The following is a 72089-nucleotide window of genomic DNA, read 5'->3' as shown; positions in this document are numbered from 1 at the left end:
TCAAAACACATTTTGCGTGTATTACAGCAGCATTGCTCTGTATTACGAGTCCGGGAACTAAACTGACCTGTCTGCAGTCCAGTCACCGGTCACCATTGATAACATTTGGAACATTATGAAGTGAAAAACACTACAAAGGAGACACACATACACACATTGTCCCAGCTGTCATTAGGTGGAAGGCAAGAAAAAGGACACCCTGAACTGTGTAATCTAAAGCAAAAATGGAAAACATTTCACTTTCTAAACTACAGCAGCATCTCCTCAGTTCCCAAATGCTTACAGAGTGCTGTTAAAAGAAGAGGTGATGAAACACAGCGGTAAACAGGCCCCCGTCCCAACTGTTTAGGAACGTGTTGTTGGCATCAAATTTAAAATGGTCATATATATATATTTTTTTTTTAATCTCATTTTTTACATTTTATTTCTTATCTTTGTACTATTTTTAATGAAAAACAGGGTTTAAATAATTTTATTATTTATCATTTTTATTTACATTTTATACAGTGTCCCAAGTTTTTTGGAAATGGGGTAGTAAATGAAGTAGTTTTATTCAGCTTAAATAAATATTTAGAATGAATGATTCTTTTCAATCAATGTAGTTTGGAGTTTTAGTAATAGAGTTGAATAAAAGTAGTTCAGGTGTGACTACATGAAGTAATTTTTTTGGTTGATCTGATGAGACATTTTTTTCAGTGAAATCTACTTAGAATGAAGTAGTTGTTAGTGTAAATGAGTGTAATGTAAGGTACACTCTATATAAGATAGTGTAACGAGTCAACAGAATCCAGGCATGAGCGGATAAAACCAAGAGTTTATTTATTAGGATGGAAGGTAAATGCGGTCGAATAACAAGCATGGGTCAAAACCAGAAGGCGAAGCAGGATGAAGATAGTGATCATATCACGAGGGAAACTAAATAATAGGGCAAGGCTGAAAATGTAGTCAAAAGGCAGGCAAAAGGTCCAAACACACAGATCAAAAGTCTAAGGCAAAAGTACAAAAGGGAGAAGCAAAAAACAGAGTGAGAGTAAACAGGCAACAGGTCAAACACATCAAATACCATCAGAAATAACCGCTCAGTACATTCACAGAGAAGCAATATCTCGCACTGACAGTTTCTAAAACCAACTTGTGGCAAACAAACATAGGTGCAAGTACTTGAGTTGAGGAGTCACGTGACCTCCCGAAGGTGTCAGACTGTAATGTAGTCTGTTCTCTTCTGAGAGGCGTGACTGAAAGCTAAATCATTAAGATCCATTTTAAATGTCATAAATCACCCAGCTTTGCTACATGAGTTTACCTCGAATCAAGTAGTGATGCAGTAGCGATGAGTGAGAACATTGATATAATACAGAAAAAAACAGGGCTTTATCTTTAAACTTCATTTTTTCATTATCTTCATTTTTTTCTTTTCCCTTTTTCTGCTCCAGATGCATACATTCTTTTTTAAACCATGAAAAAACTATTTTTCCCTCACTGAAGTACCTTGGACAACATAATGGTGCAGTAATAACTCAGACATAAGCAGCTGCATGTGTCACTTATTTGGCAGACCTATATATATATATATATATATATATATATATATATATATATATATATATATATATATCTTACTGTTGTCACCTCATATCTCCAAAATGGTAACTTTATAGGAGAAGAAAAAAAATCTACTTTACTTTTAATGTAAGTCAATAGAACCAGAATTCTTTACAAGTCATTTTGGGCCGTTTCTTTTGGTCCTTTCATTAATTCATTATTAGGCAGAGCTAATATATATATATATATTGCTGTTGTCTGAACACCATTTTTGTTATTTTCCAGTTTTTGACCTAATATGAAAATACCCTTTACCCTGTATATTGTGTGTAAATTTCACGATGAATGGGCCAAAAGAAACAGCCCAAAATGACTTGTAAAGAATTCTGGTTCTATTGACTTACATTAAAAGTAACATTAGTGAAAGAATGGGTCACTCAGGAGCTCAGTGAATTCCAGCGTGGTACTGTGGTCGGACACCACCTGTTCAACAAGTCCAGTTGTGAAATTTCCTCACTACTAAATATTCCACAGTCAACTGTCAGTGGTATTATAACAAACTGGAAGTGATTGGGAACGACAGGTGTGAGGTTGTTTTTCAGGAGTTGGGCTCGGCCCCTTAGTTCCAATGAAAGGAACTCTTAATGCTTCAGCACCAAGAGATTTTGGACAATTTCATGCTCCCAACTTTGTGGGAACAGTTTGGGGACAGCCCCTTCCTGTTCCAACATGACTGCGCACCAGTGCACAAAGCAGGTCCATAAAGACATGGATGAGCAAGTTTGGTGTGGAAGAACTTGACTGGCCTGCACAGAGTCCTGACCTCAACCCGATAGAACACCTTTGGGATGAATTAGTCTTAGCGGAGACTGTGAGCCAGACCTTCTCGTCCAACATCAGTGTCAACATCTGATGGATCTTAACCCTATGGATTAAGAATGGGATGTCACTCAAGTTTATATGAGTGTGAAGCAAGATGAGCAAATACTATATACTATATTATATATATATATATATATATATATATATATATATATATATATATATATATATATATATATATATATATTATTAGCTATTGTTAAAAATTTGTTCTGGATTTTTGTTTGCGATTTTTGAGAAATCTACACCATTCCCGTTCCAGAATACTTGTGATCTGATTGCTAATGGTGTGGTTGTATATAGTATAGTTGTTTTGATTGAATAATCATCAAATGTTCATTTTTTTCCTGTACAGGAATAAATGGCCGGGGCAACCATCTTGGTTACCACCTTGCAATACTCTAGATTCCTCCTGGAATACCATAGCAACTATTAAGCAACAACCATGGTTACTATTACAGCCACCTAGCAGCACTTTACTAAGCTTTTAGCAACTTAGGAACCACCTGGGAATTGTATAAACATTGCACTCACTGCATTTTCTTCAGGAAATTTTCTTTTCTAGTTATTATAATATTGATTATTATTAATATTACTACTACTACTATTGCTATTTTAGATGGCACGGTGGCGTGGTGGGTGCTGTCGCCTCACAGCAAGAATGGCCTGGGTTCAATTCCCTGGCCGTGTGAACAGGGTCCTTTCTGTGTGGAGTTTGCATGTTCTCCCCGTGTCTGCGTTGGTTTCCTCCCACAGTCAAAAGACTTGCAGTCAGGCCAATTGAACACGGTAAATTGCCCCTGGGTGTGAATGAATATCTGTGTGCCCTGCAGTGGACTGGTGACTTGTCCAGGGTGTATCCTGCCTGATGACCACTGGAATATGCTCCAGCACCCCAACAACCCAGAAGGAGAAGTGGCTTAGAAGGTGTATGTGTGTTATTCACCTCAGGCCTTTAAGGTATATTTACAGGTAAAAGTTTCAACCCTCTGCATGGCTTGCTTTCACTACTCCAGTGAAAAAGAAAAAAGCAAATAAAAATGTAGGCATGTCATTCCTACATGGATTTAATGCATCCATTTTTGATGGTCACTCCCCTTTTTTGAAATCAGATCAGGTACTGTACTGTATGGATGAAACAAATGAACCGAAACATAAGAAACACTGTAGTGTTTGATGGACTCCTGTCACAGGGCGTTTATTATCTCTGTGTAATGTTCTGCATGAGTTCACAGAAATAGAGCAAACGCAAATAAATCTTGAAATTAAATGACTGTATTATGTATTGTCACCGTCTCTTAAGCCTTGAGAAGGCTCTGAGTGGGTTCCCATACTGCCATTCAACTGAGCGGAATTTTGGGAAGTAGATTCCAGCAGTATTTTAGGAATATGATTCCACACTCCGCTGATTATTTTGCATTAATGAAAATTCATTTACGCGACTAATACAAGACAAATTGATGTTGTCTCCCTAGGACACACTGTTACTCATGCTTCTCACTTGCGCTTTATCTCTGAACTGCAGACGCAAATTAAAAACCTGACAGCGATGCTATATTCTAATGAAGAGTATGAACCAACTGGGTTATTACGGGATTTAAGTTTTAACAAGGCAAGAAATGACATGAACATGCTGCCTCCCACATGGTGCAGCCAAAGTTTGGTATTTGCACATGTTATATTGAAAAAAGCTGTTTTCGGTTTCCTATTTCAATGGGAAATACCATCTGGGGGTATAGTGAACCTCAGTTACCACACATTATTCTCACCACAGCACATCCTCCTGAGAAGAATGCAATTTTTTCTATTTTTCTATTTTTATTTTCACGACCTCATTGAATGCAGCACTTTCTTTTACACACATGACAATTTCATGATGAATGTTATGCAAACCTTTCCATGAAACACTTTGTGTGAAACACACAAAGCTAGTACTGTTGAGTGCTAATGGTGCTGAGTCCAGAACCATTTTAGAGAGGGATGTCGAGCAGACCACAGAACCATACGAGGAGCATCCAAGAATAATGTAATTTAAGTTGTTAGATATCACTTATAGATAATTGCTACCATATTATTATTTTAATAGAACCCCTGAAAAGTTTCAATAGACCCTTTTCACAACAAACAGAAGTGCATAACCATTTAGTTTACCTATATAACTACAGTTACTAACTTCAGGTATACAGGCACTCGTATCACTTCAGTCACCACACAAATGTGTCTCACTTTATCTTTGTCATAATTACCAAGACTGAAATTCGAGGATGAGTCCAGAACTGTTGAACTGAATCAAACACACAACAATGTGGGGGTGCAAACTAAATAAAGCATATAAATGATTTGTGGAAAAATTGGTTTTGGAATTGGTTTGGGAATCTCTCCCCTCCATCATGGACATCTACACCACACGCTGCATCCGGAAAACCACCAGCATTGTGGACGACCCCATCCACCCGTCACATGGACTTTACTCACTGCTGCTGTCTGGCAGAAGGTACCGGAGCATCCGTGCCACCACTGCCAGACTCTGCAAACAGCTTTATTCCTCAAGCAATCAGGTTCTTAAACTCACAAGGACTGAACTAACCCCCCCCCAACCACACACACACACATACGCCACACACACAGCTCTTTTGATGCTCTGCTTGCACTATCTAGAACATACATTGTGTTTACTCGGGTTTTACTACCTCAGTCACTGCTGTATTTATGTCTGTCATCTGACTGTGTGACTCAAAGATCACAGCATGTTAAATATCTCTGCACCTTATTCTCACCGCCTCATGTCCAGACTCAGCGTTGTGTCAGTGCTGCACTGTCCTGTCTGTTTACTGTGTCTAACATCTGCTTAATTTATCATATTTATTAAATTGTGTCTAGTTTAATTTTTTGTTTGCACAAGAAGAGGGTGCAGGCAGGATGGAGTGGGTGGAGACGGGTGTCAGGGCTGATGTGTGACAGAAGGATAGCAGCAAGAGTGAAAGGGAAGGTTTACAAGACAGTAGTGTGTCCTGCTATGATGTATGGTTTGGAGACTGTGGCTCTGTCTAAAAGACTGAGGCTGAGCTGGAGGTGGCGGAGATGAAGATGCTGAGATTTTTGTTGGGAGTGACGAGGATGGACAAGATTAGAAATGAGCAGATCAGAGGGACAGTGAAGGTGGAGCAGTTTGGAGATAAAGCCAGAGAGGCCAGGTTGAGATGGTTTGGAGATGTGTTGAGGAGGAATAGTGGATATACTGGGCAAAGAATGTTGGAGATGGAGCTGCCGGTTAGAAGGAGAAGAGGTAGACCTCAGAGAAGGTTTAAGGATGTAGTGAAGGTGGACATGGAGATGGTTGGTGTGAAAGTAGAGGAGGCAGTGGATAGGGCAAGATGGAGGCAGATGATCCTCTGTGGCGACCCCTAAAGGGAGCAGCCGAAAGAAGAAGAAGACACTGTCTGAGTGAGCTGTACGCACACAACTCTTCTTTGTTGCAATTGTAATTGTTTTAGCAGAAGCAGCATCACCCTGCAGCGACTAATTCCAGCAGAAAAAATGTGTGAATGTGAAAAGAGCCTACAGAAATAATACATCTCTATTTGATGGCTTTAGAAGTGTTTTTCAGTTGAGTAGGCGATGTAATCAGATAACATCTCTGATTGACAAGTAACCTGATGGCTATGTGTAAAAGACAATAATTGGCATGTTGGAAAGAGAACCAAGAGAAGAACTAGAGAACTACCCTTTAACAGCTTGCTAAATATGTTGGGAACTGGGGATCACATACCTTTAAGAAGTGTCCATTTTTTATGTTTATGTTTATATTTAATGTTCTTCTCCTTCTACTTATCACTGCCATCAGAACAAATCCTTGTGTGTCTGTTTTTTGTTGATTTTCAGTTTTTATCATAATCTGAAAATGCCCATTGTGCTTTACATAGAGTGTAAATTTCATGATAAATAGGCCAAAAGAAATGGCCCAAAATGACTTAGAAAGATGTCTGGTTCCATTGACTTGCATTAAAAGTAAGGTAAGTTTTTTCCTTCTCCTGTAAAGTTACCAGTTTGGAGATATGAGGTTTTCTTCCAATAACAGCAATATTTTACTTCACATTCAGTTTAGCTTAAGCGCATGGAATGAAAAACAAACACACTTTGGCACTTCATCTTGCTTAAGTGTGACCTGCTGCATTAAAACAACCTAACTTAAGTCACTGGATTGTACTTTACAGCAGATAACTGTTAATCTGGAATCTTTAAAACTAGAGAAAGTTCTTCTAAACCCCATTTACAGTCAAGAAACAGGATCAGAAAAAGTTAACAGATAATATTAAATAATGTTGCATCTCACTTGTACACACTTAAAAATTATGTCTTTAGTAAAGAAAATGCTTAAATGCTTCTAAATAGAACCATAAACATTCAAAGAACCCTTTCCATGATTAAAGGGTTCTTTACATCATGGGGGTGGGAATTGATGGAGAATGTGCTGTAGATGGTTTTATATAGAGTTCTTCTAATGTAACAAGCCTGACCTTGTAACAATGGAAGATCCATTTTTTTGGTGCTAAATAGAACCCCTTTTAAAAAGGTTCTACACTGAACCATCTATAGCAAATTCCTCATCAACCTCAAGAACTTTCTCACAATGCAAAGATTGGGGTCTTGAAATGTTAATGATTCTGTACAGAACCATTTTCTTTGCCAAGAAACCCTTGAAAAATCATCATTTTTAAGTATGTACTGTTAAAACACTGGGTTATTATGTGGCCTTTAAAAGTCCCCACTGTCTCTGCTGTGTGATTTACAGTCTGAATAAAATTTGCAGTATTTTCCATTTAGCTGAAGTGTCTCAGTGGTTAGCTAAATTATGGAAATCATGAAATTAGAATACCATAAAAGCATCCATAGCTGAACTGCAGAGCGACTGTGCTGTAAGGTTTTTAACGCATACAGTACATGAGCATGGCTCTGGAATTCACTTGTAGCATAGGTCTGCAGTAACATACATTAAAATGACGTGAAGTATTTTTCAAAAGATGTAGAGTACTCAGGACTATATCATTTAATATGTGACTTTTATTAAAGATTTTCATTAAAGAAAGTCACATAAATTAAAAGTACAATAGAAAATAAGTTAGTTTTGCAGTAACTACATGGACTGGTTAGGCGGCAGTAGGTAGATGTAACAATTATCACAATTTTTTAACTAGAAAATATCACACTAATGATTTTTAAACATCATCCAGACCTACAGCTGAGTGCTAGTGCTGTTCACCTTTTGGTCCTATTGTTTTGCTTGTTTGACTTTGCTTTAATTTGTTGATGGAGTAGAGCTACAATGCTCTTCTGTACACAATCACTCAGTGCATTATAGGCACTTTTGGTACAGTCAACGTTGGTTCTAACCCAAATATCTATGCATCACCTAAAGCCGAAATGCAGCTATTGCTGGTTGCTACTGGGTATCATTTGAGATTTGTCAATTTTGCTACCACTGACAAATACTTGGTTCAGATTCCTAAATTATTCTAAAACCTAAACTTGATCAAAAAATAATAATAATAAAACGAATTTAAAACTATTTGGGAACATGTTATTTAAATCCCACTACATAACACTGAGATAAGCATTTCATTAACATGCCAAAAACATATTAGCCCTTATTCATCAGATTTGCATAAAAAAGCCTGATTTGTGAAAGTTTGTAAGATGTGGAGAGAAGTGGAAATTTGAGTACAAATAAACCAACTGTGCGTGAAATCAAGTGCCAACTGGCTTTGATTACATATAACTTTTTACATTACATTTACATAAAGCACACCCTAATTAGTAGTATTATTAATAGTGTATCCTGCTGGGATAGGCTCCAGCACCCCCCCCCCCCAACCTCCCCCCCGCCGTGACCCTGACGGAGAAGCGGCTTAGAAAATGGTTGGATGGATGGATGGATGGATGGACACCCTAATTAATGCAGATGTATCTGTAGGGAGTCACTAAAATGACATCATTCATTAGCTCACAAGCCAATGGCTGAGCTCATAGTCAGAGTCTAAGGTCAAGTAATGAGGGCACTGTTCCCCCTACTGACCAAACTTTATAGTTTTAAAATTGCAACAACTGGAAAATAAAGTCAAATTTAAAACATATATTAGTTTTTTTAATATTGTAAAATGATGTGATTGCATAGTGTGATTATTTCTCTAAAATAACATATTTGAAATCTGTATCAATGCCATATATGAGATATCTACACTAACTGAATTTTGTATTTTAAATCTTTAGGGTGGCATCGGCAGTACAAAGCAAAAACACGGTGTAATATGTTTTCAAATGGAAACTTAAATTTATACCAATGTGCATGTAAAACAAATGATTAGTACTATTGTTCATTTCTAATTATGTTCTCTTATTTTGTGTATTATAGATGATACCTATCGTCACATTTGTTAGTTAACTGCAAAATAAGCATTATTTTCAAGATGTTAAAGTATTGTACTCAAATTTACAGACCTGCAAGACATGAGTGTGATCATACAGATACACCAAATATGAAATTCATTAATGTCAAAACTGCAATTTGTGTGAAATCATTTAATGATTAGATTTAACCATAAACAACTTGAATAATCAACTGTGAATTTTCGGCAGTGTTTAATGTCATGTCATGACAGCTCATGTTACATGATAAATTTTGTTAATTAGCCATCATGACATCAAGCTTTATGACATCTGTCATGACAATTACTGGTAATGGTGACATGACACTGTCATATCAGTGACTATAATTTGTCATTACAGCATCTGACATCCGCAATGTCATGTTTATGGCATGACTGTCAATATTATATAACTGAGTTCAAGTAAAGTGTTTCCAAATATGTGTAATATTTACTATCTAAATAATCTTTCAAATAAAACAATCTGCATTGAATAACATTTAAAAATTCCCTCTTCCTTTGATCCTGGCTGCCTTTAAAAAGCCTTAAAAAGCTGAAAGTGCTTTCAATAAAAAGTTAGAGGTAAGATATTTTATTAATTATATATAGTTTTGAATTTGATCAGCTCAGAATTTGCAATCATCTCTCCATTAACAAGCATGTGCAACACGCTTAGTACATGCTGAGCATGCAGACCCCAGGAGTCTGGGCCAAATGTATGCTTTCAAGCCCGGCACCCTCGAGGTCTCTTGTCCGATATGTCTGCACATTGTTGATGTCACCGAAGTGTGGAATTGCAGGAGGACCACAGGGGTTTGGGCGCCTTTGAGGTATACAGCTTATATGACACGGCTTGTGGGCAGAGATATTAGTTACCAGGGTTTGAAAATGTTCTCGGTGACACGGCCACATGCAAGGTGTTTTTCAGGAATAAAATGTTTAGCACATTAACTCAAGGAAAGGGTTCAAAACTAATTCCTTGCAAGGTTAAACTTTTCTGTGTGTTAACATTTAAAATAGATGAGTTTTGCTTTTTGTTGACAGGTATTAAAAAGGAGACCAGGATGAATTTGTTTGTTGAACCATCAAAGTATTTTTACTAAGTTGAGTTAGAATCACCTTCCACCTGTCTTCAACCTGTAACCATTGGAGTTTATAAAGTGCATCATGAACTTGAATGGTTGAAGGTTGAGGAAGGGTAAAACTACATATGAATAAAAATATCCAGCAGATCTCTTTAATCAGCTGGAGCAAGTAAAAGGTAGATAAACTAATAGAACAAGATATACGTCAACAAATTATTTCAAATTACCCTGAAAACTAACGTCATGTGTGGAACAATAATTTATAGAGCCATAAAGGAGTGGAATTCCCTACCAGTCTCACTGCTTAAAATTAAGAGCAAAAATACAGTATGCAACCCCAATTCCAATGAAGTTGGGACATTGTGTAAAATACACTGCTCAAACAAATAAAGAGAACACTTAAACAACACAATATAACTCCAAGTAAATCAAACTTCTGTGAAATCAAACTGTCCACTTATGAAGCAACACTGATTGACAATCAATTTCACAGCTGTTGTGCAGATGGAATAGACAACAGGTGGAAATTATTGGTAATTAGCAAGTTAGCAAGACACACTCAATAAAGTAATGGTTCTGCAGGTGGGACCACAGACCACTTCTCAGTACCTTTCTGCTTTCTGGCTGGTGTTTTGAATGTCGGTGGTGCTTTCACACTCGTGGTAGCATGAGATGGACTCTACAACCCACACAAGTGGCTCAGGTAGTGCAGCTCATCCAGGATGGCACATCAATGCGAGCTGTGGCAAGAAGGTTTGCTGTGTCTGTCAGCGTAGTGTCCAGAGGCTGGAGGCGCTACCAGGAGACAGGCCAGTACACCAGGAGACGTGGAGGAGGCCGTAGGAGGGCAACAACCCAGCAGCAGGACCACTACCTCTGCCTTTGTGCAAGGAGGAACAGGAGGTGTTCTCTGCAGTGACCAATCACACTTCTCCGTCTAGAAATCTGATGGACGAGTCTGGGTTTGGTGGTTGCCAGGAGAACGGTACTTGTCTGACTGCATTGTGCCAAGTGTAAAGTTTGGTGGAGGGGGGATTATGGGGTGGAACTGTGTTTCAGGAGTTGGTCTCGGACCCTTAGTTCCAAGGAAAGGAACTCTTAATGCTTCAGCACCAAGAGATTTTGGACAATTTCATGCTCCCAACTTTATGGAAACAGTTTTAGATGGCCCCTTCCTGTTCCACTTAACAAATTTAGAGAGCTCTTATCCAAAGTAACTTACAGTTTGATCAATTTTACACAGGTAGGTAAGGTGGTGTCAGTAGTCTTACCCAAGGACTCTTATTGGTATAATTTAGGGTGTTTGCTTAGGGGTGGGATTGAACCCCAGTCTACAGTGTAGAAGGCAGAGGTGTTATCCACTACACTGTATTAACCACACACATTAACCAGTCTTACCATTGATCTTATTTTTGTGAATTATGTGTATTGCTTTTACAAATTTTTACATGCTTTCTTTTTTTTTAATTTCTTTTTATTATAATTTTTTATTTTTTTTATATCTGTTATTTTTTTATTCAGTGTCCTTGGGTGTCTTGAAAGGTGCTCATCAAATAAAAAATTATTATTATTATTTTATTATTATTAATAACAATAAAATTATTAATAATAATAATTATAATTCTTTTTTTTAAATTAAAAAGTCTTTTTCATAGACCCCATCCTTGGTCCAGGCCTTGGAACATCGCGACCCTTGCTGATCCTGCTGTACAGAAATGGCAGGGGCGGAGCCTACCCCCAAACAACCAGACAGGGCTTGTGGCGGTGGTGGTGGTGGTGATGGTGGGGAGAAAGGGGGGAATGGAAATCAAAACGTTAGTTACCTGAAGGCAACAGAACAGGTACATAAGTTGAGTCATTTTAAAGACATGCGTAGACCGTGATTGATCAAGACCAATAAATGACGTAGCATTAGAATCTTTCTGGCAAAACTTTCGATAAAGCTTCCATTTAATAAAAACATTAAAACATTCATTGTCTACAGTACAAAACCCTACTTTCAGCACTACATAGAGCCTACATAGAGCATATATTGAGTGTGTGAAAAACACAATCCCTCTTTAAGATTCAGAGGGTGTATGTGTGTTTATCCTTATGTGGTGCTGATGTGTTTCTTACTCAGTGGTCTGCTGGACCCACCATATTATTGTTTATCTGAATCAATACAGCCATAACAGTTTATGTAAAAATACCAGATGTTTAAAATATCTGGTGTCCAGTGTAGGGTTCTCCTTTAGCAGCTGTAGCCAGTCAGCAGCCTGTCCATGTTGTCCACCCTAACACACACACTAACGGCAGGCCATGTAGGAGGAGAACAGAGTGAAGGACACAGCACCTCCACACTTTTACTCCCCGCAGGTTCAGCCCAACACCACATGTGTAATATAAATGTATGGGGGGGTTGGGGGGTGAAGACACTGAAAATGGGTTATTTTATATGTTCGTCACAGAAAATCAGCAAAGACCAAGAATCTGAGGTTGGAATAATAATAAATCACATCATTTTTACATTTAGTACACATTGAAAACGGGTCCCCGGACCTGAACACCACACAAGCGTTAACAAACCTTTACATGAACAGTGTCAGTGGTTGTTTTGACTGTGTGGAGTTCTCTGGTCTCCACTCAGTTTAGGATGAGAGCAGTAAGAAATATTGCATCACATAATTACATTAAATTTCACATTTGGTAAGTAAAGAGCAATGTAAATATTACTTTATGCACCACAGTAAAGGACATTTATTGGATTGGTGAGCTGTGACAGTCTTCTTACTGGGCACAAAATCATGCTGCTATCAATTTTTTTGGGAAACGTCTGTGCCCCAGCTGAAATGAACGCTTTCACTGGTTCTGAGTTTGGCTGTCTGTCCATGTCTGTAGGTCAGTAGCCAGTGTGTTGAAGAAATGTAAAGAATTTTTTTTAAATGGTCTGAGCTCAGTCAAAAAGTAGTGGGCTAAATGAGAGCTCACCCCACTGCACTGGCAGCTAAAGGTTTCTAAGGGATTCTTGGAAAAAGATTGAACCTTCCTACACAGTAGCTATGAAATGCAGGTTCTGCCTGTTTTGACGAAGGTTCCTGTACAAGAAAAATTGTAAATATTTCCTCCAGAAAGGTGAATTTGACATATTGTCAGGAGTTAGAGCAATCCAGCCTCTGTCCCCAGTTCGGACATGTGTTACATTACAACTAATTAATTCTAAGTTAAGTTTTAGTTCTAAATATATTCTGCTCTCTTTGCTCTCTTAGCAATAAGGATAATAAAATTAAAAGGTATTCTGCAAAAAGTAAATGAAAAGGAAAAACAAACTTCAGTCAATGAGTTTTGGAAGGAAGGAAAAGATCCCATCTTCATTTATTGAGCTTCAGGTGGAAAGATGGTTTCCGGACAACCAAATGCAAAGATTATCACAAACATCCTTTTTTTATAACCTTCTTGGGGTGATGAAATTACCTCCCCTTCTGTTACCATCCACATATCATTTTTCATCCTAACTCTGCAATTCTCTTGGACAAGCTGCTTCCAATCATACATGACATTGGTTCTTTTTCTCTTAATTTTTTGGCTGTACAAACTTGTCCCATCTATATTTTGGTGGTACAAAGCTGTTCCTTAATGACCTCCAACAAAGTTCTAATTTATTACCAACCTCCAACAAACTCGGTTTCCGCAAGTTCTTATCTTCTGCTATTCTTCTTTGGAGGTTTGTCCTTGATTCAGAGCTACCAAATTTTCAGGGACTTTCCACTGCTGAAACTTCATAACACACATGAATCACGGCCCACCCTCAGTGAGAAGACCAGTATGCTTGTATTTATCAGATTTGTCCATTCTAATTTGTTTAATAATCAAATTAGTAATTACAATAGAAACTTTTATATCTCCACAATGTACTGCTGGAAATGTGCATGATATCCAAAACCGGAATTGAAATGCATTTTGTTTTTGTCACTTTCAAGACGCAAAGTTTGACGGAAAAAATTCTGTTGGTAATGACCAAAAGAATGCGATTGAGAATACAATCGGTGGTAATGAGACCTTCCGCAGGGTGGCTGCTACACTCTATTTGAAAGAGTGAGGAGCTTGGAGTAGAGCCCGATACTCCTCATTGAGAGGAGCCAGCTGAGGTGGTTTGGGCATCTGATGCCCCTTGGATGCCTCCTGGTGGGGGAGTACCAAGCACGGCCTACCACCCCGAGACCCCGGGGTCGTCCTGGACCCGCTGGAGGGATTATATCTCCAAGTTGGCCTGGGCGCGACTTGGGGTCCCCGGAAATAAGATGGAGGAATTTGCGGGGGACAGGTTTGTCTGGAACTTTCTGCTCTTCCAAATGCTACTGCCATCCTCTCTGGACTAAGCGGTTAATGATGATGATGACAGTAGCGAAAAAAGTACAGTTTTATGTTCAAAGTTGAAAGAAATTAAAGTTACATGTGCTTATGTACGAGTATGTAGAGCAGCAATTCATAAAGTGCATGTTGCAAGGAACAGATGTAAGCAGTAGTGTTCACCCAGCAGCAGTACAATGTATGTAAGTGAATGCAAACAATAAACAAACACCTAGAAGTGATGATATAGAAGTGAAGAAATAGACATATTTTGTGAAGCTCATTAGAAGTGACAGTTTGAGGTTTACCTTGTCCAGTCTAGGATCTCGTTGTTATTTATTTTTTTTAGGTATACCACTTGTTCTTACAGTTGTTCTTAGGAGAAAAGTTATATAGAAAGTTTAATTAATAGATGGAAATCATAACCAATCCTCAGAAGTCTTTTGAAGAACAATAATTTGTAAGTATGTAGTATATTTTTCTTTGAGACACTTTTTTTTGTGAATCCAGGCCCTGCTTAGCTGGTTTAGAGGCTGTAATGATAAATTATGTGAAAGTTCTTCAAGGTTTACCTGAAGAGTTAGTTTGCATTCCAGCGGGGAAAATGCAAAAAATGAAAAATGCACAGGATCTGCCAGGAGTGGGGCTGAGAGCCAGTGGGTGAATAAAAAGTCTGAATATATAAAAATTTGAAAAGACTGCCAAGTCCTGTTTTACTGAGTGGATTCTATGCTTTAATCACTGTGGAAGATGAGAAAGAAGGAATAAACAAGTCTAATGTAGCTGCCAAAACTTATAAAACAGTCAATTACTTGAAACAAATCAAGAGTAGTTACATTTTTCATGCACAGACAGAGAGCTGCGAAGGGAGGCAAATGAGAGGAACAAGAGCAGCAACTACTGCACTAAAGTGGGTTTAAGCTGTAGTCTGAGGAAGGAGGACCGCTTAAATGACAAAGTTGAGATGTAAACCAAATTCCTATTTCAATAGCTCAGCCAAGCAAGACCAACCTTATAATGAAGAGTTTCCAGCTAAAGAATGTGACTCTATTTCTACACCTATTTAAAACAAAAGTTTCAGTTTTCAGTAAATGAAAAGAACCGACGAGTCTACCCAAGTTTGCCTTTTTAAAATGTGAAAGGTCTCGTGCTTAAAAAAAAGCAGGACTTGCTTCTTAAGGGGATGAGTTCAAGCATTTGATTGACAAGTAAACACAGGAGTGAGTGCAGAGGCTGAGATGAGCGATCACTTATAAATAATAACAAAGCTCAAACTTTTTTCATATTCAGTTTATGTTAATGTGTGTTGCGTATGCTGTACAGCTATGAGTGTTGGGAAAACTAGCTTGTCCTTTATTAGTGACTAGATAGGAGGCATCCCCAATATTGACTGGTCAGATGTGGTGATGAAAGTATGGGGCTTTTTCGTGGTACTACTTTTTTAACTTGAAATGGGCACAAGTGTGTGTTGCAGTGGGTGGAGGAATGCTTTACACTCACTGAGTGCATTGCTCTGTAGATGACTGTGAAAAGAAGCATATATCTTATTCTGAACACCCCATTTGTAAGCTGAACATTGAATTCAGGTGCACTGTGAGCACATACTGAGACCGCAATAAGTCACAGGGGAAGTTTTCTAGAGCTAATGATTTCTAGGAACTAGAAAATGCATTTCGGTAACTGGTAGGTTTTTTTTTCAACAGAATTAAGCTTGTTTTTAACCTCGCTCTTATTTGTTAGGAGTTGAAGAGCTGAGGAGAGCCTAAAGTGTTAGATTACCTATCATCCTAGTTATGAAGTAACAGAGGAATCAAACAATTATTTTGTAATTGCAAAAGTCCAATGGATGAAGCATTTTCATGAGAACAAAGGTCACGCTAAGCCTTCCAGAAGTCTTAACTACATTATATTGCCAAAAGTATTGGCTCGTCCGGCTTCACACGCATATGAACTTCAGTGACATCCCAAGATGTAGAGTCCAGTGGCGGCGCTTTACACCACTGCATTCCAGGCTGTGCATTATGCTTGGTGATATAAGGCTTGGATGCAGCTGCTCGGCCATGGAAACCCATTCCATGAAGCTCTCTACTCTGTTCTTGAGGTGATCTGAAGGCCACATGTAGTTTGGAGGTCTGTAGTGATTGACTCTGCAGAAAGTTCGTGATCTCTGCACACTATGCCCCTCAGCATCTGCTGAGCTGTCATTTTACATGGCTGACCACTTTGTGGCTGAGTTGCTGTCGTTCTCAATCGCTTCCGCTTTGTTATAATCCCACTGACAGTTGACTGTGGAATATTTAATAGTGAGGAAATTTCACAACTGGACTTGTTGCACAGGTGGTGTCCGATCACGATACCACGCTGGAATTCACTGAGCTCCTGAGAGTGACCCATTCTTTCACTAATGTTTGTAGAAGCAGTCTGCAGGCCTAGGGGCTTGGTTTTATACACCTGTGGACATGGAAATGATTGGAACACCTGAATTCAATTATTTGGATGGGTGAGTGAAAACTTTTGGCAATATATTGTAATTCAGTGTAAAGCAGCAGCTTAACCAATGGGTTGTTAGAAATAGAAAACAGTGACTGCAGTGCTACCAGCCTTTCCACTGAAAGTCACCGTGGAAAAACTGCAACTAGGTCATTTATATGCTAATGTCTGTGACGAGCTTCACACAGTACATGTGTCTTTAGAATGTCTTTAGAAGCTTCAGATGTCTGTGCTTAAGCATTCATGTGAATTACTGTTAGCTTTGTGCTAACAAACTACTGGAATCCCACAGAGATGCTGGCAGGAATAAGCTTTATTGTGGAGGTGGGTTTTTATTTATTGTTTATGGCTCAAATCGTAGGCCTAACTCTAATAGTTCACCACTGCAAACCCCACAGTTTGGGCTACAACTGTAGTCATGTCCATCTGGCCCTGAGAATCAATAGTTAAATGAAAACATCAGAATCAACATAAATTGTATGACTTCTTTTGCTGTCTTCTGTGCATCTTTGTCTGCTATGTTTTTTAAATAAAAATGCAGGCATTAAAAAAGCTGGTGCTGAAGCAAGTTCCATGTCAGGCACCCATCACTCTTTCAATTTATTTTAGTTATTTACTAGACTCTTTCTGTATTTCTCAGTGAAAGAAGATGGAGCAGAAATGTAAAGGTCCTGCAGTGAGGCCCCAATTTTCTTATTTTTCCCCATTGCTGCCTCCTGCTATGATAATATAATACATAACATAATCACGCTGCCACATCATGCGCTCCCTCTGTCATCTCAGCTTAGCATCATCACTCTGCAAAGATGAAGACCTCGCGACTGAGGGGCTCTGGACTGAGGGGGTGAGACAGAACTTTTCAGCCTCTGAACACATCATTCTCAAAACAAACAAACACAAAAATTCCACCCGGTGTCCACTCCAAGCGAGGTTTTATGAAACCTGTCAGGGCCCCACAAAAGAACACCATGATTCAGGCGGGTGGAGAAATGAGCTCCCCGGGTTACGATGTCTCGAAAAATCACATTTGCCTCTGGAGCTTGCCACATCCCATTAGTGTTTTCGCCACTGTGATTGTCCAGGATACTTCTCGCCATGTGTAGAGGCTTGCTGAGCTTGAACGGCTGCCCCGTCGCCAGTTTGACAGCCCGGTGACATAATTGATTAGAACAATGGGGGCCAACGCAAAGGCAAAGAACCCGAGGAGATCAGTCTAAATGAGTGCATTTTCAAGTGGCGATGGATCTTCTAATTAAGCTTGATCTCAGTAGCCGCTCTGAATTCAGTCTGTATTCAGTTCAAACGTGACTTTTGCCGCATGAGGTTGTGACAAGAAGTCAGCGTCTGGCTGCTGAATGGTCCACAATTGCAAAACAACCTACACGTGCACTGACATTTATTCACAGCAGTGGCCACTCTGAATCGAAAACCGATGTCTCGAATGCTTTCCATGAAACCTTCTGGAATGTCATGGCAGCAAAAGGAAGAAACGTCACACTCGATTATCCACAGCTGAGTGAACTTCCCCCATCACCTCTCAAGTGTCCATCAGCGTGCTCGACCCTTACCTCTTGGGCAGCCGTAGGAGTCAATATCTTGCAGAACGTGATGCTCAAAGGCACCAAGGCACACACAGGGCCCCGTGGCTTTGGTAGGGTCACTAAGCCTTTTGGCAGTGCACTGAGCTTTCATTTGAGTGGTGATATGTGCTCTAGCAGCTGGCATAGGAGCTTGTAGAGCACACATCAACACTCAAACGCTGCCTTAGTGCTCTTAATGTGTCTGTAAGGAGTCTCTTCTAAGCTCGGTAATCACTGCGGGCTGATGGGCGCACTCATGTGTCTCCAAGTCGAGTCGTTATCCTCCAAAGTGGTCACCTGTATTAATGTTGACACCTGCAGCTGCACTCTCAGGAGTTCTCCAGATGCTTTTCATTTCAGAACATGGTGGCACTGCATATGAGTTTTAGTTGGGCTCATATGATACTGTTCATAATAATTAAGGAGCTTGTTTTATCCTCATTTGAACTTGTTCTAGCAAGATTCTATCTATCTACCTACTCTTACTTTCATCCACTCCTCTACATCTACTCTAATTTATACACCGATCAGGCATAACATTCTGACCACCTCCTTTTTTCTGCGCTCATTGTCCATTTTATCAGCTCCACTTACTGTATAGGTGAACTTTGTAGTTCTACAGCTACAGTTAATACTTTTTAGCCCCCTTTTACCCTGTTCGTCAGTGGTCAGGACCCCCATGGATCCTCACAGAGCAGGTGCTATTTGGGTGGTGGATCATTCTCAGCACTGCAGTAACACTAATGTGGTGGTGTGTTAGTGTGTGTTACGCTGGTCTGAGTGGATCAGACACAGCAGTGTTGCTGGAGTTTTTAAACTGTCCACTCACTGTCCACTCTATTAGACACTCCTACCTTGCAGGTCCACCTTGTAGATGTAACGTCAGAGACGACAGCTCATCTGCTGCTACACAGTTTGTGTTGGTCATCCTCTAGTCCTTCATCAGTGGTCACAGGACGCTGCTTACAGGACACTGTTGGCGGGATACTTTGGTGTTTAAAAACTCCAGCAGCACTGCTGTGTCTGATCTACTCATGCCAGTGCAACACACATTAACACAGACACATCCACACTCAATAAATGATGCACTATTTGGCTGTAGAGGCTATGAGTTTTCATAGCTAGCACCCTTTTTAGGCGGTACAGAGCTGTTTGGAATTCAGCCTGAATTTGACGTGACTTTTGAGTGTGTAATTCATTCAGGTAACATTTACACTTTTATACTGCAGTTTTACAGTAAATCACACTAAGAGCTTTAATTCAAGCCTGTGATATTAATGATGGATTTGTTTAGGCTGTTGGCTCTTTTAGCCTGTTAGCTAGCTGACCAGCCTGGTTCTAGTTAAGAACAGTTGCCAGCCCCTCAGTTTAAACAAAAAACAGGTTCTTACTGCATCACTAGACTTGGTGGTCCATGAGAGCATCATCAGTGGCAAAGATTATGGCAAAGATTATGGCATTAACAGCACAAGATTTTTTTTTTCTTCTCATGCACAATTCAGTTGTTATGAGAGTGAAGTGATCCAAATTTGTGTAAAGTGGTGATTTGGTGGTTTCTTGCGCCATGTCAATGAAACCGGTCTGAATCATTGCTTAACAGACATAACTAAGGTGATAACAGAATGTTGACACCAAGTAACCTGGATAAAATGTTTACTGTGGTCTATAAATCTCTTACTTTGGGTCATTCCTTTTGTTTTTTTAAAGCTCAATTTTCGCCCCAATTTAGTCGTTTCCAATTCCACCCCCTTGGAGGAGAACGTCAACTGCCAGATCTGTTATGTCAGCAGACAGACGCCTGCACTGACTAGCTTCACGTTGAGTGATGGGGGGGCGGGGACATCCTATCCACCCACCCACGCAGAGAGAATGAGGCCAATTGTGCTCTCTTGGTCTCCCGGCTACAGACGACTGCAGCATCACCAGGGATCAAACTCTCAACGATCAGATGGTCGTGCCACTCAGGAGCTCATTTTGGCTCATTCCTAGCGCATAGCTGTACCACGGGCACTGTTACAGATATTGCAACTGTAGTTCAAGATGTGCTTTATTTGGTAGCTTCTGTAAAGAGTTGCATTTCCTCTGTGAATCGTTTTATAGTTGTTGATGTTGAAGTTGTTGATGCTCTGTCACTTTTTGATTGAGTTCAGGCCATTTCTGAAAAAGTTCTCCACTCTCCCTAATCTGAGCGTGACTGGTTATCTGTGCCTGTCTATAGCGATGGAACCAATTAAAATGTAAACTTCAGTTGGGAGGTGGGACGTTTCCCAAAAAATGAGACCCTTGTTCAGTAAGAACAGTGCTGCAGCTCACTACTCTGGTACATATTATCGCTGTTGTCAGAAGACAACCTCGTATCTCCCTTTAGAACCTTGTATCTAACTTTACAGGAGAAGGTAAAAGACTGCTTTACTTTTAATGTAAGTCAATGGAACCAGACATTTTGGGCCGTTTCCTTTGATCCATTCTTCATGAAATTTGCATATGTAAAGAGCAACAGGCATTTGTAAATTGTCAGACTGAAAAACCAACAAAAATGGAGATACAAGGTTTTCTTCTGACAGCAGGGAAATGTTGCCACACTGTGTGAAAGTTGCAATATTTCTTACAGCTACAGTGCAAAGCTACACATTGCTCCTCAGACAGCTGTAAGCAATGCCTGGTGAACCCCACAGGGTCAGGCACCTTCCCTGCTGTTAATTCCAGTATTTAAAGTGTGTCAGTGTTTAGTTGAGATGTTCTCCAAATGAAGTATCAAATAAACACTTTTTTTTGGATAATGGTCTCTTCTTTAATGCTGATGTTTATGTAATATTGTTAATGTTTTTTTCTTCTTTTTTGTTCCCAAATCAGTTCAACTAAAAATGTGACCAATTTAAGCTTCTTACAGAAAGTGTAGAACTTAAACATATGATTTTACAGTGAAATCTTGAAACTAAAAGATCTAAAAGAGTCTAAAGCCATAGATATAAACTATATTTCCAAAAGTTTTCACTCACCCATCCAAACCATTGAATTCAGGTGTTCCAATCACTTCTATGGCCACAGGTGTATAAAACCAAGCTCCTAGGCCTGCAGACTGCTTCTACAAACATTAGTGAAAGAATGAGTCACTCTCAGGAGCTCAGTGAACTCCAGTGTGGTACCGTGATCAGACACCACCTGTGCAACAAGTCCAGTTGTGAAATTTCCTCAGTACTAAATATTCCACAGTCAACTGTGAGTGGGATTATAACAAAGTGGAAGTGGTAGGCCTCGTAAAATGACAGAGCAGGGTCATCGGATAGTGTGCAGAGGTCACCAACTTTCTGCAGCGTCAATCACTACAGACCTCCAAACTTCATGTGGCCTTCAGATCAGATCAAGAATAGCATTCTTCTGGAAGAATGGTCAAAAATTCCCATAAACACACTCCTAACCCTTGTGGAAAGCCTTCCCAGAAGAGTTGAAGCTGTTACAGCTGCAAAGGGTGGGCCGACATCATATTAAACCCTATGTATTAAGAATAGGAAGTCACTCAAGTTCATATGCATGTAAAGGAAGATGAGCGAATACTTTTGGCAATATAGTTTACTTCATCCAAGTACATCGCCATGGTTTGGTGCCTCAGTGCACCCTGATGTGTCACAACACAATTCATAACAATTTACAAGCTGCATTTTCGGTTTTGCAGCAAGGGACATTATGGAAACAGCCATGTCTAACAAGCAATCTTATGTTGCTCATGGTTTTGTACAAGCTGTCATGATAGACAAAGAGTTTGAGTCTTTCTCAGAGCCAATTCACTCTTTAAATCATATGGTACATCATTCTTTTCATTCCAAAACAACTTACAAAGGTAGCACATGCCACTCTGTCCACATGATTAGACAGATTTCATTTAAAGATGCTTTGATTTGCTGTCTATCACCCCTTTCAGCACAGAATGGTTTAACCCTCACAGTAACGTATGACCACACATTAAGTTTGAATAGCATTTGCAGTGCATTGACTGGGTATTGTCAGTTGCGTCTGCACTGCATTGTCAGGTCAGGATGGAACAGTGTTCTGGCTGAGATTTCAAAATGTAGGCCATTGGTTTCATTGGTAAATTGAAACCTTCTTCTTCTTCTTCTTTCGGCTGCTTCCTTTAGGGGTCGCCACAGCGACACAACATTCTTTGCCCAATATATCCACTATTCCTCCTCAACACATGTCCAAACCATCTCAACCTGGCCTCTCTGGCTTTATCTCCAAACTGCTCCACACACACACACATACATACCTGGTGCCTACAGCACGGTCCACCCGCTCAGTCTCCATGGTCACTCCTTTTTTAGCGGGTGGTCCACGTGTTTTCAGAAGGTGTGATAAGAGGAGCTAAAGAAAATCAACAATCGATAATAACTGGTCTTTCACTTCCTAGTCTCCTCAAAGCTTAGTGCTACCTTCTTAATCTCCACTCCACTCTATGGAATTAATTTATGTTTTTTTTGACAGTTCTTATGTTTCAGTAACTGAGCCACAGTAATTAGCCAGCGTGACTCAAGGAGTAATTAGTTATCGATACAGAGCTAACAAGCATACTAATGTCAGCCATTCACTGCATGTTGGGTAACAGTTTTGTCCTTCTAGCTAAGCAGATCACATCTTATATGAGCAAGACAGTTTAGTGATGAAATGGTGTCTGTTCTGGCAAGCGTTTGACCATTGCCCTCTGCCTTGATGTTTCTTTGGTTGTTGCAATGAAAGTATTAAAATTTATGGTTTTATATTGTACTGTTCATCTGCCTTTCAGAAAATATCTATTCTTTTTAGTTTATAACACAATTCGGCTATTTTTGGTGTAATTTTCCTTTTCCAGATCTCTTAAACTTTCCTGCTCTTTTCCTGTAGTTAAAAAAAGATTGAGAACTTGGGTTTAAGTTCCAATTAAACTGTCCTTTTTGCATTAATCAGTTAGTTTATTACTGGCAATATTCAAACTTGTTCTTTTAGCTTTGGTAAACAAAGTCTGAGAACCTGATATGAAAACTCAAAATCCTAAGATAAAAATCAGCCTTGTCAGCTTTTGATTATCAGAAAATGTCCTTATCTTGAGTGCAGGAAATAAGATTCATGTATTTATTGGCTGTTTAAAAGATTTTGATGTGTCTTGATCATACACTCCCCCTCTCAAAAGAGTTTCTCCAGTAAAACCCAGATATTTCCACCCTTGCTCATTTGAAAATAAACATTCTTTCTACCAATTTATGCCCAATTTCCACAAGAAAGTTTGCATGCAGTGTGAATAACCAATAGGCCTCAGGATTCTCCTTTATCAGCAAAATATTCAGGACCTTGGCCTGGTCCACAAAAGGAGGACGTGAAGGATGATCATTGTGAGATGATTCAGGGCTTCAGGGCTAATTTTTGTGAAATTGAAGAACAGCTGTCAAAGTAAAGAAGGGTTACGTGAAAGTCAACTGTACTTTGTAGCTGCAGATCCACACCACACTCCATGATAATGAGATCTAGAGCCACAGAGGAAGGAAAATTGAGGCACATCAAACGGCTTGATCCCAATGAATGCAAAATTCAGCGTGGCTTGTTTGCCTTTTTAGAATTATGCATATTTATGAGCAAAGGTAATGGGGATTTCAATTGGGTGCTGCCGCAGCCACAGTAGACCGTGGGCTATTTTGCTGTGGGGCAATCATGAAACTGATGCCACTCTCATTTTTGGGGGTGAAGATATATGGTAGAGAGAGAGATTTAGAAATGCATCATTTTGACCCTCCAATTCACAATGATCATATTTTGGCAGGTCCCTGTAAGCTGAGAGAACCACTCTCGGTCAGCAATCCCTCGGGCAACTGTGTGAGGCTCTTGCTGCTGATCGCTAAGCAAATTTATTGCCACACACAGAGTCAGATATGCGATGGACGGACTGCGGGTGGTCTTTTGCTGACCCCCGCAGGGAAGCAGGCGGTCCTCACTCTGACGGGCCACTTCCAGAAGGCATCTGGTCCACAGAGATCTCTGCTGACATCAAATGGAAGCAGTCTGAAGTGCAGCTGAGCTCCTGTCCACTAAATATTTAATTATCCAAGCTTGAATGTATTCTCTCAAATGCACTTTCTTGTTCCAACTAGACTTTTGGGAGTCTACAGGAATAATGGATTTATGGATGTATTACTCCAGTCTTATTCAGTTTACACTAGCTTTGCATTGACTACAAGGTTTTACTTATGACATTTAAAGGCCTAGCTCTGGCATACCTTGATGATCAACTGAAATATTATAGGCTAACCAGACCATTTTGTTCAGTTGAGGCAGACACAGTGCAAAAGCCTAGGATCACTTATCACTCAGTTGGTGTAAGATCATTCCAACATTACCAACATTTTTTTAGGGTAGGGTATACCTAGCTGTGATTGGCGGCCCTATTGCTGGAGCTCTATGCAGACTTCACCTCTAATTCTGATCAACCCCATCTAATCCATCTAATTATTACCTTCAGAGGTCCTTGATGAGCTGAAGGGCATGTTGTGTTTGGCCTGAGGGTAAAAATTGCAAGAAGTGTAGCTCTTCAGGTGGAGGGTTAGTGGCCTAAAGTGTTCATGTTCATGAAATTGACTCAATTTATTATTGTGGAGTATGGAATAAGAAGATGGAGCAATGCATAACTCCTGACTCCCAGGGTACAGTCAAGCCTCTTTACTGAATTAATGAAATGGGAAAGCACGTTAGAACAGGGGGATCAGGAATCTACAGATGTGAGATATGCTGTAATCACTTCACATCTTTTCAAAAGCATTTCAGTCACTGAGAGCCTATCAAACAGATAATCAAAGTATTCAATAGGGAACGATAGCTGAGATGTGCAAGCATAAATGATGGAGCATTTCATTATCAAATGTCAAAATAAAACAGGAACATTGGACTTGCAGTAACATTGGTTGGCTTCTAGGGGGCACTATTGATACATCAAACAGGCCTGAACGGGGACCTCATTAAGACACTCCATGATCAATCTCTTCAGCAATCAGGAGGGAAGCATGGTGCCCATAACCATCCTTCAAACTGAATTTGTGTGTTTTTAATTTAATAATTCACTCAAACCTTATTAATGGGCTATTATTGTCCCCTAAAATGATGCCATGACAACATTCAAAGGAAACCAGGCTCTTGTTTTCAATGCGATCTGCTGTCGTTAAGGTGGGATTCTTTTTGCATTCAACATGATTCAATATCCAAAATGATGTGTTTAGTCATGTCCAGTGTGACTGTGAGGCTCATCCTCTAACAAAATGTTCCAACCTGAAAAAGCAGCGAGTCAGTGGAATCTGCATGTAGACTCTTCTCTCTCATCGCTGACCTCGGGACAAGTGGGGTGGGCTTTCTAGAGAGCCAAAGCTGGGGACATTTTGTGAGCGTGATTGCGAGGTTGCTTAGCAACAGCAACAGTAACAGCTGGGACAGCCTTGATCTTGTTGTTTAAACCATTATAACTAGGTGATGGGGAGGTGGTACCATGGTAACAACAACAGCGCTTTTTGAAGCAGGTGTTTGCATTGGCACATGTCTGCCTGAGTCTAAACTCCGGCTAAACTGCTCCCCTGCAAATAATGTTAAATTCCAGTCAGCATGTTTATTATTGCACTGCTTGCATTTAAGCTCGTTTGGCAGACGGAGCTGTCTGTTATCCCCCGGCTAGTTGACAGCGCTGCTTCTTTTCCCAACAGTTCAAACACTGAACAAAAAAAATCCCCAACTGTTATAAATAGCAGTATTCACTTTAGCATTGTGAAGCAATGGTCCTGTGTAAAATAAAATTTGGAAATGCTGATCTAGACTTTATTTAAAGTCCTAGGAAGAGAGAGGAAGCTATTCATTCAGCCCTATTAAGGCATTCAACATTGGCAGTGACTAAAGGAAACTGGATGTATTAGATGTGTCTGAAACTGAAGGCAGATGCCTCAATGCCTTGCTGCCCAAGTCAGTGCCTTATAAGACAGTGTTAAAGGGACTTGTAGTCAATTACCATTTGAGATGTGCTTTTGAAGGCAGCAACTTCATGACATTGCCCTGCTGGAAAAGACCATTAGAATTGAAACCTGATGGTTTTGCTTGGCAAATTGGCTTAATGGTTACCATTGGAGACGTAGTTTCCTGTAGGATATCTCTAGACCCAATTAGGAAACCATCACATGCACATGGGTTCAGTCCCTGTCCGCCTATTAAACCAATCCTTTGTGTTAGAAAACACAACACCTATAATAATACATGTAATATCTATACTACTGAACACCAACAGGAACCAATAAACATATTCTACCCCCCCCCCCCCCACCCCCACCCCAACTCAGTAATTTTAAGAAGGCTAAGATATACTTTCTATCTACACAAATTTTACATTTTTATCATAGAATGGACCATTTATTCTCAACAAGCTTCAATATTTCACTAGATTTATTAGCTACCTGAACACTGGTTACTTTTACATTGACTCAATTTGCTAATAGATGTTTTTTGCAGCACAATGCAATATAACACACACAATAACTGAATGTCCAATCCTGGTATATTTTAGTGGATGAAGTATTTGGCTAAAATTAGCCTTATCTAATTTGGATCCTTTCGTTTTTGTGCTCTGTTTACTTCACAATGTATATGTCTGACCTGCCTGGGGTGTGTCCTGCCTTTTGCCCAGTGACAACAGAGATAAGCTCTAGATTCAATCATAGTTGTATTTTGTAAGGGAAGGATTCAAAATACTATTAATTTTTATATTTTAGGAAAACACTTTTAAAAAAAACACTTACTGTTAAACACAAAAACATGCAATGCAGAGTTCCTGCTAAAAACTGTAAAATGATGAATCAAAGTGACCCATTATTAATCTGGCAGCAAGTTTAGCTCTGCAAAAGCCTGAGTAGACTGATAAATCAATGTGATCAGTTATTAATCTCAGTGTTACTGAGCTCTTCTGAAGCCTAAGTAGACTGATAAATCAATGTGATGATCAGTTATTAATCTCCGTGTTACTGAGCTCTGCTGAAGCCTGAGTAGACTGATAAATCAATGTGATCAGTTATTAATCTCAGTGTTACTGAGCTCTGCTAAAGCCTGAGTAGACTGATAAATCAATGTGATCGGTTATTAATCTCAGAGTTACTGAGCTCTGCTAAAGCCTGAGTAGACTGATAAATCAATGTGATCGGTTATTAATCTCAGTGTCAATGAGCTCTGCTAAAACCTGAGTAGACTGATAAATCAATGTGATCGGTTATTAATCTCAGTGTCAATGAGCTCTGCTAAAGCCTGAGTAGACTGATAAATCAATGTGATCGTTATTAATCTCAGTTGTTACTGAGCTCTGCTAAAGCCTGAGTAGACTGATAAATCAATGTGATTGGTTATTAATCTCAGTGTCAATGAGCTGTGCTGATGCCTGAGTAGACTAATAAATCGATGTGATCGGTTATTAATCACAGCATTGTTATTTAACATGAGTAGTCTAACAAAACAAAAGCTATCACTTCAAACTGTTTATTAGATTAAGTGTCAGTTATTAGTCCCACAGTGGGGAAATTTCACCTCTGCATTTAACCCATCTGTGAAAGACCCCACAGTGAAGACACACCCTAGGAGGCAGTGAGCACACTTGCCCAGAGTGGTTGGCAGCCCTATCCCCAGCGTCCGGGGAGCAGTTGGGGTTTGGGCACCTCCGTCATCTACTGTCACCTCAGGGGATCAATGTAGGCTGGTTCTCTAACCTTCAGTCCATGACTGCCTCCACTATATGCATGTCAGAAATGAAGTGAAGGAAGGAATTTCATGGAATATTAAAGTGTCTGGTAGCCAAATCAGCCCATCAGTCAATCAAAAGATCAAAATTATTCACTATATAAAAAAAACAAAAACAAGACATCTCAGTCAGAATGTCTTATTTTACTGTAGGCTCTGGTGTTATCTGGCAGAGCGGCATAATCTCACCTAAATTGTGCAGCTATGTTATCTATGAAAAGACAAATGGCAGATCAGACTCACCATCAGCTCATACTGATTATTAAGGATTCATGAGATCAGCAAATAAATCAGGTCATCGTGTATATTACACTAATCCACAGTAGTCCACTTACTAAAAATAACCAGCCAGCAGCAGTCCTGAAAAAGTCAAACACACTGAAAAGGCAGCATGAGGATAAAACAATCTTGCTTTTTTGATGTTTTTCCCCCCAATCAATAGGTTTGAATAAAATAAATATATATGCATGTGTTAAATATCCGAGTGTGTGCACTGTTAAGCAGTGAAAATCATATTATTTTTGCTGTCCCGAGGCCTTAAAGGGCACTAAAAAGCAATGGCATTGATTTTTAAGTCCACTTACTTTGTGCTCTAGTGCTGTAAGTTACCATTTAAAACTTAAGGGAAACTTGTCATGGTAATTGTTATTCAGTAGTAATTCAGTATGGATTTAAATGCTTTAAACTAGACACCAAAACTAAAGCCAGTACCTTTTCACAGTTTACAGTATTTTGGAATCAACAAATTAGGACATTAAAAAAAATTGGAAATTGGAAGTGTTATTTAAAAATATGCTACTTTTTTTCTGTTCACTGGAAGTTTCTTCCTATTTTTGTCACAGTGAAATAGTGCCTGTCCCTCTGCTAGAACATCCACACCCACCCACCCTTCATTCACAATGTCAGTGCAGCCTCTGTCTCCAACCAGATTAAGTAGTGAACACTATGGTGGATGTGCTGTTGTTGAATGCCTGATCTAGAGTCAGTCATGTTTTCACACCCTGGTTTGTGTAGGCAAGTAAACACCTAGTTAGTTTCTGTATTTCAGTTTAACTGCCAGAGCTGGAAACGAGTCACTAAGCTGCAAGTAAAAAGTAAGCCTCAAGTCCTGAGTCAAGGTAGTTGAGTCTCGATTCAAGACTTGAGTCAGTAAAGTCGCGTCCCAATTCAATAGCCATAATGCTCGAGTCCTAAACAAGTCGGTCTGCACTCTTCATCTAATTTAAAGCCACAACACTGAATAACGGTAACAGTACTGTAGCCTTTTAATGACATTGCATTAGCGGTGTGTGGCTGTATATACTGTTATTATTATTATTATTATTATAATATTCATGTGGTACACAGATAACCATGGCAGGCATAGAAACAGTAGTGCAGTACATATGAAAAAGATAAAATAAATAAATAAATAAATACAATTGAACTTTGGAAAAAAACTTCATATTTGAAGATAGCTTTAGATGGTTTTTGGGAGCTTTGAGTGCGCGGGATTGAAATAAAAACTACCTCAGCATTAAAACTAGCTCAGCCAGCTAAACGAAACTGCTAGTTTGAAATTAATTTGAGCAACAGCAGAAACCAAAACAACTGAGCTGAACAAAGTTTACAGAAAAGACAGCAAAATTGCATTCCAGTGCCTACTTCCTGCACCATTTAAAGTGGAACAGCAAACTCCAATATAAAGCTGGCAAATAAAAAGTAAACTTCAACCTTGTAGTGAATGTTGTGCTTGTTTTACCTGCAGGGACTGTTGATGTTGGTTGGTCAGAGAGAGCTGTGTGTTTTGTTTTGCTGCAGTATGGAAAATGGTCAGTTCGCCCAGTAAGTTTCTCCAGTAAGAGTGATGTTCTCTTGGTGCTGAAGCATTAAGAATTCTGTTCACTGGAACTAAGGGGCCGAGCCCAACTCCTGAAAAACATCCCCACACCATAATCCCCCCTCCACCAAACTTTACACTTGGCACAGTGCAGTCAGACAAGTACCATCTCCTGGCAACTGCCAAACCCAGACTCATCCATCAGATTTCCAGATGGAGAAGCGTGATTGATCACTCCAGAGAACACGTCTCCACTGCTCTAGAGTCCAGTGGCAGTGCTTTACACCACTGCATTCCACGCTTTGCATTGCATTGCTTGGTGATGTAAGGCCTGGATGCAGCTGCTCGGCCATGGAAACCCATTCCATGAAGCTCTCTACACTGTTCTTGAGCTGATCTGAAGGTCACTATGCGCCTCAGCATCCGCTGACCCCGTTTTGTCATTTTACTTGGTCGACCACTTCATGGCTTTTTTGCTGTGTTCCCAGGTGCTTCCACTTTGTTTTGTATGGGTGAGTGAATACTTTTGGAAATGTAGTGAATCGAATAACTGAAATATCTCTACTGTACCTTTTTTGACAGCTCTTTCAGCCAAGGCACTTCAATGCAGCTCAGACCAGAAGAAGTGAGAACAGTTCAAATTGTATTACACACACAATTTTACATGTAATGCTATTGACTGTGAATGTTATGAATATTTTGCATTTTTCCTTGAAGGTTTTTTCTATATAACTCTTAAAATTGTGTAGTCACAAAGTCATATTACCGAACATCACTGCATCAGTCCCACAGATGCCAAACCCCACTCCCCTCACTGCTATAAGGCCTCAGCCAACTTCTTGCCGACCAATATTCTCGAGGGTTATGTGAAGCCAAAATCACCTTCACAAGCTTTCAAGCTCACATACTTTCTGTGTGTTCACATTCTTTGTTGCAGATGCTCCACATCACTATGACATGTAATGAGAAGTTTAATGGCTGCTAAAAAATGATTAGTTCACAGTTATAACTATGGAAACGTTTGAGTTCAGAATACTACCACCATTTCAGGTGGAATGAGAAAATTCAAACAAAAAGCTTGAAGGTGAATAAAACGTCAACTTCTCACCTCTAATGAACCTAAATATAAGCTAACCTGTATGTTTTGGTGCTTGGTACTAGTTAGTATTACCAAATAACACACTTAATATTTTATACTCATTGTTTATTTAACAAATGCACATTTCACAGTGAAATATTATTGTCCTTCAGAACCATGGCCAAACTTCAGGAGGTGGTATTTATGTAAACATTTGATTGAGAACATGTCTGCATGCCTTCCTGCCTCAGAATACTGTAGGCAGCATTTGACAATCACTGTGACAGAAAGGCATCAAACATTCACCAGCTCAGGCGTATAGATTTAGCTGCTGTACTTGTGGTGAATGCACCTTTTCTAAAGTCATTGCTTGGATGTCAGACAGCAGAGAAGAAAATATCCATACATGTCCAGGAAAATCAGAACTCCAGTTCCTTCTGGTCCTAATGAGGACTTTGTGTACCCTCATTGAACTTTCACTTGTCTCTAATTCTTTATTAACAAGCCCTTACACGTGAACTTGGGTGTTGATGATGGTGACAAACTGAAATGCTCCTCCATCAGTTTTTGTCATATTTTCACAACACTTCATAATTGCTTTAGCTGGGAAGATCCAGTCTGAGTAGAGAAATTCTAAAGCTCTATTCAAGAGGGATTAGTTTTACCGAGGGAGGTACATGTGATTACCAATGAGATTTTTAGTCAAGTACACACTGCATAAAGTATGTTGGCAAATCTTTGTTTTTCATTTAACTTAACCTTTCTATACACTTGTAGATTATTTTATGTCTAATCTCCACAGAAATATACTATTTCCAAAAGTATTTGCTTGTCTGGATTCACACAAATATGAACCTGAGCACCATCCCATTCTTAATCCATAGGGTTTAATATGATGTCTGCCCACCCTATAACAGCTTCAACTCTTCTGGGAAGGCTTTCCACAAGGGTTAGGAGTGAGTATTTTGACCGTTCTTCCAGAAGCTCATTTGCGAGGTCAGACAGTGATGTTGGACGAGAAGGCCACAGTCTCCACTCTAATTCATCCCAAAAGTGTTCTATCATGTCTTTATGGGCCTTGCTTTGTGCACTGGTGCGCAGTCATGCTGGCTGTCCCTAAACTGTTCCCACAAAGTTGGGAGCATGAAATTGTCCAAAATCTCTTGGTGCTGAAGCATTAAGAGTTCCTTTCCCACACGATGACCCCCCCCCACTCCCCCAACGCAACAAGCTTTACACTTGGCACAATACAATCAGACAAGTACCATTCTCCTGGCAGCCGCCAAACCGAGATTCGTCCATCGGACTTCCAGACAGAGAAGCGTGATTGGTCACTTCAGAGAACCCATCTCCACTGCTCTAGAGTCCAGTGGCGGCGCTTTACACCACTGCATTCTATGCTTCGCATTGCGCTTGGTGATGTAAGGATTGGATGCAGCTGCTCGGCCATGGAAACCCATTCCATGAAGCTCTCTACGCTGTTCTTGAGCTGATCTGAAGGCCACATGAAGTTTGGAGGTCTGTAGCGATTGACTCTTCAGAAAGTTGGTGACCTCTGCGCACTATGCACCTCAGCATCCGCTGACCCAGCTCTGTCATTTTACATGGCTGACCACTTCGTGGCTGAGTTGCTGTCATTCCCAATCACTTCCACTTTGTTATAATCCCACTGACAGTTGACTGTGGAATATTTAGTAGTGAGGAAATTTCACAACTGGACTTGTTGCACAGGTGGCATCCGAACACGGTACCACGCTCCTGAGAGTGACCCATTCTTTCACTAATGTCTGTAGAAGCAGTCTGCAGACCTAGCGGCTTGGTTTTATACACTAGTGGCTATGGAAGTGATTGGAACACGAGAATTCAATGATTTGGATGGGTGAGTGAATACTTTTGGCAATATAGTGTATCCCCTTTAGATGCACACGATTAAGGCAGCTAAGGTGAGTTTGGGTAATTGCTTGTGTGCATGTTAATGTCTCTTTGAGGGGGAACGTAATCAGTAACTTGCTCAGCAACAACTATCTTTTATCATTATTTTTTTAGGAGGATACAGATGTCACTGCTTGGTTTAATCATAGGAATGTTCACTGGCCATTTTAGATTGCAAATAAAATTGTTTTGCATCTGATAGTGTTAGTCCTGACTCCCATCCCCACCATTGTAAAGTAATCCGTTTCTCTACGATGCACTGTTTCTGACCAAACCACTGTGAATGACAAATTGCAATGGGTCTTGGTTCTTGGTTCTACATCTGCTATAGCATTTTATTTAATACATTTCAGTGGTTAAAGAATGAAGGTTATGCAGACTTTAAAAATTGCTGTAAATCAAAAGTGTTTATTTTATTGTACAGTCTCAGAAATAAAGGTACTAAACTGTCTCTGGGGCAGTTCTCCTGTTGTCACTGGGGTGGGAACCTCATTTCAATTCATTCATTCAATTCAAGTTTATTTGTATAGCACTTTTTACAACAATGTTGTCACAAAGCAGCTTTACAGAAGCTTGAAACCATATAGTTACAACATATATCCCCCAGTGAGCAAGCCAAAGGCGATGGTGGCAAGGAAAAACTCCCTCAGTCTGGAGAAAGAAACCTTGGGAGGAACCAAGACTCACAAAGGAAGACCCATCCTCCTCTGGTCAAACAGTGTTTACAATTTAGTAAAGCTAAATACCAAATAAAAGCTAAGATGATCTCTGTTTGAAGATTGGATGGTAAAGCTTTAGAAACTGCACTGGTAGAAGCTTCTGACTGAGTCTTTATGAAAAGTGGGAGTGAGCTGAAACAGTCCCATCCTATCTCAATGGTGGTACATCTGGATGGCACAGTGATGTAATTGAGAGTATTGCACAAATGAACAGGAGAGCAGGTTGGTGATGGTGAGGAGGAGGCCCTGATGGTCAGTCTTCCAACAGCATTCAGCAGGATGGGAGGGCAGTCATTATCTCAGGAAGAGCAAAGAGACAAAATTAGTTCTGCTCAGGACTGTAATAAATATGATTTTCCCCAGAGTGTGGCTGGTGACTCTGGCAGATCTAACTATAACAGCATAAACTAAAAGGAGAGAACCAGAAGGAATCATAGATATGCAAGTACCTTGAGACACTGGGATCCATCCCACTCCATCGTCAACAAACCTGTGTGATCGCAGGAAGTGGTGGGTCAACAGCACAAACATCTCAGTTTACCATAAGCCTCTATGTCCATGAGCCCCTGGATCTCCTGCCTTTATCTAAAGGGGAAGGCTAATTATTAAAAGCTAAACTAAACAAATATTTTCAGTCTAGACTTAAAGGTTGAGACTGTCCAGAACATTAACTGGGAGATTATTCCACAATTTGGGTGCTTTGTAAGAACCCCCCCCACCTCCCCATAGAAGTGAACCAGTAGTGTCCCGTTTCTTATATCTTTTACACAATCTTCTATTTTATTTAATCTGGATTTATCTTCTGGTTTGGTTGATATGTACAGCTGTGTATCATCAGCATAGCAGTGGAAACTAATTCCATGTCTATTTATAACTAAGCCTAATGGTAACATGTATGACATGAATAACAGAGGACCTAAAACAGAACCTTGTGGAACTCCACATTTCACTTTTGTGTAATTAGATGATACATTATTTAATTATATTAATTGAAACCGGTCAGTGAGGTAGGATGTGAACCAGGATAACGCTATTCCTCTAATTCCAACCATGTTTTGTAGTCTGTCTAAGAGAATAGAATGATCTATAGTGTCAAAAGCTGCACTTAAATCGAGCAATACCAGCAGAGATACGTGGCCTTGATCAGAGGCAAGAAGAAGATAATTTATTATCTTAACTAGAGCTGTCTCTGTGCTGCGGTGGGGCCTAAAACCAGATTGGAATTTTTCAGATTGGAAAGTTGTTCTTATGTAGATAGGAACAGAGTTGCTGGGCTACAGATTTTTCTAAAAGATCTAAAAGGGTCAAGATTTGGCTTCTTTATCAAAGGTTTAATCACTGCTAGTTTGAATGATTTGGGTACATGACCTAGGCTAAGAGAAGAATTAATTATTGTTAAAATGGGTTTAATTATAACTGGTAGTACTTGTTTAAATAAGTTTAAATAAGTTTGTTGGAATCACGGCTCCATCTCAGTCCCTTTAGTCAGGGAACACACCCCGCCTCGCCTCTAGGCTTTTATTCTATTGTTCTTTTTTAAAACATTCAGTAATGAAAAGGTACAAATACCAACTTTTCACCTGGAAAAACTGATTTAAGGTGCAGAATCAGACCTTAAAACCACTGTAGAACCTTTGAGGGACCATTTACACTGTTTGTACCCTGATGAATGAAAAATCTACCAGCACAGAACTTTTATTTCTAGTAGTGTACAATACTGGTTTGTCATTTTACAGGATCATACTCTAAAAGACTGGGCAGTTAGAACGGTGCACTGGTTTACAGTAATGTATCAGTAATGTAACACTACAGTAATTTCCTGGCAGCAGACAGATTTGTAGTATTTGCAGTAAACAGTTGTAAATGTAATATACAGTAAAATACTATAAAATACGGTCCCAATTCTTCATGTCTCTAATAACTGTAGTTACACGGGAATAACATGCAGCAATGTAACTACTCATGATTGTCACTGTTACAGATGGATCACAGAAGTACATCCTCATGTAATTGCACAAGGGTAATAACAAATGTAATTATTTTTGTTTCGAGCAGTACAAAGACATATGCAATGATTTACATTAAGAGATTATTTACACTGTATCTGCCAACTTTCCTAACATTTAGCCAGCATTCATGCTGCTACTGCTGTTTTACTGTAACCAGTTTCAGCTTTAAACCAGTCTGTAATGTGACAGACAGACGCACCTCATATTAACATGGAACTGTTAACATTAATTAAATGTGCTGCATTAAACCCAAAGCAGTGTCGATATTAATTTATTATTGCACAGTACCTACATAACAGCTACACAGGAACTGCCCCTTATTTTATAGTGTAACTTTAACACTGAACTACAGTGAAGTTCCTCTGTAGAAGATACACTTGTGTAATTACATAGGCTTCTCTTTTGTAATCCATATATAACATTGACTAAATCAATAATGTCATTGCGTGTGTTATCCATGAGTAACTACACAGTTATTAGAGACACTAATATGAAGTAATATACAGTACTTTACTGGCAACTTTGCTGCCAGTGAATTATTTTCTAGTATTTACAGTGTGACTCTGCATCATATTCAATTCGCTGCATAGCGTTTTCCTTAACCTCTTAACCCTAAGGGCCCAAAATGTGAACCAAATCTCAGTTGCTCACACAATCTCTTTCAAACAGCATCAGAGAAAAAGCTCATTTGCAGGACAATGCGAGGTGGCTGACATATGTCTCCTGATCTCATCACTTCTGGTGCTGGTTAGTCACTGATGTCCAGATGAATCCTGCCGTGAAGCTGGCAGATTGCTCTGCTTGCTGCCTACTCCTCCCTACTGGATGCAGTTGCTGTGGTGCCAAAGCAGCTCCGCTCCATGCACGTGCCTTTGACCACATGGTCCGTTGCAGGCCTCCCCCCCAACAGCTGAGAGAGGGGTTTCATCTCCACAGGTCTGCGCAGAATACATCAACCGCTCTCCTCTGCGTCGAGTCGCACCGCGGCCAAGTCAGCATTCTACGCAGATGGCAGAGCGCTTGCATGTACAGTGAACCCCAAGCGGGCTCGGCGTGGCCAGCTCTGAACAGCAAGGCCTCTTCATTAAGCTGCTTGAGGAAATTAAAGCCTAACTTTGATCATAGCCACATCCCACCAAGACCCAACAAGCAATCCCCCTCCTCCTGCCCCCGCTCCCCGGCTGTAAGCTGTCAAGAATCTGGAAGGCAGACATGCCTTGCACAATAAGAGAAGAACAAAGGGCCCTTGGATTTGCTCTACATTTTTGATTTTTCTGTTAGACAGGATGGAGAGTGGAGAAGATCTATTGTTGGATTTTAACAATTCCAAATTCCCCAATATATGATCTTACTGGAGTGAGATGGAATCAGATTGTTCAGAGTCATAAATGCTAAGGAAAAGTTAGAAATGCTCTAGAGTGGAATCATCAACTGGAGGACTGCAGTCCAGATGCAGAACTAGCAAAGTATTTCAGTGGAACCGACAAAGGACCTAGCAAAGCTGATTAACGTATGTTAAAAAAAAAAAAAGGTTGTTATAGTGACATACATTCACCGGCCACTTTATTAGGTACATCTGTTCAGTTGCTTGTTAACACAAATAGCTAATCAGCCAATGACATGGGTGCATCTTAATGCATTTAGGCATGTAGAGGTGGTCAAGACAACTTGCTGAAGTGCAAACCGAGCATCAGAATGGGGAAGAAAGGGGATTTGAGTGGCTTTGAACGTGGCGTGGTTGTTGGTGCCAGACGGGCTGGTCTGAGTATTTCAGAAACTGCTGATCTACTGGGATTTTCACGCTCAACCATATCTACGGTTTACAGAGAATGGTCTGAAAAAGAGAAAATATCCAGTGAGTGGCAGTTGTGTGGAAGAAAATGCCTTGTTGATGAGAGAGGTCAGAGGAGAATGGCCAGAGATGATAGAAAGGCAACAGTAACTCAAATAACCAACCAAAATCTTTGAGGAATGTTTCTAACACCTTGTTGAAAGTGTGCCATGAAGAATTAAGGCAGTTCTGAAGGCAAAAGGGGGTCCAACCTTTTACTAGCAAGGTGTACCTAATGAAGTGGCCAGCGAGTGTGTATAAATATGAGCCAGCATGGCTTCTGTACAGGCCTGTGTTGCAGGTTATCCAATCATATGCATTTATGTACGATGTTGCCGAAGGCAGCTCATCAGAGCAGAGACTATGGGAAGAGATATCCCAGAAACAGAATAATTTCACACATCATAGATTTGAAATTTTATTTACTGTTTCTGGTCTGAAGTGAAGCAACAGCATGGTTTGTTATTTTAAAAGGACAGACAGTGAAAGCGGGGAGTTTCAAAACAAATGAACTGTGAACTCTCATTATTTTGCTGTTTTAGGCTGCTGGAAAAATATCTGTTCTGAGGATGAATAAAATCATCCAAAGCCCAACATGAAAGACCTACCAGAGTGTGTGCATCCATTACCTGCCAGCACACAGTGTAAAAACTGTTTGTCAGTTCAACCTAAAAAGAAAAACATCATATGGTAACAAGCAATTTAACACAAGTTAATACTTTGGATGCAACAATGCAAAGCAAATATTGAGTTTTGATAGGAAATACGTTTAATTTCAAACCTCAAAAACACTTAAAATCAACTTCTGCCCTGACATTCTACTTTTTACAGCATTACCTGTACTATTTATTTTTTAACTGAATTTTAAGTTTATTTTACCTAATGATTTTTTTTCCCTCTCTATGGACAAATAATTGAAACGTGTGTGTGTGTGTTTTTTTTTTTTATATATATATATATAAACTCTTCTGCTTTTTTGTACAGGTCAACTTTAAAATGCACATTATGTACAAAATGAAATGTACTGAGCAACTGTCACACTATAAAAAGGTGTTTTGTAGTTTAACCTAAAAAAAAAGTTACTTCATGTGGTTATAAGCAGTTGAACTAGTTTTACTCAACTCAACAAATTACTTTGCTATCATTAAACAAATTGCTAATTCAACATATTTATTTACATTACTACTACATTACATTATTATCTACTTACTACATAAAGTAACCATTTAATGAAACCACCCCTTTTTTAATTTTTTAAATTTTTTATTTAATAGTGTACCTGTGTTTAATTTTGTTGTCTTAGTTAGCCTTTCACTCATGTTAACCCCCTACATGGCCACGGGACCACCGATGGGCCCAAAGTTTTATTTCACTCTTCTATAACCAAAGAAGAGCTCAACCAGTTTGTACTGAAATCCCTGTACTTACTAAATATTGACAGGTAATAAGCCCAGTGTTTAGGGGATTAATTTGTATGTAGCCTAAAACTGTCCAATTTGAGCACCAACATTTCAGTTTCATTGTCTGAACCCAAGATCAACTCAAAAAACCTCAATAGTCCTTATGATACCATCTGATAAGCTACCTCAGCGACTTTGTAGTTACCTAGTGACGTGACGATGGCTTCGTTAAGATTAAGTGACCCTTATTAGTCCCACATCGGGGGAATTTCACCTCCACAGTTAACCCATCTGTGCAGTGAAACACCATATACACACTAGTGAACCCACGCAGTAGGGGGTAGTGAGCACACCTGCCCGGAGCGGTGGGCAGCCCTATTCACAGCACCCAGGGAGCAGGTGGGGGTTAGGTGTCTTGCTCAAGAACACCTCAGTCATGTACTGTCAGCTCTGGCGATCGAACCGTTCCGGTTGCCTAATTTCCAGCCCATGAAACTCCACTTATGACAAATACATTCATCCACCAATGCCTTCAAACAACATTAACATTTTTATTAAGCTTTATAAACTTTACATAGGCTAATGTGATGTTTTCATGCTGGCCTTGTGGACCTCCGTTTACCTTGCTGCACAAACTTGTGACTCCAGCAGACCAGACAGAAAATTCCTTAAGGTAATAAAAGTAGGGAAGAATAATAAACTCATTCAAAAACCTGAACGTGAAATGTGTCCAAGCCTGAAATAATGTTCAAATCATCCTTCAGGGAGTGATTCGCCAAACCTGGGCCGAGCATCCGCACACAAGCCTTAACGTAACTCGCAGGACAGAGACGGCTTTTCACACAATGCCGTTCATCTGAACGGTCATTGTGAAATCCTAATGACACCATGACAATTGTAGAGTCAGTAGGTTATCCTGTGGTAATTGTTGCTGTGAGAAGAATTTAGCAGTGTAAGGTCTGAATGATCCGTCTGCGTCTGTGAATCTGCGAACGTTTGCAGGCAGGGTGCGCAGACGCTTGCGTAAGTGTCTGTCTGCATACTTGCATGCAGCCCGAAGGTGTGCATTAACAGGCTGTCATGTTTACTGTGAAACGAATTGCACTGCGTTCTGAGAGAGAGAGAGAGAGAGAGAGAGAGAGAGAGAGAGAGAGAATCCATAGAGGTCGTCACATTGATAAATATTGGGTCCCACTTAATATTAAGTGTCTCTAACAACTATGTATTTACCTGTGAACAACATGTGCAACACTAATGTAACTGCTAATGACTTAGTCACTGTTACAGATGTACACATTGTGTAATTATGCACATGTATCTTAATAACAGCAGCCCATTCTCGCTTTTGTAATTATTTGTTATTACACTTGTAAACACAAGGTTCATAACATCAATGTAATTACATTGTAATCACTGGAACAGCAGTTTCAGAGGTTTTTTTCAGCAGTAAGTATATAATAACCTACAATGGAATAAAGTAAATATCTAATAATGTACATTAAGAGATTATTTGCACTGTATCTGCCAGCTTTCCTAACATTTAACCAGCATGTAATCTGCAATGTGACAGAACAGCAGACGCCGCTTATTGTAACATGGAACTGTTATATTAGTTAAATGTACTGTATTTTCTCCTGTAGTGTTATTACCATTGCATTATTACACAGTACCTATATAATAACTACACAGGAGCTGTCCCTTATTTTACAGCATAACTTCAGCACTAAACTATAGGCAAGTTCCTGTGTAGAAGCTACACTTGTGTAATTACATGAGGCAAAACTTTTATACTTATTATATGTTAATGCACATATAATTACATAGGCTGAACATCTGTAATCCACCTGTAACATTGTCTAAATCAGTAGTGTTGCATATGTTATTAATGCACAACTATAGAGTTATTAGACAGTTATATTCCCAATATTCCTTAATAATAATGATCAACAATATCAGGAAAGTACAGACAGAAAACTGCAGTCTTTCCTGGTGTGTTTTGTCTTATGGCTTTATTAGGCTGAATTGTGAAAGTGTATACCAGATGTAAACATTGAAAAGAGGCTACAGAAACATTCAATTCAGCCAGACTTTTGAATGAGTTTGATTCATTGATAGAAAAGAGCTGGTTCAAACGAGTGATTTACAAACTTGGCACCTGGAAAAATAGAATGAAACAACATAAATTGATATATTTCTAACGTTTATCAAAAATCAGCCATGTGCTTTAAAGTGATGCCCTAGAAGAGTGCTACATTATATTTCCAAAAGTATTCATTCACTCATCCAAATCATTGAATTCAGATGTTCCAATTAGTTCCATGGCCACAAGTATATAAAACCAAACCCCTAGGCCTGCAGACTGCTTCTACAAACATTAGTGAAAGAATGGGTCGCTCTCAGGAGCTCAGTGAACTCCAGTGTGGTACCGTGATCGGACGCCAACCTGTGCAACAAGTCCAGTCGTGAAATTTCCTCACTACTAAATATTCCACAGTCAACTGTCAGTGGGATTATAACAAAGTGGAAGTGATTGGGAACGACAGCAACTCAGTCACAAAGTGGTCGGCCACGTAAAATGACAGAGCAGGGTCAGCGGATGCTGAGGCGCAAAGTGCGTCACCAACTTTCTGCAGAGTGAATCACTACAGACCTACAAACTTTACGTGGCTTTCAGATCAGCTCAAGAACCATGTAGAGAGCTTCATGGAATGGGTTTCCATGGCCGAGCAGCTGCATCCAAGCCTTACATCACCAAGCACTATGTAAAGCGTGGAATGCAGTGGTGTAAAGCGCCGCCACTGGACTCTAGAGCAGTGGAGACGTGTTCTCTGGAGTGACCAATCACGCTTCTCCATCTGGAAATCTGATGGATGAGTCTGGGTTTGGTGGTTGCCAGGAGAACGATACTTGTCTGACTGCACTGTGCCGAGTGTAAAGTTTGGTGGAGGGGGGATTATGGTGTGGGCTTGTTTTTCAGGAGTTGGGCTCGGCCCCTTAGTTCCAGTGAAAGGAACTCTTAATGCTTCAGCTCCAAGAGGTTTTGGACAATTTCATGCTCCAAACTTTGTGGGAACAGTTTGGGGACGGCCCCTTCCTGTTCCAACATGACTGCGCACCAGTGTACAAAGCAGGTCCATAAAGACATGAACCTTGTCTTTGTCAGGGAACATAACTGAACCATAATACAATGAAATTATATTTTCTAATCCGTGCTGACTCCACACACCCTGTTTTGTGTCAAGGCTTATTTTATTGCTCCATTTTAAAACATTAGTTATGAAAATGTACAGATTTGTGTTTTTTTTACCTGGAAAAACTTAAAGGTTAACAATCAGACCTTAAAACCAATGCTGTACCTTTGAGGTACATTTAAATTGTTTGTTTCTTGATAAAGGAAAAATGGACCTGTACAAATCCTTTATTTCTTACAGTGAGAGTCTTATTATTTAGTAACTGTGTGGCCTTCAATGGAAACTAGTGGAGTTATTCCTGGGTTATAGAAGTGTATAATAAAACTTGGGCCTGTTGTAGAACCCTTGGCATTTAAGGGGTTAAATATAGAATGCCCACTGTATATTCATTGAAATAGATCTTATGTCTATGTGAAATTTCTGTGGTTGCATGAAACTGTCTTTACTAAAGATCCTTCAAAGAACCAGCTGGGGGGAGTGTAATCATGTGAACTGTGATGCAGGTTAAGTTCTACTGTTTGCAGTATTTGATGTCCATTAGAGGACAGCTGGGATAGGCTCCAGCACCCCCTGACCCTGAGGGAGAAGTGGCTTAGAAAATGTATGTGTAGTACCCTGTTTACACCTGAATGTCTTGTGTGTCCATAAAGATTAGCCAAATAAAAATGCTGGTGTAAACAGATTTAAATCTGATCAATCAAACCACTTCAGGAGGTGGTCTGAGATACAGCTCAGCCAGATCTTATACAGGTGCAAAGGGATCTGTCTCTCCAAGCCACACTCGACAACCAAAACCCCTCCCAGTACTGGACTGAGGCCACTAAACAGAGGCATCACTGCCCCCTAATTCACCTCCTGATGGGAGTTTTTCATCCAAGTTAAATTTGGCAGCTTACTTTGGCAGCCTTTCACGTCAAGCTAGTTAAAATAATACAGGTTTCAGCCACCTTTACTTCGCCTTGTCTTTTTCCAACATCATGCTACAGCACATCACACCTTACTGCTTGTGGTTTGTGATGCTGATGACGAGTGCAGGAGGCTAATTATTCTAAACAGCTGTCATCTTGTAAACATCGACTGCCGGTGAAAGGAAAAAGATCAGTGGCAGCGAAGTTGTAATTTTCAAGGTGACACTTTCTGAACAGAATAGATAAAACAAGGAGATGATTGGTAGTTGTACATGAGCTGATTTGCATATTACATGGAACACAGCAATCAGATTTCATGCTGATTAACTAGAGATGCATTTGACTGCTGAGAAAACTGCAACTCCTTGAGACCACCGGTGGTTCCAAAACACTTAGTCCTATTCTTCATAACTTCATAAGCCTCATTCAGAAGCTGGGCGTCGTATGAGGCTGAAACTCTTCTTTCCAGTCAAATAGATGGTGATGTCATTTGAAACCCTTATAATAAAAGAAGCTGAACTCAGTTTGTTTTTCTACTGAAAGTCAAGCCATTTTTCCCCAAATCTGGGCTATAAACTATAAACAGATGGCGTCTCTTCAGTGATCTGCTCTGTAAACATTACTTTAATAAAATAACACAAAGAGCGTCTGAGATTTTTGGTCTTTCAGCAGGAAATTGTAAACATATAGTGATATGTGTAGATCATAAAACACATGTTCTGTTAATTTGAGGGGAACTTTTACAAAAAATTAATAAATAAAATAAAAATGTAGATTTCATGCAATTACTGAATAATTTGCCTTACAGTTTGGGAGTGTAAATTCAGATGGACAAATCAAAACATACCCTGGATAATAAGAAGTTAATTCAGGTCTGCTTTTTGAGCATTTAGCACTGGTGCTATAAAAGTTATTTAAATTTGCTTATTTATTTATTTTTTTAGCCTGAGACAAAAAGACAATGATTCTAAGAAGTATTAATTTACGTACATGTAACAAAATTGTTGTATCAACTATGGAAAAAAGGTTGTAATGTAAAAGGTTTGTATTTTTTGTTTGTGCTAATAAAATATATAGGTAATTAATTTTCTCCACAATAATTCAGATGTACCTCAAGGAGGCACCATTGGCACTCAAGAAGTGTTTTTCTGCATCTTTGAGCATGAGAAGACCCACAACAGCAGTAATACAAATATGGTTGGAGTCATATGTTTCTAAATGGGAAGCAAAGTAGTTTAATACTTGGTAATTGGTCAATTCCATGTAGACTGAGGAAAGTAAAGACAGCACAGTAGTGGATGCTGCTGTATCTAGAGGTGCATTTCAGCAGGCAGTAGGCCTTACCGGATGGACTACAACTACTGTAAATACTAGAACTTGGCAGTATTGCAGTTACCTAATTATGCTTGAGCAGTTTTGTTCGATACTGCACACACCATGCAGTTAGAATGGCTTAGCAAAAAATTAAAGCTCTAGTGCCAGTTCTGCCAGGGAGACTGCAATGCTACGTCACTCAAAACTCTGACCAATCACAAACTTCCACCTTTCTTTAAAATGACTCGACTTATACGTCTGCTTTGCAGCTTTCCAACACTGACGCTTTGTCGTTCCCCTCCTAATGTGACTCAGATCTGATGTTTTCAGATCTGTGCGGATGCAAATCTGATCTTTTCAAATCTGACCTGAGGCACTTTCATATGTGGTCCTAGATCAGATACATATCCGATTCATGGCCATCATTCAGTGTTACCATGGCAGCAGCACTGAACAGACATTAAAGCCTGTATGCAGTGGAAAAGCAGCACATCTCACATTTTTCTCCTCCATCTGGCTCTAATAATGAAGCTGAGCGCTGATCAGAGTCAATGATCTTCTCAGCGAAGCTCGTTCTGCTCGTTAGTTTGTGCTGATGATGCAGTGATTCAGTCACGTGACATTACTGAGTAGGATGAGCTCATGAGGGTCATTTCAGGACGCCAATTAGTTCACATTAATCATTGATTTGAACTGGAATTACTTGCCTAACGGAATGTGAACCATTGTGTTGGAGAGATCAGATTTGAGCAAAAAATTGGATTTGAGTAACAAGGCTTGTAATGTGAACCTAGCCTGTGAGACACAGAGAGAGGTTAGGAGAAGCTGATGATTTACACATGTTCAGAACTGGCTAGACATGTGGTAGCTAAACCATAGAGTTGAAATATATGCCACAAAACACCCAACAGCACCCCAATGATTCTAATACCTCGACATTAACACAGAACAAGGAGCTGCCTTGCTAGATGATGAGACATCTTTATTATAGAAGAAGGGTTTTTACAAGTGAAGGAACTCCTCACACCAAACACTACAGGCTTTAAAGTGACATCAAGTGCTTGGCATGCCTTCCTCCTGACACCGACACTCTTACTGCTCATCTCTGGCAATGCTACTTCTTTTCCTAGGCCGTCTTTTGTTGCGCCCTGAAGAATGATTTGAAGTAATGGTCTTTGAAGTCATTTCTGACGCCTTGGTTTCAACGTTCCCTCTGTGGCTGACCACAGAAGGCAGAGGGGGAGGGAGGATGACTCACACTTTAGCACTTATGCGTCCTCTGATACTAGAGATCACACCAGAAGCAACTTCCATTGTCCTGGTGAAACAGTACACCTTCTCCTCAGCAAAGCCCTTTGAAAGATTGTCATCCTAAAAGAATTTACACACCTGGGACCAAACGTGGGAATGTTTAGGTGTTTTTCTAGTTTCTAGTTTTCCAGATTTTGACCTTCATATCTCAGGTTTCGTACAATGGCAGGATTTTTCCACAGGTATTGATTACATGAGGCTTTGAATTTGCATCTTTTCTTGCAGCATTTTGTGACCAACTTTACACAGATGATTTGATACTTATGTAAACTTTACACAGATCTTATTATGTTTGTGAACTTAGATTTTATACACTTTAAAAGTTTGGTGACACCTTGTTTTCTTAGGAAATTTGAATGTTTTCTGTTTCTTTTCAAATAAGAACAAACATGCAACAAATCTAGGACTTCAAAGAAGGTCTGATGAGTTCTGGAAACAAAAAATGCATTTACATCTCTATAGTTTTTAGTTCAATTTTATTTAACATTATATCTGTTACATTTAAACAAAAAAAATATTGTAGCTGTACTTTTATTTCATTGTTAAGTTTAGGTTGGAAGCAAAAGAGTTGAGATCCTGAATTGCCAAAAGGAAAATTTTCCAATCCAGATTTTCTTTCCGCTTGGAATCTGGGTGAATGCACCCAAACAAACATTTTCATTGGTTAGAACTTCATGTGCTGGAAAGAAGGCCTAACACTGCCAATTGTTCACCGACACAATAAGGGTAGTGTCAACAAAAATCAACAACAAAAAAAAAACCTCAAGGCCTTCTGGACGTTCCACACTCTTTAAAAAAAAAGTTGCTTATTCAAGAGTTCTTTAGTAAAAACAATGGTTCTGTGAAGAACCATGAACACGTAAATACCAATTTTGATAATTAAATAGCTCTTTGCATTGTGAAATGGTTCTTTAGATTTTTACCGTATGAAAAGGGTTCTATATAGCACCAAAATATTTTTTCTACCCTTACAATATCAAGCTTATAGTAACAATAGAAGAACCCCTTTTGGTGCTATATAGAACCATTTTAGAAAAGGTTCTATATAGCACCAGCCATTCAACCAAAACATTTAGAACCTATATAGAACTATTTTCAGAAAGATTCTATATGGAACCACATACAACAAATTTCTGTCAATCTGAAGAACCATTTCAAGATGCGAAGAACCCTTTAATCATAGTTCAGGGTTTATATAGAACCGTTGTCTTTACCAAAAACCCTTGAAGGATCATGTATTTTTAGAGTGAGATGCATCACTGACTGTGAATACGAGCAGTAGCCTAAACAGGTTTCAGTCCCACCTCTGACCAGGAATAATAAAGAAAATGCCCCTCGACTGGGAATTCCTACTCGGATAGCCAGGAACGTTCTCAACTTCAGGCTCAGTATAGGATGTCCAATAAATGTGGCTGCTCACAGTCAATAGAAATAAAGAACCACTTTTCTGATTTTAAATGAACTTTGCTTTAGAACAGTTAACATACAGACACAGCATTTGGGTAAATTGAAATTGACCATAAAGTTTGTAGTTTTAAGGAGTATTTTACCTTCTCGAAATTAGTTATCACTTACATCATTAACGTTGGCTGGTCAGCTTTTTGCCAGCAATACTTTCTTTTTTTTCTCTTACTTTCATGGAAGCAGGTGTGGTTTTCCCCACTTTGTAGCCCAAAGAGGTTGAAAACAACATGCTTCGACTTCTTGCCTCCAGGCTAAATAGAACACTGCATTATAAAATAGAAAAAGAAAACAGCAGCAGCTCTATTCCAGCAATCTTTAATGAAAGAGTCTGTAAAACCGTAACAGATAAAACATATATTGTCCTTTATCAGCATCAAATGTCTGTGTTTAACAGTTCATGCATACCAGCACTAGCTTAGTGTTCACATACTATTGGATAATTGGATAAGTGCTAGCAGTAACGTACATTATTAAAGATGTTTTTATATTTTGACGCAAAGTGAAGGCCTAACTCTAATAGTCAATGCTCACTGCTATATTTATTTAGCTTTTGGATAAACTCAGCTTCATGATCATCAAAGTTTCTTGGTATGAAGAGCAGGTTTTGCCAAAATTATGATTTTACAGTTTTCTATTCTAAACTATTATTTAAAAAAATCTTTTGGTTTAAATAGCTTAAATGTTGAGTGATGACATCACAAGATGTGTGTAAAATGTGTGTAGTTTGGCATTTTGTCCCAAAAGAATACCATCACAAACACTATCAGGAGATATTTCTTTAGAATGTGATCATATCGCTGTTGTTGGAAGAAAACCTCACATCTCCACTTTGGCTTTTTTTTTCTCTTTCTAAATTTGAAAATGCCTGTTGTTCTTTACATTTTGTGTAAATTTCATGAACAACAGCCCAAAAGAAACGGCCCAAAATTACTTGGAAAATTGTCTGGTTCCATAGACTCAAAGTAGGTTTTTGCCTTTTCCTGTAAAATGATCATTCTGGAGATACGAGGTTTTCTTCTGACAATAAGAATGTGTTATATTTTTAGAAAATATGATGAATTGTTTTGAAAAGCTAGAAAACTTTTGATGGACAGTCTAAATGTGTGCAATATGTTTGTAAAATACAAGTTTGTATTTTCATAAGCCCGTAATTATGCTTGGCACTTAAACATCCTGCCCATCATCCAAATGCTGTTAAATATAGAACGGGCACAGCGCATTCATTCTGAACAGTCCTCATGAAATCTCCGTGGTAACATGAAGCTGTTGATGAAAAGGTGAAAAAAAAATTCACGCCAATAAACTGAACTTAACATTGAAACCCAGCTGTCTGTGTGCATAATAAACCCTTTATCTCATCACAGACAACTGAGACAACGGATTTATTGCTGCTTTGTCAAATGTGGACAATTGAACAGTATCGCACAAATGTAATCAAAACCGCAATCAAAGTTAGCCTTAATCACGCTATTCACTCGCTTGACAGCCATGTGCACGGCCTTCTTGAGTGACTGAGGATGTGAAAATGCAGACACTGGAACGTTCCAGACATAAGAGAGTTGCCATTGTTCGGATCGTTGATGTGTGACACAAAACGCGGTGCCTCCATTCAGTAAATCAAACAAGTGCAGTATTCACAGAAAGACAAATAACAAGGGGCTAATGAGACGACTGGGGTACAGTGCTACTGTACTGGAGGAACTAAACTTAGGCTGATGTGTGGCTGAATTATGACCTTTCAGTGACTACACTGAAAAGAGCTTCATCGGGATTGGTCCAGAAACGCTGAAACAACCATTCTCATCTGGGTGGAGAGGTCACATTCCTCGAGCAGCATGCATTTCATACAATGTCCTAGTTGTGCAGCGAAAACATACTGTGTGAAACAGAGCAACAAGCCTCTTGAGGCCATATATTAGTGATTTTTACAACAGTTAAGGGGTGTTTATAAGCACTGAATGGTCTAGTGATGTAAAATCAGTTCTAAAACAACGCATCAACATGCAGTATATAATCTTTCGGTTTAAATAGCTTAAACGTTTAAATGATGACATCACAAGATGAGTGTTAAATGTGTTGGCATTTTTTCCAAAAGAGCACCATCACAAACACTAAGGTGATATTTCTTTACAATATGATGATATCGCTGTCAGAAGAAAACCTTGTATCTCCATTTTTGCCATTTTTCAGTTTTGGACAAAATTTGAAAATGCCTTCTTTACATTGTGTGTAAATTTCATGAACAGACAAAGAAACAGCCTAAAATAACTTGGGGGAAAATGTTTGGTTCCATAGACTTTACATATAGTTTACATTATTAATAATAATCGGAATACATAACATAGCCCCACTTTCAGATTCTCTAATAACTGTGTAATTACACATTAAGACATGCAACACTGTGAAACTGCTGAACTCACTGTTACAAGTGGAATAGAGTAGCACAGCTTATCTAAACACTTGTGTATTGACCCCCGTTTTCACTCATGTAATTACATGCGTATCCGTATAGCTGCAACAACATATGTTCTTTTATGTAATTACATGTGTAATAGGTTGACCATAATTACATTTCTAGGAACTGCTGTTTTTCAAACAAGACTCTTCTGTGTAATTACCTACACTATGACAGTACTTACACTGCCTGTGTACAAGAAATGCCAACTTTCCTTCAGCTGCTGTAGCATGCTTGTGTTCTCACATCATAGCCTGACAAGACATGATTCTGACTTGAAACTGTTCTGTAATGTGTCAGTATTAAAAAAAGCAAATATATTCAAAACTAACATGTCATTAATGAAAATGTGTTGCATTATACAATGTCCAAAAGCACTGTCTGCATTACCAATCTGGAATTTCACTGTATCTACATAAGAGCTGGGAACTTAGTTGCTTATTTTAAAGTACAACTTTTACATTGTTACTGTGGAACACTTGTGTTGTAACATGGTAACATCACACAAACATACAGTTAGCAATATTAGAAAAAGTAGCATGCTCTACGCATTTGCAGTGCAAGTGCTTAAACTGTTATAATCCAAAAAACCAGCTAGTGACAAAAACATGCTGTTACAACTATCAAGATACACTCGGACAGACATCGGCAACCCATGTTAAAAAGAGCCATTTTGCCCTTTCCATGAAAATCAAACCAACTTTAGAGCCACAGCGTCTTATGTCCATTTCACCATCTTGGTGGTAAATGTGTCTCAGTTTGAGCTGATGTACTAGTATAGGATAAAAAATATAAACAAAAACACAGATTTTGCTCTGCTTTAAGTTTTAGCTCAGCTATAGTTGCTTTTCTCACATCTCCAGCAGGAAACTTGAAAAGTAGAACAGTTTCTTGTAAAATGGCTCCCAACGTTTGACTGTTTACAAGGTTGAACATTTGAATTTTCACATTCCACCTTAAATGGTACCTGTTTTAAGGCAGATTTGAATTTGGCTCAGTCAATCAGATTTTAGAGCCAGGAACTAGTTTTGTATAGTGATTTTTTTTCTGTTTGTCATTATGTACAGTTTTGTAGTGCAGTAGTGTTGAAGTGAGGTGTTGCAGTGACATGAATACATTTTCCTGTAACAAATTAGTATAACATGTTAAAGTTGATTCTTCCCATCACATTACTCACTTAATAAATACTTATCTTGTCTCTGAGAGAACAACATTAATAATGCATAATGTTTCCTCTATATATATTCTTTTACAACACAGTCTTAATCAGTATGCAAAATACTAATTATGCCTGTTGAACTACATTTCCCTAAATATTATATACTGTTATATATTTTTGCAGTTGGAACAAAAAACAAACATTTTTGAATAATTAAAAATGCCTGTTTTCCTTTATATTTTGTAATGAATGGGCTGAATAGTAGTTTTTTTCCTCTCTCTCTCTCTCTCTGTCCTGTAAAAAGTTATTGTTTTGGAGATGTAAAGTTTTGTTCTGACAGCACTGATATGTTGTGTTAATGTATTTTCTCTTGGAAAGTGAAGCTTGTTATTTGGCTGAAGGTGTTTAACATTTCCATGTGACTGTGTTATCTGTGCCTGTCCTAATTTGCACATCCAAATTAGCAAAAGATTTTCGCTACCAAAAAAGTCCTGATTTTATTGGTAGTGACAAAAATCAATGTTCAGTCATTTAGCTTAATAAAATAAATATAATTAAAGTTTTGGGTCACTCAAGGCAAAAAAAAAAAAATTAAAAGTCTGTTTTCAGCACTAATTTTAAATCAGTTTGATAAAATCCTCTAAATGCTCTATGATGAATGGACTAAAAGAAATGACCCAAAATGGGGGGGGGGTCTGATTCCATTGACTTACTTTAAAAATAAAGCAGGTTTTTCCTTCTCCTGTAAAGTTGCTGTTCTACAGATACGAGGTTTTCTTCTGACAACAGCGATATACTTTGTATTACCATAAAATAAAATACGAACATAGTCAATTTTTGTGTGTGTAGCTTAATCATTTCCAAAACTCTCCTTGAGAGAGCCCAGTATTTAAAGTTGCCATCCAATATCCAATAATATCTCATCAATCTTTCATTAAATTTATTAAGGTGTTCTGCTAGAGTGCATTAGGAACCAACATGGGTTTTACAATCGTATTATTGTGAGCAATGCATTAACACCTGTTTTTATAAAAACAAGATATATTTGCTGTTTTTATGTTTATTTGCATTTCTTGTAATGTTATATAATGTTTTTACTTGTGTGTGTGTGTGTGTGTGTGTGTGTGTGTGTGAGTGTAAGAAAGAGAGAGAGAGAGAAAGAGAGAGCATGTACCGGAAAAGACAGAGCGAATACTGCTAGCTGTTAATCCCATAATGCTCCATTAGATCTTAAGAGACACAAATGCCCCATTATGGCCAGAACCGAGGCAGAGAAGCCGTCCATCACCGGAGACAGTAAAAGCGGCCTGCCCGGTGAACAGTGGCTGCCGCTGTACTCTCATATGTCTCTCGTGGCTTTCACCATTTACAGCAGCCCAATTACGCCCTCCGACAAACAGCAGTGACATCATAGCTCCACATTTCAACGTTCGTTCGCGTTTCATCAAAGCTCTACCCGTTCGTTTGTGCAGAGGATGACTTTCTAACGAGCTCTGCCAGGCCGTGGATGCTTCATCAGACCTGTATGTCCGTAATCAATAAAGCCCAGCCTCAAACAACACAGCAGCTTTTGATGGGTGACTGTGGTTCAAACGAATACGGCCACATGGAGACGATCCGTTCTTGTGTCATCATTTTTGTTCTGATTTTGAAGTCATGAGTACGGATTGGCCCATCTGTCGCAACATTTACATGCAGACAGCTCCATTTCAGAAAGCTGATTGCTTTTAGTGCATTTGAGTGGAGAATTTATCGTTTCTATTTTCTTTTTTCCCCTCCGAATTCTTGCTTTCTTTCTTCTGCATGCATAAATCAACCCAGAGATGAGCAGAAGAGTGAAGAACTGTACAGTAAAAAAATCTCCAAATATTACTTGTTCATGAATATGGATCAAACAATATTCCTTTGTGTGTGTTTTAGTTTATGGATAGGCCTTATTTTAGCCACACCCCTGAATTTTAGAGCAGGAAGTGATGCTGCATCCCTGTCCCTCATGGCCACATGGTGAGCAGTCAGATCCCAATGTTTTGAAGTAAATGTGTCCCAAAGACTGAAACAGATTTTCTGCAATTAAGAGAAATTTCTGTGTTTGCAGCTGTTCAAAGCTTTCTATGTTCTATATAAACAGTGGTGGACGAAGTACACAAACCATGTACTTGAGTTAAAGTAGAGACACCCAAGGTAAAATATTACTCCAGTAAAAGTAGAAGTTTCTCCCTTTAGACCTCCACTTGAGTAAAAGTACTAAAGTATTTACCTTCAAATGTACTTAAGTATAAAGTAAAAGTACTAAAAGAGTAATTATGGCTCTGATGTCCTGTTATCATTTTTATAACAAGACTTGCTTCATGAACTGATTTTAGGTGAAAATCCTCCAGCGTCTCTCTTGGTAAACCAGTCTTTTAATAGAACGTCATTAATTAGTGACACTGACGTCTATTAAAATGATCATAAGCACAAAACACTGAAGGTAAACAGTTTCCATCAGGGAGAACCGAGTGGCTCTGAAATCACTTTTTACACACAAGCAAAGTTTCAGTTTCAGATTTATTTACAACTTAGTTCCAAGTTTAAGTTTAAGTTTTCCGAGTTTCCTTTACTATATTGATCTGTAGGTCTCTGTTCATAAACATAAACCAGCCCAAACTAATTTACTATAAAATGAAATGGTGTTTGTATAAATTCAGAAAAAAGCCGCGTCAGTCACGACTGCATATGTGGACATATTTCTATATTGTGCTCTATTTACACAAAGTTAGGTTAGTTCATCATTTATGTTGAACAGACTCTCCCAAAATTTTACGCTGCTGTGCTGACGTTGAACCGTGTGCTGCACTGGGTCGGTATGACCAACAGGTCAAAACAAGCTCTAAACAAAGTGACCGCTGTGCCCTGATTGGTGCTCTTGCTTTGCGCTTCTTTCATTTTGACATGTTACATTTTTATACACACAGAAACCAAAAGGATTTCACAGCAATCCAGTGTTATTGAAGTTCAGTCTGAGGTGTGTGCTTTGTTAAAGTGTTTTTATAATGGTAAATTGACTGTAGCTACTACTCTTGTAAAGGTCAAAATCACCCTTATTCCTTTATAGTTAACCCTTATGTGGTGTTCATGTCTCAAACAATATAGCCATAACAATTTGTGTACAAATACCAGATGTTCAAAATCTCACAATTGTCCAGCACAGGGTTCTACTTTAGCAGCTGTAGCCAGTCAGCAGCCTGGCCATGTTCTCTACATGCACAAACAAACACACACACACACACACACACACACACACACACACACACATACTAAGAGCAGGCCATGTAGGAGGAGAACAGAGTGAAGGACACAGCACCTCCACACTTTTACTCCCTGCAAGTTCAGCCCAGCAGCACATGTGTAATATAAATGTGTGGGGGGTGAACAGAGTGAAGCACTGAAAATGGGTTATTTTATATGTTCTTCACAGAAAATTACTAAAGATTAAGAATCTGAGCTTGAAATAATAATCGTATTTTTTCTTTTGGTAAACAGTGAAAATGTGTCTCACAGACTTGAACACCACACAAGGGATAATATAATAAAAGTCAGTGTAGAGAACTATTAGAGTCTGCAGTCATGTTTGTATTTAAAAAGATACACAAGTTACAGAATTTTACTGTTTTGTGAATCAATACATTTCTCCAACAAGCAGCTATGAAACAGTAATGTACTACTAAAATAACAGTTTCCATCTCTGCTGTCCAAGTTGATCAACCTGCCTCAGGCATTGTCATGAAGCCTCCCCCCTCTAGGGAGCCGTCTACCTGGACTCTGTCTGGCTCCACTACTCATTTCATGGACATTTTAAGACTCATATATGCCTCTTATGCCTCTTGACCCGTTTGTTGCAAAGCCTGTGTGTTGCCAACCTGAGTCCTAGCCTTTCCCTTTGTTTGTTCCTGTGTCTGAGCCCTGCTTGTCTTCCTGAATCTTGACTGTGGATGTGTCTCTTATGTCACCTGCTTATGTTTAGATCCCAGCCTGCAGTGACGATGAGTGTTGGACATCTCCAAATAAAGCCACATCGCACTTTCAACCAACTCATATTCCAGCTGCTATACAGACATAGGGCACAAATAATAACGTAGCAGAGGTTGTCATGATCACAATAAGTTCATATACAACGTTACTCAATGTATATAGTCAATTTCTCATTTATGAAAGCATGGATATGTTAGCTAGCTTAAGTGGTTTCTTACATCATGACAAACGATGCGAGAAAAGAGAATGATGAGTGTAGAGATTTGTCCAATGTAAAGTCTCTAAATGGGGGTCATTTTATATCCTCTTCCCAGAATATGGGCAAAGGCTGAGAATCAGTGGTTGAAATGCTAATAAACCTGAGTTTTTTCTTATAGTAAACATTCACAAACACCAACACAAACACCAACACCACACAAGAAGTTAACTGCCTTAAATCCATTTAAAAAACATTAAAAAGGCTTTTTTGACCGTTTTTACATGAATGCATTGGATTTGCCATTGAAATAAAGGCCGTTTTACTTTGCGATCATAATGTGTACGAATGCCTTGGTGTGAAGTCAACAATAAATATTGAATAGCCAACCTCATAACCAAAGAGTACCTTACTGACCCTCCATGAGACGCTTGCAATAAGTTACTCAAGCACGTCAATAAGCTTCCATTTTGCATGAATACTACAGTTGTGTTGAAAGGACTTTGCATAGTACTGTGCTACCAAAGTGGCAGTAAAGTGATAAAAGAAAAAGTCGAAGCCTGAAACACACATGACGTTCATGTCAGGCTCTTTTTTTTAATGCCAGGTCAAATTGATTGTCAGCTTTGTGTGTTGGTGAGACTGTGCCAGGGGGGAAAAAAAGTCAAAAGACTCCAGCAGTGGGTGGAAGACAGATGTCTGAGGGCTATTCATCAGGATGTTGAATTTGTCCAGCTGAATGACAGGGATGTTGTTCTTTTCGAGACAGCCGAGGAGGAACGTTCGACCGCTCTATAAATCTTGCCATATGTTATAGAGGACTGTTTAATACAATCATACAAAGTGCAGAAGGTTAATAGACTGAAACGGCATGGTATTCACACAACAGAGGGTGAAGAGCTGGATATGATGGAATTCGGTGACTTTATATTGAGAAAAAATACCATGCAGCCACCTAAGAAGAGGAGGTTGAGACACGGTGTATGCAGCCAACAGTCCTCCTGGAGTGAATGGTATTCTTCTAGAAGCTGAAGGTGAAGAGCTAGAGCACATGCTGTGATAAATTCAACCTTTTGAACAGTGGATTGACAGTTCCAGAGGCCAGCGGTGATGCATCTTTTGGTAACTGGATAGCAAGGTTGATATGATAGGTATGAAAAACCCTAAAAACCACAGGAAAGGATTTGTGACAGCATTTTAACAAAAACCCTACAAGGACATGAAATAAACTAATTTACTATTGAACTGAACACATCTTTAGGCCCATTCTGGTTTCACTACCAAAATGTTACCCTGCTTTGCAAGAAATAGTGATTGGAAAACACTGTATTAAACGACATACATTAAGTATGTGTTTTGGTTTACACCATTGAATTTTAAGCTTTGGCCCAGTAATACTGCTTTTAATATTAGGATATGATAGAAACTAGTATTAGAAAAAGTGGCCCTAAAGGTAAAAGTTTCAAACTCATAGCTCATTGAAAACAAGTGGATAATTTAAAGTGGAGAAAGTACTCATTTGAAACATGTGTTTATTAGTAGAATAGCAGATGTTTGGCTATGATTTGAACTGGATCAAAAGTTATTGCTTGTTTTTGTGGAAAGAAAAAACATCCTTTGTTTTTATACGGATTGTAAATATACAATATTTCCATATTTCCATCCAAATCACTGAATTCAGCTGTTCTAATCACTTCCATGGCCACAGGTGTATTAAACCAAGCCCCTAGGCCTGCAGGATGCTTCTATAAACATTAGTGAAAGAATGGGTCGCTCAATGAATTCCAGCATGGTACTGTGATCGGATGACACCTGTACAGTCCAGTCATAAAATTTCCTCACTATTAAATATTCCACAGTCAACTGTCAGTGGGATTATAACAAAGTGGAAGCAATTGGGAATGACAGCAACTCAGCCACACTGTGGTCAGCCATGTAAAATGACAGAGCAGAGTCAGTGGATGCTGAGGCACATATGCGCAGAGGTCAGCAACTTTCTGCAGAATCAATCACTACACACCTCCAAACTTCATGTGGCCTTCAGATCAGCTCAAGAACAGCGTAGACAGCTTCATGGAATGGGTTTCCATGGCTGAGCAGCTGCATCCAAGCCTTACATCACCAAGCGCAATGCAAAGCGTGGAATGCAGTGGTGTAAATTGCCGCCACTGGACTTTAGAACAGTGGAGACGTGTTCTCTGGAGTGACCAATCACGCTTCTCCATCTGTCAATCTGATGGATGAGACTGGGTTTGGCGGTTGCCAGGAGAACGGTACTTGTCTGACTGCATTGTGCCGAGTGTAAAGTTTGGTGGAGGGGGGATTATGGTGTGGGCTTGTTTTTCAGGAGTTGGGCTCGGCCCCTTAGTTCCAGTGAAAGGAACTCTTAATGCTTCAGCACCAAGAGATTTTGGACAATTTCATGCTCCAAACTTTGTGGGAACAGTTTGGGGATGACCCCTTCCTGTTACAACATGACTGTACACCAATGCACAAAGCAAGGTCCATAAAGACATGGATGAGTGAGTTTGGTGTGGAAGAACTTGACTGGTCTGCACAAAGTCCTGACCTCAACCCAACAGAACACCTTTGGGATGAATTAGAGTGGAGACTGTGAGCCAGGCCTTCTCGTTCAACATCAGTGTCTAACCTCACAAATGCGCTTCTGGAAGAACGATCAAAAATTCCCATAAACACACTCCTAACCCTTGTGGAAAGCCTTCCCAGAACAGTTGAAGCTGTTATAGCTTCAAAGGGTGGGTGAACATTATACTAGACCCTGTGGATTAAGATTGGGATGTCACTCAAGTTCATTTGCATGTGAAGGCAGACAAGCCAATACTTTTGGAAATTTAGTGTATGTAATACTTGCCAACATGATAATGCAAAACACAATGGTATGCAAATGTGAAAAGGCCCTAATGTAGGTCTGAAATTCTTCGTTTTCACCCTATGGATTAAGAACGGTATGTCATTCAAATTCAAGTGAATACTTTTGGCAATATGGTTTTGTTCTATCATGGTGTAGAGAGGAAGAGAAATGGAGTAGGTATAATCCTAAAGGAACAGCTTGGGAAAAGTGTTCTGGATGTAAAGAGAGTGTCAGGATCATGACAGGATCATGAGCCTGAAGTTGGAGTTTGATGGTGTAATTTTGAATGTGGTCAGTTCATATGCACCACAGGTTGGTTGTCAGTTAGACATTTTTGAGTATTTTGGAGTAGTGAAGGGAACAGAGGGGTTGAAGTGGTGCTGGGTATGTATGGTGTGAAAGACAGAAATGCGGAAGGTCAGATGGTTGTAGATTTTGCAAAGAGAATGGAAATGGCTGTGGTGAACACGTATTTTCAGAAGAGGGAAGAACACAGGGTGACATACAAGAGTGGAGGGAGGTGCACACAGGTGGATTATATCCTTAGCAGGAGATGCCACCTAAAGGAAATTGGAGATTGTAAAGTGGTACCAGGGGAAAGTGTAGCAAGGCAGCATAGTAAGTAAGTAAGTAAGTAAGTGTTACTTTTTTGATCCCACAACCGGGGAAATTCCACCTCCGCATTTAACCCATCCGTGAAGTGAAACACCACATACACACTAGTGAACACACACACTAGGGGGCAGTGAGCACACTTGCCCGGAGCAGTGGGCAGCCCTATCCACGGCGCCTGGGGAGCAGTTGGGGGTTAGGTGTCTTGCTCAAGGACACCTCAGTCATGGACTGTCAGCCCTGGGGATCGAACCGGCAACCTTCCAGTCACAGGGCCAGATCCCTAACGTCCAGCCCACGACTGCCCCAGGGTGGTTGTCTATAGAATGTGATTAGAAACAAAGAAGAGGAAGAGAGTGAAGACAGAGCCAAAGATTAGATGGTGGAAGATGAAGGAGGAGGATGGTTGCAGGCAGTTCAGGGAAAAATTGCAACAGGCCCTTGGGGGAAGTGAGGAGCTACCTGAGGTCTGGGAAACTACAGCTAAGGTGGTGAGAGAAACTGGCAAGAATGTGTTGGGTGTTTCGTCTGGTCAGAGGAAAGAAGACAAGGAAAGTTGGTGGTGGAATGAAGACGTCCAGGAGAGTATTCAGAAGAAGAAGGCAGCTAAGAAAAAGTGGGATAACCAGAGAGATAAGGAAGTAGGCAGGAGTACTGTGAGGCTAGTCACATAGCGAAAAGAATGGTGTCAAAGACTCAGGCCTATGATGAGCTGTATGAGAGGCTGGACAGTAAAGAAGGAGTAAAGGACTTGTATCGCTTGGCTAAACAGAGAGATAGAGCTGGAAAGGATGTACAGCAGGTCAGGCTGATAAAGGATAGAGAGGGAAATGTACTAGTGAGTGAACAGAGAGTGTTGAGTAGATGGAAGGAGTACTTTGAAGAACTAATGAATGAGGAAAACGAGAGAGAGAGGAGGACAACGGGGGGAGAGATAGTGGATCAGGAAGTGCAGAGAATTAGTAAGGTGGAAGTGAGGGCAGCTTTAAAAAGGATGAGGAATGGAAAGGCAGTTGGTCCAGCTGACATACCTGTGGAGGTATGGAGATGTTTACGAGAGAAGGACTTTTTAACCAGGTTGTTTAACAAAATCCTGGAGAGTGAGAGGATGCATGATGAGTGGAGAAGTAGTGTACTGGTCCCCACAGGAGGCTCCATGGACCATGATGTTTGCAGATGACATTGTAATCTGTGCTGTGAGTAGAGAGCAGGTGGAAGAGAATCTGGAGAGGTGGAGGTTTGCACTGGAGAGGAGAGGAATGATGGTCAGTAGAGACAGGATGTAATACATGTGTGTGAATGAGAGGGAGGTAGGTGGAAAGGTGAAGATGCAAGGAGTAGAGGTCATAAAGGTGGATGACTTCATTATCTTGGGTCAACCATCCAGAGCAATGGACAGTGTAGAAAAGAGGTGAAGAAGAGGGTGCAGGCAGGATGGAGTGGGTGGAGACGGGTGTCAGGGCTGATGTGTGACAGAAGGACAGCAGCAAGAGTGAAAGGGAAGGTTTACAAGACAGTAGTGTGTCCTGCTATGATGTATGGTTTGGAGACTGTGGCTCTGTCTAAAAGACAGGAGGCTGAGCTGGAGGTGGCGGAGATGAAGATGCTGAGATTTTCATTGGGAGTGACAAGGATGGACAAGATTAGAAATGAGCAGATCAGAGGGACAGTGAAGGTGGAGCAGTTTGGAGATAAAGCCAGAGAGGCCAGGTTGAGATGGTTTGGACATGTGTTGAGGAGGACTAGTGGATATATTGGTCAAAGAATGTTGGAGATGGAGCTGCCGGTTAGAAGGAGAAGAGGTAGACCTCAGAGAAGGTTTATAGATGTAGTGAAGGTGGACATGGAGATGGTTGGTGTGAAAGTAGAGGAGGCAGTGGATAGGGCAAGATGGAGGCAGATGATCCGCTGTGGCGACCCCTAAAGGGAGCAGCCGAAAGAAGAAGAAGACATTTGGCAATATGGTTTATATACTGTTTTAATAATTTTACAGCATAAAGTCACATTTAAATTGCATAGCTAATTTCTGGATTTGTTTGGACTGCCAGGGCTGAACACGTTTTGAGCAAGTAGTGCAGATGCTGTAAACATTGCAAGTGTCTCAACATGATTTGAAATATTTTGGCTCTGAGACAAAAAACTGCATAGAATGATTCCAGAAAGTATTAGTTTGAATGAATAGAACAAATAATCCCTCTAGCTAAGAAAAAAGTTTGCATTTTAATTTTGTGAAATGCTCTGATTTCATTTTCACAAAGACAAAGATTCTCCACAAGAGGGCACTATTAGCAGTCAGTTTTTTTGTTTGTTTGTTTTTTGTTTGTTTGCTTTTTTGTTTTTTTTACACCAGCTATCAGTGCAAGGAACCCCAAACCAGCAAAGTAGATTATGTTAAGTTAAATAGGCACAGTTAATTCCTATGTGACACTTAAAATAATCCATTAATTCTAAAAAACAAGTTAAAGACATTATATAGATTTCCTTAGAATCCAGTGGCAGCTTTGTGTTGACTTTCCAACAGACAAATCATAAAATCTTATATTCTGGCTTTCCATATGCCAACACAGCCCCAGAGTATACAACTTTTGATGATTCTGTGCTTTTAAAGCCTTTTGTTTCCTAATATTTGCTCTGTGTTTGAATTGCCCGATGTAGTACAACTTCCATAAACTCTAGAACTTTACCTGCATTACAGTTCACACAACTACACTGTGGACATGGCTTGGGCAGTGGGAGAACATTGTTTGACTGTTAAAATGAAAACTAATCTTGATACAACCATTAAGATCGACTGGGTTAAAGGAGCATATTCTACCTAATAATAACCAGCAAAATTGCATCCAACCAAACTGCATGAGCTCAATTAATTCTTGCCTCTGAATTCAAGTCGCCACACATAAAAGCTCACAAGGACTAGCAGCTCAGCAATCCTCTGTTTTATGATGTTAAAAGGCCGCATAAACAAATTAAAGAGTAAGGGGTAAAAATTAATGGCTTGCTCAAACAAATAATTACCCTGAGGATTGAGAAAGCTTTCATGGGACCCCTGATACCGCCCTGCACCCACTGCTTCTTATTCCTCACACGCAAACGCAGTAACCGTTTTCAGATTGTTCAGCATTTTTGTGTGTGTGTGTGTGTTTGTTTCCCGTAATTACCACGATGTGACTATTATCACAAGGCTAACCGAGTGAAAAATGCACAGCGAGCTCATCCGACATGGCTAGGTCATTTCATCCAAGGTCCCCCGGCTTCCGGATATCAGCTTTTATCACATTAGCGGGGGCCGCCACACAGGCTGAAATTGAATCAAAGCCGCCTGATCATGTGTAATTAATATATGATTAGACAGATGCAGAAGACAGCCATTTCCCGGGCTAGGGCAGAGAGAGAGAGAGAGAGAGAGAGAGAGGGAGAGGGAGAGTGAGAGGACGGAGGGGTCTGAGCAGTGCTTCCTCGCACAGCTGCAGGCCAGAACTGACCCCTTCTCCTTTCCTCGTCTCGCTCCACACATGGTCGCTCCCAGGAAGAGGGGAAGCAGAGATGCTTTTTGATGGGCACAAACCTTTAATTAGCCACCAGGGCTGAATCTGGTCCAGCCGTTTGAGCCCCCCCCCCCCCCCCGTCACTTTAATCCAGACCACCACCCACCGATGCCCATCCACAGTGATCCACAGCTGCTGCTGTGTGGATGGGGAGGCTGGAACAAGAACTCATCAGCGAAAGCCTTCCTGTTGCCACTTGCGCTGTTATTAATGAACACCCTGGCACACAGTCAGGGTTTTTTTTAGCATTTTGACTGCACTCTGGGCGCTTTTGTTGCAGACAAAGGAGGATAAATGATCGGCCTCTAGGAAGTTTGGCACTCTGGACCTTCGAGCAGTAATGATGGTAACACTGAAAATCAGCCTGATTTATTGTGTACTTGAGAGCTGTCTATATGTTAGGTTGAATGTGCCAAGAACGTGGGGCCTGAATGACAAAATAGAACCCCGATGGTGCGCCAAGGACCGCAGACTATGAAGTACACTCTGGGTTTATTTGTCTATGGCAGTAGTGATGCTGTATAAATGCAGCTGCCAAAGCAAGGCAGCAAAAAGGTCTTCCCTCAGGCAATGCTGAAATAGGACTTTATTTGTTAAATTAATTATATTGCTACTGTTGGAAGAAAACCTTGTATCTCCATTTTTGTCATTTTTCTTTTTTTTTTTTGACAATTTGAAAAAGGCTAATGCTCTTTACATTGTGTGTAAGTGTCATGAAGAATGGCCCAAATAGCCTTGGTGGGGGAGGGGGACGTCTAGTTCCATTGACTTACATTAAAAGTAAATCATGTTGTTTTCCTTCTCCTGTAAAGTCACAATTTTGGAGATGCAAGATTTTCTTCCAACAACAGTGATAAGCAAAGCCTCTTTTCTTCATTACAGATCATTACACATCTCTACAATGTAATGAATCCCATTTCCTCCAACATGGAAGAATGCAAACAATCAAGTTCTACCAATTAACATCAATTAGGAGTTAACTGTCTGTGACAAAACATGCCAGTGATAAAACATGCTTGATAACACATGTGACTGACACATAAATATTTGTTGACAGTATTTGATTTTACTTGGGGGTTTGTGGTTTTAGGTGATACTTAAATAAAGCATTTTCAAGAGCTTTGATTTTATTGAAAACCATTAGACAAAGGCCTGTCAATCTTTTTAATATGAAGAAATCAGTTTAATAAGTGCATCACAATAGGCCATCTAATCTTCTACACGTGCATCTTCTAAGCCGATTCTCCTTCTGGGTCGCAGGGGTTGGTGGAGCCTATCCCAGCTGTCATTGGGCGAAAGGCAGGACACACCCTGGACAGGTCACCAGTCCACCGCAGGGCAGACAGACAGACATACACATTCACACCTAGGGGAATTTAGCATGTCTAAATGGCCTGACTGCATGTCTTTGGACTGTGACCCATGCAGAAATCAACCCATACAAATTTACCATTCCACCTTAAATGAAGCAGAAGTTCCGTTAAGCCTGAAACATAATTCACACAAAGATGCGAACGCAGATACTTCAAGCAATGCAGACGGGGTTTTGTGCATAGTTGTGTTGAAAAATGTGTCACAACGCATTTCATAACACAACGCATGTGCAAGCTACAATCTGAGCATTACAGCAAGGGGTGCTATAACAAGAACCAGGCTTGTCTAAGCAGTTTCCTACCTCCAACATGTTTTCTCAACTGACATAGCCAAAGAGCAGTTGAGTCTCATGCAAAGACATAATCATAAAATATTAAACATCATCGCATTTCCATTTCAAGAGAACAGGTAAAGCATCTCACTCTCCTCTATTGTCCAAATTAAGCTCTTAATGCTGCTGGAATAGCAATAGAGCTTCTCCGATTTGCCTTCTATCGCCCCCTTCAGGACTGTGTGTTTGAACTGCCATAGCAGCGTATGAGTGCACGGTGAGTCTGTACAGAAGGACTGAGCGTTTCTCCATTTAAGGTGGAATGGAACATTTTGCATAAAAAAGCTTCCTGATATCAAGCCTAATTCAGCCTCATGGAGTAAACATAATTCAGTGATGAATTAATGTTGATGAATTAATAGTGTTGATTTAATAACAAATTACTTGCTCTGTAGGGCAAATTATAGCTACTGATTTCACCATGTAACTATTTTCAAAAATAATTTTGTTCCCAGTTGTTAAGTGTGTTTTCCTGATTGTTTGTACCCTAAATTAATAGAAAAAAGTTATTATTCCCTGTAAACTTTGCTTTTGTGGTCAGCACAATGATATTTTGAAATTGATCTATTTTTAAGGATATTCACCATATTTCAAGATACTTAAGAAGCTTCTGGAATTGTGAGAACTATCAAGAAGTTTCTAGAACTGTCCAGGATTATCTAGAACCTTCTGGGACTGTACAGAATTGTAGGTAGCTGTATAACTACAGTTATATAGGGCCACTATAGCCCTTCCTGAGAGACATGATCTAATTGATTGGGATTGCATAGTAAGTGGGCAACAGCCATCACAGACAAAGGGGAATTGACCTAGACAGACAGGTGTGAATTCATTCTCTATTCAGATTCTGATAACGATAGTATTCACACTTCACCCCACACCCATTACAGGTGGAGCTTAGGAAGGACCGCTACTTTCAAATGTATATATTGTGTGTTACTCTGCTACCGGGTGATCAGTCTTGCTCTGCTGAATCCTCAGTACACTCTTGTACTTTGATACTGCATGGAATAAAGATTGACCATTTTTATCGAGTTTGGAGAGACATCCTTTTTCCTTACAGTACACAGCAACTTAGTCAATTTAGATGGCATCAAGAGGTTGCATACATCCAGCAGACGCATTTTGCTATGTATGTGGCCATTTTATAAAGACAAGAGCGAAAAAGTACTCTGTGGAAGCATCTGCTAAGATGTGTGAGGCCTACAAAGCATACTTTGGCATGCCTGTTGGTGACCAAGACAAACCATGGGCTCCTCATTTCACATGTGAGCACTGCAAGAAAACTCTTGAAGGTAAGCGGATAAATGATACTCTCTTAAATAGCAGATTTAAATTTTTATTTTGCAAAATTTTTAAATCAGTTAAAGTTTAAAAGAGCTTTAATTAACACCTTTTCACATGTTGTAGTTAAATGTATCAAATATATACAGATATATTTTAGTGTTTGATATATAACAGATTTCAAACTGTGTTAATATCGCACATACCACTAGTCATTAGTGTGAAATAGGCCTAAATCAAATTCTCAATCCAAATTTTATTTTGTTTGCTTATAGGTTGGTACAGGGGAGAGAAGAGAGCCATGCATTTTGCTGTCCCAAGAATTTGGTGTGAACCGACTGATCACTCAACAAATTGCTACTTCTGCATGGTGTACCCTTCCAAACGTCGCACGGGCAAAAATGCAACGCCTGTAACGTATCCTGACATTCCTTCATCTATTGCCCCAGTACCACACTGCCCTGAACTTCCTGTACCAACACCTCCAGACAGAGCAACACCACCTTCAGAAGAAAGCAGCAGGTCAGACACCCAGGAAGATGTTGAAGATCACGATTTCTCTTCATGTGCAGATGAGGAGCGGAAGCCATACTACCCTAACCAAAAAGACCTCAACGATCTGATCAGAGACCTTGGTCTCACCAAGTCCAACGCTGAGCTTCTGACATCAAGGCTCAAGCAATGGAACTTATTAGATGAAAGCGTCCAAGTCACAGGTCAGAGGAAGCGTCACCGAGTTTTTTCCACCTTCTTCAGTCATCAAGACGGACTGTGCTTCTGCAACAATGTGGCCGGTCTAGGTGCTGATGCCACCACTACACATCAAGTTGGGGCTCATAAAACAATTTGTCAGGGCTCTAGATAAGGAGTCGAGAGCTTTCAATTACCTCCAAGAACTTTTCCCTAAGCTGTCTAAAGCAAAGATCAAAGCTGGTGTCTTCGTCGGACCACAAATCAAGAAGATCATAGAGTGCAGTGAATTTCCCAAGAAGCTGAATAGGAAGGAGAGAGCGGCTTGGAACAGTTTTGTCGCAGTGGTTCGCGGCTTCCTAGGCAATCATAAAGATGAAAACTATGTACAACTGGTCCATATTCTGATAAAGAACTATGCTGCAATAGGCTGCAGGATGTCACTCAAAATCCATATCCTTGATGCTCATCTTGATAAGTTCAAAGAGAACATGGCAGCTTATTCAGAGGAGCAAGGCGAGCGCTTCCACCAGGACATTATGAACTTCGAATGCCGTTACAAGGACAATATAACGAGAACATGATGGGCGACTATATTTGGGGATTGATTCGTGAATCTGATTTGCAGTATAGTCGTAAATCTCGGAAAACCACACACTTCTGAACAGTTTTTGGTAATCTGTGTAAATTTGCAATGCCTATAGTGTTCTTAGTCTGACTGTATAAATGAGAAGATGCAAAATCATCTGTTTCTATAATAAAAATTCATAGTTTTCGTTGCCGTGGTCACAAAAGCGAAGTTTATGATGAATGTAAGCAATTTTTAATTTGTTTTAGACATAAGCAATTGGAATATAACATTAAAAAGCTGGGAACAAAACTTGTGTTACATAGTGTTTTCAATTCTATTTAGTGGTAGAATCCACCTCTCCCATATTATAGCCAGAAACACTGTGTCCACTCACTGTCCACTCTATTACACACTCCTACCTTGTCAGTCCACCTTATAGATGTAAAGCCAGAGACGAGAGCTCATCTGCTGCTGCACAGTTTGTGTTGGTCATCCTCTAGCCCTTCATCAGTGGTCACATGACGCTGCCCACAGGACAGTGTTGCCTCGATATTTTTGGTTGGTGGACTATTCTCAGTCCAGCAGTGACACTGAGGTGCTAAAAAACTCCTACGTCCTCCTGCGTCTGATCCACTCAGACCAGCGCAACACACACTAATATACCCACCACCACGTCAGTGTTCCTGCACTGCTGAGAATGATCCACCACACCAATAATACCTGCTCTGTGAGGGTCCATGAGGGTCCTGACCACTGAAGAACAGGGTAAAAGGGGGCTAACAAAGCATGCAGAGAAACAGATGGACTACAGTCTGTAACTGTAGAACTACAAAGTTCACCTATACAGTAAGTGGAGCTGATTAAATGGACAATGAGCATAAAAACAAGGACTGTACTTGACTTTCTTGATTTTAAGGGCACTTGTTGGGCAAAAATGCACCTCAGATATTGTTTTCACTTATATACTTTTCACCCCTCTCTTGTACTCATTAATAGTAATCATGTAGGTATATCGTTTCTGAAGTTGACTCAACAACAACACTAAAAACAAGGCCATTTAAATAAATCTAGAAACCTTTGTATGAGGTTTGAGCATCGTTTGCTTGTCTAGTCAATTATGTTTCTTCCTGTCTCTTTATATGCATATGGCAATTTTCCACACACTGCGCATCGGTTCCCATAGAGACCCAACCTTTCATTGATGAGCTACTGTGTTTTTCCTGGGAACAAATGAGACGGAGCACAAAGGGTAGAGACATTTGTTTTTCTTCGCAGGCTGACATTTGTACTTCTTACAATCCACTCCTACAGTCCAAAGTGAAGAGTAACGTGGAAAACATGACTTCGATCCATAATGAAGTGCTCTGATGGTGCCGTTCTGCAGACTGACCTACTTCAGTGTTTATTCCTTGCGCTCTCCCACTGAGCGCCCATTCAAGCAAACAGTACGGCTGCTTCCCTCTTCGACTTATCTGTCCTCATGCGGCACAGGATTGTGGGCACAGCAGGTGGATGATAAATGACTATTGGAGTGCTCACCATTCCACTTTCAAGAGATATAGCTCATCTGAGCTTTGACTTGGAGCCCCCTCCTTCATCACTTTGACAGAATTCGCATCTCGTTTGCATATTACATAAACATATTACTCAGCATTGAGGATGAGGGTTGGGTTAATGTGGTAGTGCAGCAGTAATGTGGATTGCCATTACATCTGCTGCGGTTTAAATTGGCGCATTTTACATGTTCGTAGTTAGGGTCTAATTACTGAGCAAAGCACTTAAAGTACTGTGCAAAAGTCAAAGACCAGCTTACATTGATTTAATTCCCAGTCAAAATGGCCATTAAGAACAAGTGTTTCCAGAAGTATCATCTGCCTTGACACTCATACGAACTTGAGTGACATCCCATTCTTAATCAATAGGGTTTAATATGATGTCGGCCCACCTTTTGCAGGTATAACAGCTTCAACTCTTCTGGGAAGGCTTTCCACAAGAGTTAGGAGTGTGTTTATGGGAATTTTTGACCATTCTTCCAGAAGCACATTTGTGAGGTCAGACACTGAGGTTGGACGAGAAGGCCTGGCTCACAGTCACTGCTCTAATTAATCTCAAAGGTGTTCTGTTGGGTTGAGGTCAGGACTCTGTGCAGGCCAGTCAAGTTCTTCCGCACCAAACCAGCTCATCCATGTCTTTGGACCTTTCTTTGTGCTCTGGTGTGCAGTCATGTTGGAAGAGGAAGCGGCCGTCCCCAAACTGTTCCCACAAAGTTGGGAGCATTAATTTGTCCAAAATTTCTTGGTGCTGAAGCATTAAGAGTTCCTTTCACTGGAACTAAGGGGCCGAGCCCAACTCCTGAAGAACAAGCCACACCATAATCCGACCTCCACCAAACTTTACACTTGGCACAATACAGTCAGACAAGTACCGTTCTCCTGGCAACCACCAAACCCAGACTCGTCGATTGAATTTCCAGACGGAGAAGCGTGATTGGTCACTCCAGAGAACACGTCTCCACTGCTCCAGAGTCCAGTGGTGGTGCTTTACACTACTGCATTCCATGCTTTGTATAGCGCTTGGAAATGTAAGGATTGGATGCAGCTGCTCAGCCATGGAAACCCATTGCATGAAGCTCTCTACACTGTTCTTGAGCTGATCTGAAGGCCACGTGAAGTTTGGAGGTCTGTAATGATTGATGCTGCAGAAAGTTGAACTCTGCACACTATGCGCCTCAGCATCCGCTGACCCCACTCTGTCATTTTACGAGGCCTACCACTTCCACTTTGTCATAATCCCACTGACAGTTGATTGTGGAATATTTAGCAGTGAGGAAATTTCACGGCTGGACTTGTTGCACAGGTGGCGTCCGATCACGGTACCATGCTGGAATTCACTGAGCTCCTGAGAGCGACCCATTCTTTCACTAATGTTTGTAGAAGCAGTCTGCAGGACTAGGAGCTTGGTTTTATATACCTGTGGACATGGATGTGATTGGAACACCTGAATTCAATGATTTGGATGAGTGAGTGAATACTTTTAGAAATATAATGAATTTCTGAGGAGGTCAGATATAAGATAATCGACTTGCAAAAGGAAGGGAAAAATCTAAAGAAAATAAATGGAAAAAAATACAGGAGTTTCCAAACCTGTAGATTAAGAATCATTAGGTACAGAGAAAATAAGACTTGCCAAGGACCTGATAGACACCAAAACTGTCCCCATCAAATAAACAGTACTTAAAGCTTTCATCTTTGAGAGAAAATCAAGCTGCTTCAGATCTGAAAACATCCACAGCTGTTTCTGTTCATTCCTCCACTGTGAGAAGACGACTCTTCTGCTATTGATCTGAAAGCATGTGTAGCTGCAAGACACTGTTAGAGACTGACAAAAAAAGAAGAAAAATTGCACTAGAACACCAAAATTGGACGTTTGAGGTGTGAAGTAAAGTTTTGTGATTATAGTCAAAGATTTGGGATCTCTGGAGGTAACAGAAGGCAGTATGTTTGCCATAAAAGCAATGACAGATTCTTCAAACGATCAATTTACAGCCATCACTCAAGCATAGTGAAGGATCAGTGCAAGTCTAGGAGTTTATTACAACATCTGGAGCTGGTGAATTGATTTTGATTGAAGGTATCATTCATTCTAATAAGCACAAAGGAAGTGTTCATACATCATGTAATATACTCTGGGTAATAAACAGAATACAGACACAGAAAAACTTAGGCTATGTTCACATTACCATGTTAAAGTGGCACAAATCCAATTTTTTGCCCTAATGTGACTCAGATCTGATGTTTTCAGGGCTGTGTGGAAGCAAATCTGATCTTTTCAAATCCGACCTGAGCCACTTTCATACGTGGTCCTAGATCGGATACGTATCCGATTCGTGGCCATGTAACCTTAATGTGATGCTCAGATCAGAATTCATGTGCTTTTTTTCCACTTGCGTGCGCCACCCTTCATCGTTACCATGGCAACAGCGCCAAACAGATGTTAAAGCCAGTAAACGGTGGAAAAGCAGCTCATCTCACCTTTTTCTCCTTTGTCTGGCTCTAATAATGAAGCTGAGAGCTGATCAGAGTTAATGATCTTCCCAGCGAAGGTTGTTCTGCTCGTTAGTTTGTGCTGATGATGCAGTGATTCAGTCACATGACATTACTGAGTAGGATGAGCACATTAGGGTCATTCCAGGCTGGTTCATCACATTAATGACTGATTTGAATCACTTACCTAAACAAGTCTGAACCATCGAGTCAGAGAGACCAGATTTGAGCAACGAGGCTTGTAATATGAACATAGCTTTAGTAAACAAAGAACCTGCTGGTGTTCTCAGGACATTGTACTGTCCACCCCAGAGCCCAGTCCTCAACATCATTGCATTTGGGATTACTTGGATTTTGAGAAACAGAAAATGTAACCAAATCCAAAATTCCCCCTATGAAAATAATTAAAAAACAGGACTTGTGTACCCTGCCCGGAACAGGGTTACCGGGGCCCCACCCTGGAGCCAGGCCTGGGGGAGGGGCTCGCCAGTGAGCATCTGGTGGCCGGGCATTTACTCATCATGCCTGGCCGGGCCTAGCCCGAAGGAGTTACATGAGTCCTCCCTACCATCGACCCACCACCAATGGGAAGGGCAGTAGTAGGGGTTCGGTGTTTTGTGGATAGGGCAGCGTCCGAAGGCATGGGCCTTGGCGTTCTTATCCTTGGTTGCTGAAACTGGCTTTTGGAACTTGGAATGTTACCTCACTGGCGGGGAAGGAGCCTGAGTTGGTGCGCGAGGTTAAGAGATACCGGCTAGATATAGTCGGGCTCACCTCAACACACAGCTTGGGCTCTGGGTCCAATCTCCTTGAGAGGGGCTGGACTTTATTCTTTTCTCGGGTTGCCCATGGTGAGAGGTGGCGGGCAGGTGTGGGCTTTCTCATAGCCCCTCGACTCGGCGCCTGTATGTTGGGGTTTTCTCCGGTGGACGAGAGGGTAGCTTCCCTACGCCTTCGGGTTGGGGAACGGTGTCACGGTTGGCTCCTCCCACTACTCCATGTGCTCCTTTGTTTTGGTCTTCCATGTGTGTTTTGTTTTGGTTAAAGTCCTGCCCTTTGTTTGGTAACTCCTCCCCTGATTGTTTTGCGTCTGCCTCCTCGCTCTGCGTTACATAAAGACTGGCCTCCACAGGACGCAGCAGGTAAGCGAGACTCCAGCATGTGGTTGTTCCGTTGGGACGAAACTCTGGCTGTTTCTAAGCAGCCCGAGTTCGACATGTCCCAATGCCACCAAGCCGGAGACAGCAAAACCTGAGGGAACACGAGCGTCTCATCGGTCTCGCAAGAAGGCTAAGGACCTTCCCGCTTTGTGTCCAGACGATGAGCGCTCATGCAAGTGCCTTGGGTCCACCCAGCTTGAACCATGCTGCAGGGAGGAGCGACCTGCAGCGCAAGTCGAGGTGAGATGGACGGAGCATTCAAATAACCCGTTCTATGGTACTCGGCTCACTTTCAAACACCACTGCGAGCTGCCAATTGCTCGAGTGAGCCTGGGAGCAGCTGAGTGGGTCCTGTGTCTGTCTGTTCCTCCAGGTTGGAGCCGCTGTCCCCAGCCGGAGCTCCTGATTCCGTGGCCACACCCCGCGGCAAGCCTGATTCCGTGGCCACACCGTGCGGCAAGCCTGATTCCGTGGCCGCACCCTGCGGCAAGCCTGATTCCGTGGCCGCACCCCGCGGCAGGTCTGACGTTTGCCATCGTAGCAGGCCCGCCTGCCCCCATGGATGTCGTAGCAGGCCCACCTGCCCCCGTGGACTTTACTACCCCTTTGTTCCCGCCCATCCCGCCCTCGCCTGTCTCTGTTCTCCGCGGGCCTCCTGTTTCTCCTGTCTCTGTTCATCGTGGTCCTTCTGTGCCTCCCGTGTCTGCTG

The sequence above is a fragment of the Pygocentrus nattereri genome, chromosome 4, assembly GCF_015220715.1.
Source record: "Pygocentrus nattereri isolate fPygNat1 chromosome 4, fPygNat1.pri, whole genome shotgun sequence".
In the NCBI taxonomy this organism is placed as follows: domain Eukaryota; kingdom Metazoa; phylum Chordata; class Actinopteri; order Characiformes; family Serrasalmidae; genus Pygocentrus; species Pygocentrus nattereri.
Note: the sequence above shows the minus strand (reverse complement) of the source record.